This window comes from Protopterus annectens, chromosome 12.part0, assembly GCF_019279795.1.
Source record: "Protopterus annectens isolate FY-2018-M chromosome 12.part0, PAN1.0, whole genome shotgun sequence".
In the NCBI taxonomy this organism is placed as follows: Eukaryota; Metazoa; Chordata; order Ceratodontiformes; family Protopteridae; genus Protopterus; species Protopterus annectens.
In genome coordinates, this window is record NC_056746.1 from 700,872,033 (window position 1) to 700,944,121 (window position 72,089).

A 72,089-nucleotide genomic window follows, 5' to 3' on the forward strand; every position below is an offset into this window, starting at 1 on the left:
CCAATACTGGGTTGCAGCACACCTACAGGTGTATACCTAGGTGAGTGACAACAGCAGGAATGATAAAGGTGGTCACGTGATTTGTACAGAGAGTGCATACGCTACAAAGCACTGTACTTGTCTCATGCAGGCAGACACACACACACTTGGCATGTCTGGGATTAGAACACTGACCTAACTACTTTTGCACACTACAGCATTATGCAGTTACAAAACACACTACCCAAATTACTGGAACACAGTACTCCCAGAAGTGTATTTGTAGATGGTTGACATCATCAGCCTTACCAAAGGTGGGTATAAGACTTGTATGAAGTGTGAGCAGTCTAAAAGCATTTTTCAGTCTTCAGGCAGATGGGGACAAACACACAAACACTTGGCAAGTCTTGGATTAGAACACCGACATAACTACTTTATTACACTACAGCATTGCACAGTTACAGAATGTGCTACCAAGACTACTGGGACACAGCACTCCCAGAGATGTATTTGTAGGTGGGTGACATCATTAGCCCTGCCAAAGGTGGGTATAGGAATTGTATGGAGAGTGAGCAGTCTAAAAGCACTTTTCAGTCCTCAGGCAGATGGGGACAAACTCACACACACACTTGGCAAGTCTGGGATTAGAACATTGACCTAACTACTTTAATACACTACAGCATTACGCAGTTACAGAACGCGCTACCGGGATTTCTGGGACATAGAACTCCCAGAGGTGTATTTGTAGATGGGTGATATCATCAGCCTTGCAAAAGGTGGATATAGGAATTGTATGGAGAGTAAGCAGTCTAAAAGCATTTTTCAGTCCTCAGGCAGATGGGGATAAACACACATAGCAAGTCTGGGATTAAAACACCAACCTAACATCTTTATTACACTAAAGCATTACACAGTTACAGAATGCACCACCGAGATTACTGGGACACAGAACTCCCAGAGGTGGATTTGTAGATGGGAGACAACATCAGCCTTGCAAAAGGTGGGTATAGGAATTGTATGGAGTGTAAGCAGTCTAAAAGCATTTTTCAGTCCTCAGGCAGATGGGGACAAACACACACACACACACACACACACACACACACACACACACACACACACACACACACACACACAGCAAGTCTGGGATTAGGACACTGACCTAACTACTTTATTACACTACAACATTACGCAGTTACAGAACGTGCCACCGAGATTACTGGGACACACAACTCCCAGAGGTGTATTTGTAGATGGGTGGCATCATCAGCCTTGTGAAAGGTGGCTATAGGAATTATATGGAGTGTGAGCAGTCTAAAAGCATTTTTCAGTCCTCAGGCAGACGGGGTCAAACACACACACAACACACACATGCCAGTGGTGGGAGCAGAACACCTGCCTATCTACAGATCACTATTACAATACTACATAGTTACGAGTTGCACCGCACAGACTACCCATTTCAAGGCTGTCATTATGACCTTCTAGGAATGCGGACATCAACAGGGATGCTGGCAGTTAAGATGTACATACCTGTGAACCTGTGTGTTTAAAGTAGGAATCCATCCTGACTTGGAGTATGCCCATCTGTGGAATGGATGACTACTATCACTATACAGGGTTACAATGGCCATGCCCATACACAGAGGCACATAACCGACACGAGGTGTCACTGGGCATGCTCACACACTTAGTAGCACAGGGCTGTTCGGAATGCACTATGTGCCCATCTACACAAGGTTATACTGGGCATTGTTCATACACTTAGTAGCACAGGGCTGTCTGGGATGCACTCTGATTCTAAACACGGAAGGCCACAGTGGCCATGCTATTACAGGTAGATGTAAAAAAACACATTGTAATGGGGTCTGGTGTTAGTAGTTGTCATTGTTAGCAGGAACGCTGCTCTACATATATCTGACACCGGACTTTTACACAACATCTGCTGCTGTCTATCACCTTAGATGTACCATCCTATACCAAGCACAATATCACCACTCGCAGTGATGTCTTGCTAGGAGTGGAAACTGCTTGACTAACACAATGAGCCTTGCTAGAAGTGGTAACTGCCTGACCAACACAATGAGCAAATGTCCTGCTGTAAGTACAAGGGTGTCCAGTGTTTGTCATTCTGGGATGACATGACTGACAGTAGACAGGCCTTTGACACATATCACATGCATCCATGATTCAAGGGAGTGGGGATAATACCCAAGTCGCATTAGCTCATATAGTGCCATTCCAAGGCAAATGTCCTAAACACAGGATAACACCCTGACACCTAGAGGACAACTGCATTGTATGCTTATGCTAACCAGTGCTAGATGTGTAGCGTCCATAATCACAGCTGCTCACTATAGATCCAACAAAGGGGAGTACTGACATCTGTGCAGTGAGGAACACCTGGCTGATGGCTCTGTAGTGCACAATACACTACCACCATATTTCTCAGAACCAGACATGTGGGCCATAACACAGGTACGGACCGCTCCAGGTGGTGGTGTCCCCACATACATAGAGGCGACTTACATGTACTGACCGGTATCTCCACGAAAGGCATCACAGATGAGTCATGTGCAGGACACAATGTCACATGTTGCATTCTAGGATGTGAACCTCAGACACCACCATGCCCTCGGACCACCAACACACATCCATACATGTTGTAGGACATATAAGAGTACACCACCATGTGACCCTTGAATAGTGGACTGTACCAAGTTCTACATCAACTGTAGAGAGTACCCATGTACTAACACAGTTGCATCATGTGTTATGCAATGCAATTATACCACTGTCTGTAACCAGGACTGCTGTACACATACCAGAGGCCCTCAGTTATTTACAGCATTAGCTAATGACTGTTGGTGTACACCAGTACACACCCTCATGTTTGCATATGACATACATGTACCTGCCCTGGGTATGTATATGCCAGACACACACAACATACATGTAAATAGGATAACTGTTGTTGTCCTTTATGCAAACAGGTGGCTACAGCCATTACACACATGCACATGGAATGTAGGTCCATGGCTGTTGAATGCTAACAGTACATACGGTGTGATATCAATGTTGACAGAGGTAACATTCCCTCTGTACCAGTCACCCATTACATCTATCATATCATACAACAGTCAATGTGTCATGTATGTCATTACACATGTCCACAAATTGCAATGCTTACAAACATGCCCAAATGACAGGATTGTAGGACCTACACATATGTACATGTAGTGGTGTGCATTCAGATACCATGAGTGTGCAGTTGCTGATGTATGCAGGTGATGTGCATCTTAGTACATCATGCAGTTGCAATGCAGCCTCAACATTGCCAACTGTATATGGTGACATGCTGAATGTATGGAAAGATGTACCTCAGGTATGGACAGATGTGTGGAAATAACTAAGTGGTGGGGCATCTTTGCAGATGGATGTTTGCTGAGGACAGCTCACAGGTGTATCACAAGTGGTCCTACAATAACCTGTGTAACCGGTAAGCAATGATTTCATTAATTGAAGGACATAACACACAACTTAGACAATGGTCAGGGTGACACCAAAGGTAAATCACTTGACACCTGTTAACAGTTAAGACGTCCCTTGTGCATATATCAGCACTGCTGCCAAAGGAAGTGTCAGTATACTTTGTAACGCATGTAATACTGCTGTAAGTCTGTCATACATATCATGAGCTAGGCAGGTCTTTGATTCACAGTACTGGCATGTGTGGTTGCATGTGGGTCCATATATGTCACGTATGGTGGGGAATACATCTCAATTGTTACTCACTTTCCTGTACACTAGTGTACACATCTGTACAGACTGCAGTGTAGAAAGCAGGACATAGGCAGGGGCGTGTATCTCACAAATGTGAGGTATCTGTATGTGAGTGACATAGGTGTATGCAATAGTGAATGCCACAGTGTATGTGTGTGTGTGTGTGTGTGTATGTATGGCTGTCTGGTCCCTGGAGTGAGGATGTATGTTACCATACTGAACTGATAAGACCCCTCCCCCCATCCAGGCAATGCAATCTACTATCTGTGTTGATGTCCCCGATCTTAGGCCATACTGACTACCTGTACATGTGTATTCTCTGTGGCATGTCATGTAGGTGCACAGTACTGTAATGATGATTTGCACATAGGCAGAGGTCCTCACCTCAACAGTAGCAACTATGTGTGAGTGTGTGTTACTGTGTCAGTGTATCCGTGAGTGTGTGGGTGTGTTACTGTGTCACTGAATACATGTGTGTCAATACCTGAATGTGTGGATGCAGTTGTGTGTTGGCATCCTGTCATGGGAACATGTATTACTGCTTCCCAATGAGGCATCACACTTCCCATTGGCATCTACCCTTGTAATCAGCTAGACCGCTCTCTTAGCTCACCACTCCATGTAACTGTATCTATGATGTCATCCAGTATGGATGTCACGTCTGTAGCCACAGTAGCTTAATACACAGCTATCATGCTCTTGGATCAGTAGACATGTTTGGAACGTGGGACATTCTCACTGTTATGTGGCAGCTACATGGTGCATGCTGGTATATTCATACATACCTGTGAGTAGTCCACATTGACATATGGGACACTAACTGCAAACACTGACATCCACTGGCATGTGCAATTAGACCTGAAGGAAGGAAGCAGAACATCATGACCAACATGCAGTTACTGTTGTTACACAAGACACATACTGTTAACAGTACGGAATGCATTGTACACCTGTAGTACATGGTATGTCTGCTGCTGTCAACAGTACTCAACAATTGTAAACTACACTTATCTTCCTAGTCTATTCAACCTGTGCATCAGACCATATGAGCATGTCCCTGCACCGATGGTGTGGATGTCAGAGATGCGAAGCAGGCATCATCATATGCACAGGGTGATAATGTTTGCCAGAGGCCTAGGCTGCACCCTTGGATGACATCATGTGTGTGGGTTAGGGCCTTTGATCTAATTGGGCGTGTGTGGATGTTATGCATGTGTGTGTTGCGGTGCCCTACATATGTTTCCAGTGTGTGTGTGTATGTATGCACACAGTTCTGGCATGTGTCTGGCCTACACTGGGGTATTATTGACAGCTGTAGACTGTACAGGCCAGGTTTGCAGTTCACTGCTTCCGGCCATGTACATGTGACCTGTGCCTGCCAGGGGTTGTACGGGCACTACCAGGCAGAGGTGCAGATTGGGTATTGCCTGATGACACTTGTCCACTGGAACTGTGTCCCTGTTGGGACAATCCAGGGCCATGTGCACGTGGCCTCCTGTGTTGTGGTGTGGACAGCACAGCACCAGCTGCACTGCTGCTGCTACCGCCACTATGGGAGTGAACATGTGAGGTAGCTCGTACACGTAGACCTGAAACAGGTGATGTAGCAGGCCTACGTCCACATGCCCAATGCCTCACTCCTACCAGATGTTCCAACACAGACAGCTCACGCTCGTGGATTTTCATGCCATGGTCAAGGACTCCAACCATGTCACCCAACTGTCTATCCAAAGCTTCGGCAATCTGCTGTTGAGCATATACCATTGCCTTGATATTGTTTAAAGAATGGACAGCAGCCCTCTGAAGCCTCTGATCTTCTCTGTTGTGCCATTCAGCACATGCCTGTGCCTCCATAACAGCCTGAAACATGCGTCTGGTGATACCAGCTGCTGCGCTATGTCTTGCAGGAGCATGTTGGTCAGAGGTCCTCCTACGAGCAGCACTGGCCATGTGGCTGTGTGGGGCACTACCAGTCAGTTGGCTGACACCATGGTGTGCAGGCACACATTTCATAGCCCCCACACTTTCCTGTTCCAAGCTACCACATGTCAACTGTCCTTCCTCTATGACCACTGGTGATGGGGTATGTGCAGGCATGGGATCTGTGTGCGAGGATGAGGGGGATATAGGTGGAATGCCAATCAATGGCTCAGATTCAGCCCCTGACAACCCTGCCTCTTCCTCAATCATACGTTCATCATCACTGCCAGAGTCTGTGGGGACACTAACATCAGATGGACCGCAGGAGGGTAACGTACCTACATCAACTTTGAGGGCAGACAAGAACTGTACATTACAATCTATACAATAGATGCACACACACACAAACACACACACACAGACACACACGCATGTGATATGACAGAAGGCATGCAACACACATGTGATACGGCAGATGGCATGCAGCATAGACAATAATAGTGGTCGTTATTCATACATCTCTGGGTTGCACACAACAGCATGCATGTGTCATAGCAGATGGCATGCAAATTACACAATCATAGTAGTAGTTAGAATACATCCATGTGTTACACCATGTAAACCAGCACAGGTTAACAGTGCACCTGCCTAATGTGTGGCATATGACCTTGACAATCACATGAAGTATGACATGTGATCTGCTGATGTGTGCAATGCCATGCATACATGTTTAACACAATGGTGTCCTGTCAAATATACAGTGGGGTAATGGTGTCACAATGCAGTGTTGTCTGTCCATCTTACAGATATACTGCACATTTAGCTGATGTGCATGGCCATTGCAGGGAATCATGAGGCGTCTCCATTGTTATACAGTGTGAATTACAGACACAGTTCATAGCCATGACTGTGTTCAGATACAATACATATATACTGTGGAATGTGACCCATGTCACTGAGTTGTATACACACTGAACCATGATGTGAAATGTCACAGGTCACTGAAGGGTATATAGATGACACCCTGCACATCTGCAACCATATTGCTGCTGCCTGGCAACTATGGCCAGACATGGCAAACACGTCGGTACACCATGTCCCACATGACATCTGTGTACCACACACACACACACACACACACACACACACACACACACACACACACACACACACACACACATACACACGAGGAGCAAGTATGACATTGATGTCCAACACCAGCAAGGGAAATGTACTGTATCTGTGGGCTGATGTGGATACTGTACAGATGACTGCTGTCATGTCATGACACCCTCAAGATGTTCAACACATCTTATGTGGTGGATTGATGTGACACCTACACAAGATGTGCACAGGCCTGTAGGATGTCTAGTGTTCCACATCTGCAATATAACCATTACCCTAAGGCCATAGTTGGACCATGTGTAGCCATTGTATGACAGGGTGTACACACAAGCACAATATGTCTACTGTGTGTGTTGCTTCATGTCTCTGGCCATCCTCCATGGCCATGTGTGTGTACATGTGTTGGCCAAGTTATTGTGATGGGCATCTATTTCACATGTCTGAGTTGTCCCATATGACATACACCCATAGATGTCATATGCTCCACTGACGACAGGGTTATGCAGACAAAGGGTGGTATGTTTGGTATGTGGGATATGTTTTTCAGGTTAGTTAGGCAGTGTTGCAGCCAGGCCACTAGATGTCATGGACATGTCAAGATAGCACATCACATTGTGTGACATTCACAGCAGGGCTATGATCCACACCAGTGAATCCTGTGGGCTGGCCATATGCCAGCCCACTGTGTGGTACTGTTTGTATTCCCCACATGCGTAGTTCTGATCTGTAGTACATGTCCGGACAGTGAACAGCACCTCCACCATTGTATGCACAGCTGTTCACACATCTGGCAATGACAGTTTGTGAGAATTCATGTCCGTGATTCACATAGTTTGCAAGTGTTGCACATGGGTAGGCATTGGGATGCATTGCAGGTCTGACCTGTATATTGTGACAGGACCATACATTATGTGTACATGTGGTAAATGGCCACATGGCAGATAGATCTGTGCATTACGATGCCTGATAAATAATAACAGTCTCACCTGCAATAGGCTGCTGTCGCAGCGGAATGCCAGAGGTACCTAAATTGGAGTAACACAGCAGTATGAGTATTATCCACACCTGTATGATAGCTACAGGGTGCAATGTGCATGTTAACACATGCACCAGCACATTACACTATACTATGGTGTATGCACATGTGTGCATACACAGAGTAACATGCTATAGTATGCGACATGTGTGTATACATGCCTTGCATATGATGTTACATTACATACACACAAAACTAGCTCAAGGCACTAAAAAATAACCAATAATCCACCACATAAGTGCCAAAGGACCAAGAGATCGCTGATTGTAACACCAAACAGAATTTATTGTTATATCCACTTGAGAACGTAAAAAACACATGAACGCCCTTATCTCATAACATTCACATATCGCGTTTTCGTCCATACATCTAGGACTTAATCCATTAAGTCCTAGATGTATGGACGAAAACGCGATATGTGAATGTTATGAGATAAGGGCGTTTATGTGTTTTTTACGTTCTCAAGTGGATATAACAATAAATTCTGTTTGATGTTACATTACATATTGTACAGTGACACATGCAACTATATGGAATATAGTTGTTATAGCTGCAGTAGTGACTTACCAGGCAACTCCAGGATCAGTGGTTGAGAGGCACCCACCTCCACAATATTGACTAAGGCTTGTGGATGTTGTTCTGCAGGTGTCCCTAGGTTGGCCATTAGCTTCTCGGTACATATGAATGGGGGCTGGGTTGGTGGTCCACCATCTGTTGCACCTTGTTCCTTGGTGATTGCATTCACATGCTGTTTTGGCTGTCTAATGAGGCCTGTACAGTGTATGCGCACCTGCTGGTATGTGCAGTTGTGGCCACTCACATCATTAACCCTCCTGCAAAGTTCCATCCACAGGGCATCCCGCTGCTGTGCATCCTGTGGCACATGGCTGAACAGGATATCATGATTGTCATGTAGGTATGGGATGAGAGCCTCATCCTCCAAGCGGGTATCAGAGGGTAGCCTTGCACGTGGCATACCTGGAAGACAAAATGATGGAGACAGGTCACAGTAACTCACAGAGACATACAGAGCTACATCTGAACATACATGTGTATCGCATTTATTACAATTAAATAGTTGTCTTTGCAAATCTACATGACACTGACACCACTGACGTGTTTGTGTCACATACATGTGACACTCAATGGTGAGTGGATATTATCACCATATATGTGTGCGTGTCACCTGATTACATTGCTCATACTCCATGTGGATGCTGTCTTGATGTGGGCATGTCTGTTTGCCTGTACTGGTGTTCCTACCTATCAGCACATGGCTGGATATGTCCACATTAATGCCGTTGAACTTGATGCTGTGTATATGTCACATATAAAGACTTACACTCCCTTAATGGATATAACCTGTGACCCTGCAGACTTGCTCACGTAAGGTTTTACATGTATGTGTTCTGCCATATACATCTACATGGCAATGTACAGCAATTTGACATCCTGCCATGTATCACCTGTGTTGCACATGTGATACATATGGGACACTAGCTAGCCAGATGGCATTTGCAGGGATGGATATCAACTATAGCATTTACAGTCAAAGTCAACTAGTAGGCTATATACACTGGGCCATGTATGAATCTAGGATGAAAGGTTACCTGGCTGTAGCTGACAGGTGGGTCTCTGGAGCCAGGTGGAGTAGTGCCACATAACTGATCCACAGGGTTAATGATACATTTACCATGCGGTCATCACACCATGTCTGAGAGGGGAGTGATTTGCAGCTTTGCTGGACTGGAATGCATAGTATGGCAGGACTATGTAAAGTGTATGGGACAAGGATCTGTCCAGCATGTGGTGATCTTAGTACTAGGAAGGTGGATGTCAATGATGTATGTGTTTGAGATTAGGATGTGTACGTGTAGCATGTCCAACATCACTGGGTTGGACATGGATTTATTCAGGGTATGCATCATGCTACATAGTAGAGATGGGGAATGGGCCAATACCCCTTAAAGGAAATATGTGATCTGATATGGGTAATTTGAGTGTTGGGTATGGCTGGACAATGATCTCTATATTCATGGATGGCACCCTGTCATGATTAGGGTTGCCACATATGGCTACCTGACAGGCACGGTGACATAGCTATCACAGAAAAGACAACTGCCCAGCTGCATTCCTTACACACAGTTTCCATTATGTTGACCGCTGCCTAGGTAGTAGTTCATGGGTACAGGGTTATTAACATAGGGGTGACAATGCAATATGTAGCTGTCAGATTGTGGCCATAAGTCACACACACCACACCCACAAAGCCCCTTCTGTATGTTGTCCACAACACTCTGAGTCAGCTATTGCTCCTAGGTCATAGTCATTTGCATACTTCAATAGGCAGATGCCTTCTGTTTGTCTGTGTGGTATGGACTACAATGAGGGGGAATACAATTAATTAACCCTGTCTTGCTGTAGCTGGCACTGGTGTGATGTGCATTTATTATTCAGACACCTTCTGTAGTGCTGGTTCTGCCAGCAGTCCCATTGCAAAACACTCCTGTGACATAGGAATGTACATCTAGTATACTGAGTGTAGGTGGAACACAGTATGGGTGATGATGTCCTATAACCTGGCAAGGTTATGATATGCAGTGTGAAATCAACCTTACTGTCATCTACATCTGTACTGCTGACATCAAGTAATTTGATCAAGGTTCATGGCCTTTCAGACCAGACTCAGCAGGGTAGTATTGCAGTACTTCCCATTATCAGTGGTGTCTCCCCCTTTGTGGGTTGTGATACCTGTTGGTGTGCACCATTCAGTGTGTACACAGCCTGACATGAAGCTATGTTTTACATGATGTGTATGTGGACAGCAACTTGTTTTGCCATATGTGTATCATACAACCTGTGATGTGGACAGGTCCCATGTAGCCTGAGTGCAGCTTGTACCTACATAGTTGTGGGTACAGGCGCTCTGTGGTGTACATGGATATATGATTCTGTACCTGTTGGGGGGACAGTGTGTTTATGTTATCCCAGACCCTATCTGGATTGCTTATTCATGCTCAGCACTTGTTCAGAACTTGTAAGCACTACGTAAGCTACTAATTACTATAGCACTCAGTCTTCCTCATTACCTAGAAGTAAACAGGTTTTGTACATACTTTTCTCACTTGCTTAGAGTAAAACAGCTCTTTTACTCACTTTCTTCACTTATCTAGGGGAAATTAGTTTTATATTCAGCCATGTCCAAGGGTCAGCTGCCAGTGTTCTCTCCTGTCTGTCTGATGAATCTGGACATCTTGAGGCAATGTAGACATTGCCGCATGTACACAGACAACCCTCTCCACCTACCACCCAACACTATGACCTGTGAGAGATGCACTTATCTAGCCAAACTGGAGGTAAAACTCTCTCCAACCAAGCCTGACCCTGACAGTCATGTGGAGAAGGTAAACATTTGCACCACACCACACTCATCACATAGTCTCACTGAATCTACCCCACCATTAACTGAGAAACTACTCGTGTACCAACTCATTAGCTCATCACTTTCTGGAATTCATAAACACCAATGCCCTGGATCAGCATATCCACACACCCACCAGGGGCAACAATATCCTAGACCTAGACATTACCAACATGAGTGACCGGTGTTCCATACCTGAAGTCTACTCCTCATTGGTCCGATCCGACCATAAGCTGAACACCGTTGATATCCACATCCCGCCCCCACTCCCCATAAAGGGAACCACAGTATAATATGTCTACAAAGCCAACTTCATGCTTCTTAAGACAGATGTGGTGAATGTCATGATACCCATGCAGATGGACAATACTGTTACAACTGCTGAATCCTACACATGTGCACTCTATAAGCACTTACACGAGTGCATGGATCTTGCTATCCCAAAAAGAACCGAGATGCTATACTCCTAATTAAGGAAGCCAATCTGGTGGTCCCCTTCCATAAACAAACTGTACAACAGGAGGAAGACACTGTTGCAAAAGAGGGTAGAATCCCATGCGTGGAGGAGCTCCCTGGTCAGCCTCAGTAAGATGGTGAGATCCCTTATAAGATCCTCCAAAGCTAGCTACGAAAACAAAACAGCCACTAATTCCAACAACAACCACAAAGCATTCTATAGCTATGTCAAATATCTCTATGTCAACACCCAGATCTGCTCTGAGTTACAGCACAAAGGCACGAACATTAAAGTACCAACTGATATTGCCAACATCCTGGCAGATAGGTTCAGTGCTACCTTTCCCCCCTCACCCCCTAAAGGGCCCATATCTATACAGGAAGAGTGCAGAGTCCCTGTACTCACAACTACACGGGTAAAAGCTGCACACTCTAAAGCCAATATCACAGCATCCATGGGACTGGACAACATCCCAGGCTGCCTTTTACATGAACTTCAGAACATACTGGCTCCCCACCTATGCAGCATGTTTAATAATAGCCTCACATTGGGCTTTGTGCCCCCTGAATGGTGCACAGCAACACTTATCCCACTCCACATAGGTGGTGCCACAATGGACCATGGGACCTATTGCCCTATAGGCCTGATTAGCCTGGTCTGCAAGGCTATGGAGCACATCATCATGGATCTCAGTTACAGAGACATTGAGTACCTCCAAACCTTTGACCCCTCCCAGTTTGGCTTTGTTAAGGGCAGACCATGCCTCCTAAACCTGGTGGACTTCTTAGAGACAGTTACCAAGGCATTAGATGAGGGTAAGGAGGTCCACACAGCCTACCTAGATCTCTCAAAGGCTTTCAACACCATTCCTCATTCTGGTATTATCGACATACCCATCCAACTGAACATTAACCCCTACATCATGTGATGGTTTCCAAAGTGGCTAATGGACAGAATCCACACAGTGGGGGTTGCATACCCTAGGTCCAACTGTATACCAGTTACAAGTGGCATCCCCCAGGGCTCAGTCCTAGGACCCCTCATGTTTGGTATATAATTCTCTGATGTACAGGCAAGCACAGGAGGGCTTTGGCTGAAAAGGTTTGCAAATGACTGCAAACTAGGGGACATAATTGTTTCCCCAGCTGTTACAGACACCCTCCGGAAGGGTTGCACTGAGACAGATACCTGGTGTCAATATCATGGCGTCAAACTAAATGCCAAAAAGTGCATAGTCATCCCCTTTGGATATAACTAATTACCCGTGAACTACCACATAGGTGCTAGTCCCCAACATACAGAAAAGGTATTAAGGGATCTGGGAACCCCAGTAGATAGCAATCTCTCCTTTGATATCCATAATGACAAGGTGGTTAGAATATCCTTCTACATGGCCCTCCCTAATCTCTAATGGGTTCGCATCCAGAACAAAGGAGGCCATTGTGCCTCTCTACTCATGACTTATTAGACCCATTAAAGGATACAACACCCCATTTGGGATGTACCTTACAAGACAACTGCAACAGCTTGGAAGACCACAACAGTACCACACCAAGAGGACTACTGACCTCAAACAGATGACCTATGCATCCCAACCTAAGAAACTCCATCTGTACTCGGTTGCATACCACATACTCACAGGTGATCTCTGCTTGACATACAAGGCCCATGTCCAACCCAGTATTATTGGATATGCTCCATCTAAACAGAGGCCCCTGAGAGCCACATGCTCTATGGATATACACCTAACCACAATGATGACTAGAATGTGCTGGATGGACAGATTCCTGACCCGGAAACACCCCATGCTTTGGAACATGATTCCAATGTACATCTGGCAGGGCCCCTCACTAGCACTCCTCAAGGGAAACCTTGATGGGTGGATGGGAGACAGACATGTACCCCAGGGATCACTGCAGTAGCTCTGCTGGACAGAGACACAGGGAACTAATGGATCTGCCATTCAGAGGCACAGGGAACTAACCTATGGGGGTAGCGAAAGCCAACACACTTTAGCTAGGCTTATAAATACCCTTGGTAAGACAGCCTAGTACCTACCTTTGCACTTATTACATGTCATATATGCATGGATAGTTAACTAGCTCTTCCATTTTACTTTGCTATCATTCTGATAAACTGTCGGGTGACTACAAGTCATATGTATCCTGTTATTGTGTATTGTAAATGCCAATAGACATAACTAATGTTTGTCTAACATAACAGTAATGCTATGTAACTTGTAATACATATCTGCCTACAATACTGTACATTACACAGTTATTGGTACAATATCCCACAATGCAAATCATAATTGCACAGTGGGCCAACCTTCGACATGTTATTCTCAGTAATACACCCATACATATGCCTACTGTTACAGTATATCAACATATGCTATCCCCTGTTATATCACATACTTGTTGGACCAGCCCTGCCACTGACAGTGGCTGATGAGGAATATTTGTGTTCATAGCTCTTATATAGCATCCCTTGTGGTGTATGCAGTGTTTTCATTGTGACCTACAGCAGTACACACATAAATACTACAAGCGTTACTATGTTCAACAATACATCACTACAAGATAACTGTTTCCACTATATGGATTTAGTGCACTATAAATATTACAGAACAGGTACCACATACACAGACATACTGAGTGTTCTACATACCTTATTAGTAACCCGAAATGTCGTTGACTGTTAATTCAATCCTTTTCAGTTTGTGTTTCAATCTTCTTTGTAACATTCTGCTGGTATATACAGATGTTTTGAATGTGGGATAAGCCATCCTTTTCTAGTTAAATATCGGTAACATGTGCTATCCTGACCACCAATTGGTGTTCCAAAGTAGTTAATTAGATGCACATCAGCTGTGCAGCTACTCCATTAGCCAATACCATGGCAACAGTGGTGTATAATTGAGTACTCCACTTGGGCATTGTCCGTTTGCCTTACTTTCGACGAAGACGGCCTGGATGTGTTGTTTGTGATGTATTTCAACAGCTATATGGAGACAGACAGAGATATATTAGCTTCATGACTCCCATGGATTGTGTGTAATGGCTAGAAGATGTTCTACATGTGAGTAGAGCTGTTATATTTCAGAACATTGCTACTTATGCTCAAGGCTGTATGGCTATGCATGAACTGTTATGTGGTTTACAGTGTGCTCACCAGATATCTTTGATTTGGTGTACATGTGTATCATACTGTGCTGTTAATCAGTAATTGGTAACACTTCCTGGTGTACACACAACCCTCTGAAACAGGATTAGTGCAAACAAACCCTGTAACATCAGAAGCTGTTTCATTGTATAACAGCAACTATTTCACATAGGGCCATGTTAGTGTGCCTCTGACAAGGTATGTTAAGGCTTCTGCAGATGTTGTACGGTGCATGAATGATTTGTGATGTTATTACAGATTGTATTGTAATTTGTTTGGGTGTGGGGGTGATGCTGGTGGGTGTACATAGCAGATGCAGGTGTGTAGGAACTGCTTTTATACATAATCAATATGTGCGTGAGGGTTCCTTCCCTATTTGAACACCTAGCCTTTAGTGGACTAATACTATGGTAATTGCAGGCTGATTCATTAAGTCACTGTTAAGTGGTTCCTGTATAGCATGCAGCTGAAGTTAGTCCATGAATCCTTTCGGCAATACATCGGAATGTAATAAAGTGTTGCTACATGAAAGCTGTGTGATTCTGTCATAGGTATTTGCACTCACTGGAGTTGTGTTGGTGACTGACCCTCTTTGGCTAGGGTTGCCACCTTTTCATATAGCCATAGTGGGACATTTTCTGGACACACACATCAGATTTTACAGGCCGACACAAACCCATGGTCAGTACAAGGGATAGAACTTTCCTTTCTTGCCTAAATATAAGCTTATTCTTGTAGCAGTTTAGTTGCTTATCCTGTTTCTTGTAACATGTAGGTATTTTAAATACAGAAAGAACTATTGTATGCAACTATTACATTACATATGGGACATAATTATGTCCTACTATCAGGACATTTGCCACGTTTAATATATTTGGTCAGGACACAACCGCTCAAAGAGGGACTGTCCCTCGCAAAGTGGGACAGGTGGTAACCCTATCATTGGCTCATGTCCATAGCACATATTTGTAATAGTGTATAGGCATACACTCTCCATTTCCTTTGTTCATAAAGGTTGGTCGTGGTGGAATGTGTGATTGCTATGGTCCATGTTATACTCATATATGAACACTTCAACCGCTGTATACGGGATACCCATGGAATCCCAAAACCACACAATTCTGACGCCCACAGTACCGGGCCCAGACTCCCATACCCCACATTACCGATAGTGACAGTAACTCGCGAAAGTAACACAAAAATGGGACACACACACACACACACACACACACACACAGACATACTGCTACCCACAACATCCAAATACACCATCCTACACTATGTATGAGCAGGTGGGCAAGCCGCCCTACACCCCCATGTGGGTGTCTGCGCCCCCCACACCCATTCTCCTTTAATATTCTACCTCCTTGATTGCACAAACTGACACACAAAGCATACCCACACCCACACATTACAGTCCCCCAAGAACACACACCACACTCAGAACACACATTTATACACACTACAGCCCTCAGAAACACACTTACACACAGTAACCTACCTGAACCGCAACACCAGAAGCACTGACTAACTGTCCCCTAACATCGTGATTTTAAACCTCGCTCTTCTGGTGTTTCGGTACTGTGGCCTTTCGAACTTTAAGCCGCGTGATTACGCTCATTGGAATGTCAAGCAGTCGGTATGTGGTAGGTATCCCATTTATATATACCTCCATGGTTATGTAGATGTTGTTAACCTATCTATATATCTACATATATATGTATATCCCCATATATCAACATATATATCTCTCTCCCTCTCTCTCTCTCTCTCTCTCTATATATATATATATATATATATATATATATATATATATATATAGCATACACCTTTCATTGGGTACATGCCAGTTTGTGCTATTTCCACACATTCCTACCTTTTGTGTTTTATCCTGTCAATATACACAGCTGCCATTGGTACATCTCAGGTTGCTTAGTGGTATGTTATTGTGAAGATTGTGTACATGGTTACGTGTTCTAATCCTGGCAGTGGTAATTTTACCTCTTAGAGCAGGCACTGGTAGTGCAAGGGTGATTAATGCACATTTCAGCGGTTGTGTGTTCCACATGTTTATTATTCTGTGGAATACTACCTATATATGCAAGCTGTGGTTAAGGTATACTATGTAACATGTAAATCATTTGAGAAGATTCCTGTCACAGATACTCCCCATTATTTGGAACTACATCCCTGATTACATTATACAAAACCCCTCACTAACACTCCAGGGAATCCTTGCAGAGTGGGTGGGGAACAGTGGATACACCACAGGGATCCCACAATTGGCTCTGCTCCACAGAGGGACAGTTAGTTAATCAATGGGGTGGCAACAGCAGACACTTTTTGGCTATGCTTATGAGAGGCCTTGGGCAGGTAGGCATGTACCTACCTATGTATCTATGAATCTATACATGCAGTATGGGCACATGCTGATAGCTTAATTTACTGTTCAGGTATTGACTTACCTTGTGCCAATGGCGGTTGTGTGTACAATAGTTGAGGGCTACCTATGTAGGATGCACACAGTAGACCGCCTATACATGACAATTTACAGGTGGTTGTGTGTGTGTGCCACCCATGTTTTCTGTGTGTATAGGTAGAGAAGGGTGTCAGTCCATAAGTGCCTACACTGTCAGTGTGTGTGCTATATGTTCCCTCTTTGCCAAGGCATGGGCATATTGGGCACGCCTCCGTCTGCCTACTGGGGCTGGCACAGGGTGTTCGTGGTCTGAGCCCCACTGTGCCTGTGGGGCCCTTGGCAATGGTGGTGGGCTGTGTGGGCCTTCAGCATTCTGTCCATACTGCAGCTGTTTCCGCAGAATCATATTGTGGAGCAAGGCACATACTATGAAGATGTGGGCACACGTGCCTGGAGAGTACTGCAAGGCTCCACCAAATATATCCAAGCAATGAACCATGATTTTAGCATCCCAAACATGAACTCTATGATGATTCTGGTTTCTGTGTGTGACTCATTATGGTGTTCTTGCGTGGCTGTGTGTGCATTTCTGATGGGAGTCATCATCTACGGTTCCAGTGCATAGCCAGCATCCCCCACCAGGTGGCCATATGGGATGCCCCCCCCTGGCAAATACCTGATACAGCTGTGAGGCATGCCAGATGTGGGAGCTGTGATAGCTTCCAGGGCTGCTAGCACACACATCCATGATAATGCCCTGGGCATTGCACATGACCTGGCAGTTGATGGAGGGGTATCCCTTGCAGTTTATGTAGCACCTACCCTGCTTATCAGGTGGTGTCTTGATGTGTTTGTGCATGCAGTCTATTGCACCCAGTAGCTCCGGGTTGTCTGCCACATGGTGGAAGAGACGCACCTTGCTGGCCATCTCCCCCTGCGTTCAGGAGAAGTATATGTGCTCTTTGGCATGTGGTAACATGGCATCCAGGAACTGGTGGAGTACCCTTGAGGCTGATGCCTGTGAGATCTCCATGATATCCCCAGTTGGCCTTTGGAAGGTACCTGTGGCTAGTATTCTCAAGCTCACACATACCATTGTGTCCACTGGGATGGGTTCCCCTCTGTTACTTCTGGCTCTGAGGTGTGGCCGACACAGCTCAACAAGTTGCTGTATGGTGTCCCTGTCCACCCTGTAATGCTCTACTATCTCTAGATCATGTAGCCCCTGGTAGGTTACCCTGGGTCTGAACACTCTTCTCCTCCTGCTGTGCCTGGGATGGTTGTCAGCATCATCCTCAACACCACCATCAGTCTCCAGAACATGCTGGTGAATCAGAGCTATGGCAGCCCCTAACATGTACATATAAAAAGTTCCCCGTCTGTTTACACCAATGGTGCAGAGTGTCTGGGAATAGACAAGTGTGTGTGTGGGGCTTTCACACCTTATACTATTGTGCAACGGATGATGCTGGTGTAATTGGGTGTGCATGTGCAATTCCAGCTGTGGGGTATCTTAATTATGGGTTTTACAGCAGGTACTGCTATTGTGGGGCATTTTGTGTTGACTTACGCTTGGCTGCTGTGATTCATCTGTTGGCATTTACTTCACTTTTCAACCCGATTACCCTCCCATTGTCAGGCATGCATCCAGCTGCCTGCTTTCTTGTTTTGTACTTTCACAACCCAGGATTGTGTTGGGAAATGTGTTATGTAGCTGATCTACTGCAAGTTTGCTTTGTTCTGCTGTGACAGTTCTCTTTTCTTTGCAGTACGGCACCTCCCCTTTCCTGTTCTGCAGGTAGCTGCTAGCAGCCTTGTTAGCTGTTGTCAATGGCCCACTGTGAGTTCCTAGGTGTTAATTACTCATTTGTACTCCAATTACCATGCTGCAGTATTTCCTTATTGTCTTCCCATATCCTTCCAGTTTTAGCTGTGGTGCGCACCACACACAGCCATTTACTGGGTTTCGAGCGCGTTTTCATCCACGTTCACATGCACTTTTGGTTACCTTGTGTGCTTTCAGCTAAACAAAGCTATGGCTACTTCCACACCCCTATCCTGCGGCTTTGCTTAGCAACAGGCAACCCAGATTAGCAATGCTCCAATGTGCTTACAGTTACGGTGGTGCACCCCTCTCTTGATGTCATGTTTACCTCCAGGCCACACCTCGGTGTTGTACCGCTATGCCATGTGGTACATCTTTACACCGGCGGGGAGTTTGAGATTCAGTATTACTTTACTCATTTGCATGGCATTGACTACTAATTGCTAGTTACCATGCAGAACACTGTCACAGACCCTTAGCAACCCTTGCGCCATGGTTGTGGTGTAGCATGCATGCCATTGACTATTATGGGGAATTCATGAATTGTGTTACATTGCAGTTTTATGACATCTAAACATGTTTTCATTGTGATCCCGTTTGCACACCGATACACTGCGGTTTTACTTTGCGTTAGTGTGGCCATGACATTAAATGTTATTTTTTATGTGTTGTGCATGTTTTTTATGCCATTGGCTATATATTTAGCCATTGGCATATATTAACATTATAATACATAAGTTTGGTCCACTTTCATAGCTCCGATTTTATGTTTGAAAAAATGTAAACCATTTTTTTGGTTTACATTTCTTCATGCTTACGCTACGCCTGCACCACTTCATGAATCGCTATATACCTTCATTTGCATGCTACACTGCTGCGCATGGGGTAATTAGCATACATGCACCGGGAGCTGCGTAGCTCTGGTGTATGCTGGTAGTGTACATGGAAACAGCTCGTACCTGAATCGCTTGGTGGCCATATTTAGCACTAGATCGCCGACGCTACTCCGGCGCCTGGTGCAAGCTTCATGAATCCCAGGATCTGTCATAAAATATACATATAAAAATATTGAAAATTACAAATGTCCATGACATTGTCACATTAACTGGCAATTAGACTTGATTTTCAAAATAGGCTTAATAGATATTAAATTGTTAATGCCGGGGGCGGGTGACATTCTGTAAAATTTTTCAGTGGAGCTATTTCTTTTCACCAAATGTTTCCCAGTCACCACCTCTTTTGAAGTGGTCTACTTTCTCCAAAATAGTGAAAGAAAACTTTTTAAAGTCATCACATCGCAAAGAATGTTAATAAAGGGCATTGAATCGATGCGCCTTAATGATTGCATATACATGCTGGTAGCTTATTGTCTTTAAATATCCAACAGTCTCCTCAGTATAAAATGCTGGAGCAAGATGAACAGAAGTCAATATACATTACCCATTTTGTGTCACAATCAAATCTGCCTTTGACTGTAATCAGTCTTGGAAAACCATGTACTGGGAAACTACTACCATCTAGAATGAATCTACACTGCCTGCATGCTACACACCATTTCATCCCCCAATTCTTAATACATTTACCTTTGCAGCTTCCACTAAATTCAAATAATGTTTTGAAGTTTTTGCTATTCTTTGAAACAAATCTGGGCTGCTCCCCCAGCCTGTTGGTTAACCCAAGACTTCCAAAGACAGTACACCAATGACCACTAATAGCATTCTTTAAAGAGTAAATGTCTCTACTTTATGGTAAAACCAGTGCCTATGAGTTGTCACCAAGACTCAAACTGACGTTTTGCTCATAGGTATTTTTTGTAACCATCATATGTTTAGACTGTCTAATAATGGGACCATAGCGGGAATTCTGGTGTTGCATAACAAATCGACTAATGTCACCTAACATGTTCTGGGGGTAACTCCTGTTTCTGAACATATCACAGAATATGTTGACCTACTTTTGAAATTGTGTGTCATCAGAAACCAGTCTGCTGAGTCTAATTAATTGTCCCCTCATTAAGTTCTTATTTTGCCAGATCAGGTGTTGACTGTCAAAATGCAAGTATGCATTTGAAAAGGTGTTCTTTCTAAATATGTTAGATTCATACTTGTGGTAATTGGAGTTCTTATATAACATGATGTCAAGAAAGTCTTGGTCTGTTTGTCATACTGATGGGTGAATTCTAAGAAGTCAGTAGTGCGATTTAATTAATCCATGAATGATTTTAACTCTTCCAAGTCTCCTTTTCACAAAATAAAAATGTTGTCCAGGTACCTCAAATAGATGTTCTGTTGTACTGTCATCCCTGGGTGCCAAAATACAATTTAAATTCAGCTTTCTGGTAAACAATTTAAGTTTAGTAATGAGGTCTACAATATCAGGCTGCCTAGAAGGCACATATTTAAATCCTTGTTGAAATAGTGTACTTGCCTATAGAGAACTAGCACATTCAGTCCTCCACTCTTACCCAGTATACACTTGTTCGAGCAACTGTGTGAAGGAAGTGTGAGGGATTGGTGCAATAAGAATAGAACACTAAAGTTTTACAATCTCACTAATGAGGAGAGATAGTTGCTGCAGGTATTGGCCAGTGACAAGAACCTATGCATTATGAAACCAGATAAGGGTGGGGGAGTGGTCATAATGTACAAATATCTTTATTCCTCCAAGATGTTGGACTATCTGGACAACAGAAAAATTTTTATTGAAGTGTCTCACAATGAAATCAACATTTCATACCATGCCATAGATTTATTACTGGAGGATATCTTTGTGACTTCTGACCTGCCTTTGACCCTGAGGGAGTTTCTAGTGCTTAACAACCCAAGAATCCCAGGGATCTTTGGTATCCTGAAGATCCATAAATCAGTCACTGACCCTTCCCTAAGACCCATTGTGGCACCCATAGGGTCCAAAACAGATCATCTGGCCAAATTTGTTGTCTATAAACTCAAATCATTTCCTGAGGACTAACAAAACTTGTTTAAAGACTCCTGGCATTTTCTAGAGACCATTTCTGGAATTGCATTTTTGAAAGAGATTTTGTTTGTCATTATTGACATTAAAGATTTATTTTCTGTAATTCCTCATGAGAAGGGGTTGGATTGGTTCCATCAAGCAAACAACATATAGATGTGGCTATGGGGGCAGCTTCAGCCCCTGTTCTTGCTAACATGATCCTATGGTTTTGGGAAACCTCCATGGTTCTGAATTAACCCTTTTCTTCCAAGATGGAAGTCTATCTGAGGTGCTTGGACAACATTTGTATTTCCTGGAAGGGTGACTGGAAAGAGTTAAAATCATTCATGGGTTACTTAAATCACTCTACTGACTTCTTAGAATTCACCCATCAGTATGACAAATAGACCATAGACTTACTTGACATCATATTATATAAGAACTCTGATGACCACAGGTATTATTCTAACATATTTCGAAAAAACACCTTTTCAAATGGATATTTGCATTTTGACAGTCAGCACCCCATCTGACAGACTGGTTTCTGATGACACACAATTTCAAACAGAGGTCAATATATTTTGTGATATGTTCAGGAACAAGGGTTACCCCCAGAATATGTTAGATGATGTTAGTTGATTTGTTATGGAACACTGGAATTCATGCTATGGTCCCATTATTAGACAGTCTAAACATATGATGGGTACAAAGAATACCTATGATCAAAATGTCAGTTTGAGTCCTGGTGACCACTCACAGGCACTGGTTTTACCATACAGTAGAGACATTTACTCTTTAAAGAATGCTATTAGTGGTGATTGGTGTACTGTCTTTGGAAGTCCTAGGTTAACCAACAGGCTGGGGGAGCAGCCCAGATTTGTTTTTAAGAATAACAAAAACTTCAAAACATTATTTGAATTTAGTGGAAGCTGCAAAGGTAAATTTATTAAAAATTGGGGATGAAATGGTGCAGAGCATGCAGGCAGTGTAGATTCATTCTAGAAGTAGTAGTTTCCCAGTACATGGTTTTCCATGACTGATTACAGTCAAAGGCAGATTTGATTGTAACACAAAAGGGGTAGTATATATTGACTTCTGTTCATCTTGCCCCAGCATTTTATGTTGGGGAGACTGTTGGATCTTTAAAGACAATAGGTTACCAGCATGTATATGCAATCAATAAGGCACAACACTGCAATGCCCTTTACATACATTTGTTGCAATGTGATGACTTTAAAAAGTTTTCTTTCACTATTTTGGAGAAAGTAGAACGCATCGAAAGAGGTGGTGACTAGAAAACATTTGGTGAAAAGAAATAGCTCCACTGGCAAATGTTATAGAATGATACCCCCCTTCCCGGCATTAACAGTTTAATATCTATTAAGCCTATTTTGAAAATCAAGTCTAGTTGCCTGTCAATGTGACAAGGTCAAGGGCATTTCTAATTTTCAATATTTTTATATGCATATTTAGTGACAGAATTTTTTAAGATATCTACCAACTTTTTTTGTTTTCGTTTTATTTCTTATGAAAGCTTATATATATATATATATATATATATATATATATATATATATATATATATATATATGTCTATATATATATATATATATATATATATATATATATATATATATATATATATATATATATATATATATATATATATATATATATATATATATATATATATATATATATATATATATATGTTATAGATTAATTATTTGAAAGAACAATTTATTGACAAATATTTTATGCACCACATTTTATGTAAGTATATTTTATGTAAGTATTTTTTTAGTGTGTACTTTTACAGTTACTTTTAAGTGTCTATTTAAGAGTGTGTGTTTCTTTAAATATTACTGGTCCAGATATGGAGCCTTTTTCTGGGTCTTTAAAAGGAAGAAAGTTACTCTGGCATAATTTCTGATGAAGTTCCTGTATTTTGGAATGAAACTGCTAAATGTGTGGTGAATAAACATTTGGCTGGAACTTTTGGTGTGACTTTTTTATTCTGGCTGCCATCAATGGTCACATTTTCTTTGTGGACTACAAAATGCTCATGCACTCTAACAATATAAGTACTGATTCAGAGTCAGTGGGAATCTCTTACCATGGATCTGCATGTACCAGATATGCATCCCCTCTGGGAGGATGTCAGAAAAAAGCATCAAAGACCTTTTTATGAACATTATCACTGCACCTTGTTGAGGTTGCCCTTGTCTCTCTGCAGTTCTGTCCTGTGTGTTAAGAGGTCGGGCCTTGAAAATGGTAAATGTGTTGATACTTTACAAGAAAAAATATTTTCTGATTTTACTCTAAATGTCATAGAAATTTTTGATACTACATTTAAGTTATCCTAAATTATAAGCTATTATAAATAACCAACATTTAAAGCTTAGCATTTCAGTACTGTGTTGGTGTTTGCGTAAATTTATCAGAAGAGGTGACAATAACTACCTTCATATCCCTGACTGATCTGATTGCTTTGTTTTGCTATGAAAGGGAAGTGTTAAGTTCTCATCCTGTCTTCAATAAAAACAGTGGAAACTATTTCACAGCTTTCTGTCTTTTCTTTACATCAGCTACTGTGTTCCCAAAATTAGCAGGATTGATTGCACATCTAAGACTGACAGCAATACCTGACAGGGTAAACTACAGATTTAACTATGTTTATGATATGCCATGCAGATGGAGATGAATTCCTTTGCAAAATATGTGAGAATTTAAGCTTAAAAAAGGTAGGTTAGCATTCCCTTCCTTTGATTCCAATACAAGGAAATAGAAGTTTTAAGAAGTACAAGCAGGTTTCTGGTACGGACACAACACTGGGACCATATTGTAGGGAGAAAGGAAAATTAAGATTGAGTTAAACTGTAGGAGTGGGCAGAGTTTTCCTTTAAGAAAGCTTTTGAAACTGCCAATCATGCAATCCTGTTACTAACAATTGCCTTTTGCAGTTTCTCACATGAAGTCATACAGTGGTTTAATGCTTATTATAGTGACAGAATGGTTTTGAGATAATCAGTCATAATTCAATTACTTAGGCAATATTAATGAATGTGTTTTACTGGGGTAGGTACTTGGACCCCTACTTTTCTCATTTTGTATAACTGACCTTCTTAAAATCTTTTGTGCTTAATCTGTATACCATAGTCTTTTAATAAAGTTAGTACTAGATGATGCAACATTCACAAACCCTGCTAAAACACCTACATGATGACTTTTGTGCCTTGTGGAACTGATACACTAACAACAGGTTTGCTATAGATACAAAGTAGATACAAAATGGCCAGCACAACGGTATTTGGTAGATGTGTAGCTTCTTGTTAAGCTCATAGGTTCATACAAACTTTCTAGGCTATTGATCCATGAGGATCTTAAGAAGCCTACACTTACATTCCCATAGTAGTTTTTAGTCCTTATATTTTGCATAATAATAACCCAGAGACAGGCAGAACAAAGAAATGCTTGGACATTTACTTGTTGCCCCTAACCATGAGGGACATGGGTGCTAAACCAGGGATGTATTTTCTCATCCATTCATATGAATTTCATTTGAGTGGAGTAGAAGAGGTACTTCACGTTATGTGGAGTGGAAGACAGTTCCAGTTCCACAGAGGTTGTATTTTCTGTGATATGTACTTGTGCCTTCCACCTTGTTCTATTTATGCTGCAAAAGAGATTGACATCATTTGAGTGGGTGTTTACTGTACTGTTTTTTCACTACATAGGTTCATATGGCTAATGACCATTAGAGCCCGTATAAGCCTAGCCTACAACCCAAATATGAATGATAAATTTGATTTATATAGGTGATGATATAGTGACTGTCACTGTCCAACAGAGACATAGGAGGCAGACCAGGGGTGAATTTCTGATTACCCATCCATTGGTCCATGTTGCACTTAAAAAGGGATAGGGAGGAACTCTGCATCACATGGATGGGGAGCCTGTTCCAGAGAAAGGGAATTCCCTGAGAAACATATCTTTCTCTCCAACATGTACTATTTATGACACAAGCAAAATGTAGGTATTTTAATCTAGTAGATCTGATGCTGTTTGTTCTTTAACTCTGCAAAAGTTTCATTACAACAGGGTCCAGACATGCCCTGTATGCCAGGCAAAGATCACTTCCCAGAAGTCTATGTGGTACTGAGTAAGAGACAGGGTTTTGAGTCAGTCAGTGTAGAACATTGTGTAGACTCCTTGTATTCTTTTTTCAACCTTTATGGATATTCCAGTTGCTGCGTGTATCTGGACAGGTACATACCAAAGGGGGCATTATACTCTATGATGGGTCTTATGAAGGCCAAGTACAATGATATAATGTTCTCTCTGGACCTAGATGCCATGCCCTTGCTTATAAGTTGATTTATTTCATTAAAGACCTAAATATATTTTCACTTCAAACTGTAGTGCAAAAAAGATATTTCAGGCTAACTCTTGACAAGCACAGGTCATTTTATACCAATAAAAACAACTAAACTAAGTTAAATAAGGTACTTGTTCAATTTACAATATATAAAATAACCACATTACTCACTATGGAAGCCAGAAGACCCATCACAGTAAAAATCCTATTGCCCAAACAATAAAACACAGTTACTTTATAAAATTACTCTTTACCTCAAACTAGTGCAAATAAAATTCTCTAGTTTGTACACATGGCCAATAGCACTGAGCATCAGTGCCTGTCTACATAAGATAAAATGTTTCCCTTTGTCTACTAAAGTAGCAATACTACTAAACACAGTAATCTTTAAATTGTTCATGAGAGGTAATGCACCCTTACTAAGTAAGTTAGGAAAACTGACCAACTAATATAATTTAAGAAGCACCTAAAATTACCTTTGACAATGAAAATATGAGTAACTGCTTTGTAGAAGCTACAACACATGCTACAAATAAAAGATTTTTAATTTCTTGAATGGGACATCTAAGCTGTAGTTATACAGTATTTTCATGTTTGCATTGTTATACTTCAGGGCTAGTGTTTGAATTAAGGCAACTTCAAGCCTGTTACATGACAGCTAAGGGTTTAAAAATTTTCAAGCTGTCAATGCTGTGTTTTTGTAAACAACTGTTGGTTTGTAATAGTCCCATTATATGCAGCAATAAAGAAAAGTGAAGATTTTTAATTTATTGATCTGTTTTTATATTTATTTGAATAGTCTGTAAATGCTTTAGCTAACATCTTTTAAGTAATTCCAGTACATAATTGCACTTCATTTTGCTATTTGAATGGACTAACTGCTGGTATTAGTTTCTTTCATATGAAGTGAATGTATGTCAGGCTAATTTCAGGACTTGTGTTTGCATTAAGGCAGCTCCAGGCCAGTCATCTTAGATCTAAGAATCTAAAAATTGTTCATTCCCATTCACCAAGTTGCTTTTTTAATCTCGAGCATCTGTTGTTGCCTGACATTATAACTATTTGACAACATAATTTCTTCCCTCACCCTGTTTAATTGTTGACAATAAACATATAAATATTATTTTGCAAAGCCTCTCTCCTTAAGCTATTCTCCAGACTAAGGAACCTGTAATAAAATGTATAATATTGACTGTACATATACTGCTTGCACTGTTCTTAGTATGAAATCAGTGAGTTTAGATTCATTTATTTAGATTTAGTTGAGCTTAGATTTGTGAAGAACCTTCCACTGCACTGTGTAGTCAGTCACAAGTACATTCAATTAAAATTTCCCTATAAAAAACACCTCAGAAATCTCCCCAGTGCCTAGTTGTGCAAAGAGCAACTGGCTTTTGTGCTGAGGAGCATAGCCCTGCAAGTAAAAATAACAGCCTAGTATCCAACTGTTCACCCCTCTTGTACCATCCACTAATAAAAAAGCATGAATTAAGGATCTATAGCCATGGATTTGTATTTTCCACTCTCTGTGCAGCTAGCTTGGTGAATTTGGGTAGCCTAAGACAATGCAGCATTTGTCCCATGCTTACTGATAACCACCTAATTCTAAAGAAAACTTACATGGTCTCTGTGAGATGTGGTTACACAATTTGTCTGGGTGTAAGGCACTCCATTAGCAATACAAGCAATACCCACACATACACACACACACACACACACACACACACACACACACACACACACACACACACACACACACACACACACACACACACACACACAAGCACATTTTCACATTTTCACACAAATATACACACACGCATACGCGCACATGCACACACACATACACACACACACACACACACACACACACACACACACACACACACACACACACACACACACACACACACGCACACACACACACACACACACAAAACATAGTACAGATCAGACACATAGACTGACATATGCTGAGACTTTTAAATTTAATCTTCAAAACCAGAAAGGCTTCCCAGATGTATCACATAAAAGAAGTTTTATCAGTAACCTGTAGAACACTCTGCAACATGCACCGAGATATATACAGCATCATTGCAAGTACCTCAGTCTCTAAGTTCTTAAGGCAAACTGCCACATAAATATTTTAGTCATGGGAGATTCTATTATGAGATATACAAGATGTCCCAACCAGCAGGATGAACAAAGAAAGAGTCACGCTCAGCTGCCTGTCATGGGCCGGGATCTGCCAGATCATGCATAAACTCATGTCATTGCCCCACAAGTAACAGTATGACTCAGTCATAGTACATATGGGTGTAAATGAACTGGGATATAACCCCACACTATATGATGAGAGGCATGACGGAGCTGTCAGACTATGTGTCCAAGGCTGGTATGAGCCTAGTACTGAGCAACATTCTACCTTCTCCAAGGATGATGATGTCACAATATGAACAAAACATCACGTTCTTCGTACCAAATATAAAAATACTCAAGTATTAACCAATCATAATTATATGTTTACATTTCCATAGAATTAAATCAAATGTTGATGTTTTTCTTTGTTTTTGAAATATTTATAAACACAAGATTTGTTTCTAATTTCTTTATATAAGCACAGTGCTTATCTACCAATTTATATAAGTTTTATCCAATAAATATTTGTTGTTTTGCTGCTAAGAAGTGAAGCGATTTTAATCACATCAAGAAGATTTATTGTTTTGGTACAAAGAACGTGAAGCTGTTTTTATTTGCAAAAGTGAAGAAACTTTGATTGCAACAAGATTTTTTACTACTGTTTGGCATTTAATTTACAGATATTTCTTACTACTACTGCTTGGTGTTTTAGCTTAGCTTGAATAGCTCAAAAGGCTATTGTTTCATTTGTTTTTTTTAAATATATTTGACATGCAATAGCACCCAGGAAAGTTATCCTATGCTATAAACAAAGTATAAAAAATATATTTTCTTGCATATATAAAAGTTATTATTGGAATGTTATCAAATAATTAGCGTAACATTCACACTTTTACAAGTTAAACCTGGATCACACATAACTGTCATTCTCTTAATGCAAGTTTGTATGCTATGTCTCCTTTAAAAAAATGACAGTCTGCTTTATATTAAACATCTCATACAAATAGTACTTACTGAATAATTAAATGGTATTTCTTTAAAATACCTTTTTAGTGGTTAACATACTTTGACATTTTTTTTTGTTTTTTTCTAGTGGTTTGGAAGGGTTTGAGGGATTGATATATAAAACAGAAGTGGCTTGGATTTACACATGAATGTTTTTGTGTAAATTGAAGTTGATAAACTGTTTATTTGCAAGCCCTTGTCATAAGGACCAACTTGAAGCAACTTAATTAGAATCATGAGCACTTCTGTGGCGCTATGGAAGTCCTAACATTTTACGCACTGTCCAGGTTACTTTTTCCTGTCTAAAAGTAAATAATCATAATATTTTGAATTATATGCTAATATGTCAATTAATATAAGTTAGATGATAAGCAAAAGACAGTGAAATGCATTCTAAACCACTGTCAGTTATTAAATAGTTCTGAATGCTTGCAGTTTACCAAAAGATAGTGCCTAATGGTTAAGGTGTTTGCCTTACAAACACAAGGTGCAGGGTTTGAGTCTCACAAGGGATAATTGGCAAGGCTTAAAATGGCTCGCAAGGGCAGTTAGCTTAGTACTAACCTATGAACCTATATACTAGCCTATAGAATGACACTTATGTTAAAAAAATTAAGATTGAGTTATTGTTATTGTCTCTTTTTAATGATAACAAAACTTAATATCTCAGAACAATGTGTTATGGAATGTTTGAATCTTAAAAGGGAAGATTTTACAGATGTTTGTTCAGATATTATTAGACATAACATTTAAGGAAAAATAGGATTGATTCTAACAGTTGTATTAGATTAAAGAGTATCAAACATATAAGGGTAAATATAAATGTCCTATTATATGTCACTCTACACTAGAATTATATCTAAAATATAAAACCTAGGAATATAATAATAACACAAGACATAGTATACAAACAGCCAAAATACCCAAAACTATAATCAGTGTACTTGTTAAATTGAAAAAAAAAAAAAAAACAAAAAAAACAAAAAGGACCAGAACACAACACAGTCTTTAATTACACAAGATTTTGAGTGCTTTCATTCCAATTGAAAAAGAACTTCATCAGAAACAATTTTATCTCTAATTCTTTCCTTTTATACACTTAAAATTGCACTAAAAACACTGGCAAAATTTAAAGGTATATGCACATTAAAATACCAATACTATTCCCAAACTTCCGGCATCAAATATATATGCATGCTAAACACCAATACCATTAAATATAAAAGTAAATATTGTATTAAAAAACCTTAATAGCAGATGCATTAAGAATTAATAAGCAGTAAATACATGAAATAACTTGTATGATCAATTGAACTATTAAAACCACTTTAAAAAAGTTTGGTTGTAGAAGTCCTTTGACAGGCAGTCTGACTTAATTTTCAAAATAGGCTTGATAGATATTAAGTCATTAATACCCAGTAGGGCAGTGGCATTTAATAAAAGTTGCCAGTGAAGTTTCCTCTTCTCAACAAAGGTTTCCCAATCACCACCCCTTTCCAGACATTCCACCTACTCTAAAATTGTAAAGCCAAATTTCTTAAAGTCCTTGCTCTTAACTGTAATCAGTCTAGGAAAATCTTCCACAGAAAAAAATACTACCTTCAAAAATAAATCAACATTGTATGCAAGTACCACATTGCTCCATGTGCCAGCCTTTGGTAGAAACCTTGTCATAACTCCTGCCTGCTTCTAGGATGGTTTTAAAATTTTTATTATTTTTAAAAACAAATATAGGTTTTTGCCCCAATCAGTTGGTTAACCTGAGGCATCCAAAAACAGTACTCCAGTGTGCATTGATGGAACTTTTCAAAGAATGGATGCCTTTACAGTATTGCAGGACCAGCACCTGTGAAGGGCTGTCTGGACTTTTATCATTGTTATTGTTCTTAACCACCGTGGATCCAGATTGTTGCATAATGGAGCCATATCAAGAATTGCTGTGCTTTATAACAAAACTACTAATATTGTCCAACATGTCCTGTGGATAGTCCCTGCTTTTAAACATTTCAGAAAGTTTGGTAGCTTCAACTTGGAAGATGGTGTCATCAGAAACTAATCTATTAAACGTGATCAGTTGACCTCTCACCAAATGCATTTTCTGCCATGCAGGGTGTTGACTATCAAAATGCAAATATGCATTTGAAAAAGAGTTTTTCCTGAAAATGTTAGGCTCATATCTTTGTTCCTCAAACATTTTTTTACAATGTGATGTTGAGAAAATCAATAGAATATGTGTTATATTGGTAGGTAAATTCTAGGAAGTCAATGGAGAGGTTTAACAAGTCCATAAAAGACTTCAATTCCTCTGAACTGCCCTTCCATAAAATACATATATTGTGCAGGTACCTAAGATAAACTCCAATCATATAAGAAAAATGTGAACTTAAAACCATGGAGGTCTCTCAGAACCATAAAACCATGTTTTGAAATATGGGAGTTAAAGCTGTTCCCATGGACACACCTCAGTGGCGTTTGTAATATTCACCTTTATAGTATAAAACATTATTAGTCAGCAGAAACTCCACACACTGGAAGATCAACCTAACTTCAGTAACATTCACATCTGTGCCCCTGAACACAGCCTGATGAAACCAGTCCAACCCGTCCTCATGGGGGATGACTGAAAATAATTTGTTGATGTCTATTGTAACAAACAGGGCCTCAGACAAAAACATGATTTTAGACATAAGCTCAAGAAAATGCTATGAGTCCTTTAGTATATGTTGCTTATCCACTGTAAATGATTTAAGCTTAAAGTCTAAAATTTAGCTAAAGGTTCCATTTTAGATCCAGTAGGAGATGTAATAGGTCTTATGGGGGAGGTCAGATATCAATTTATGGATCTTAGGAATTCCAAAAATTTATGGAATCCTAGGTTTCTACACTACTAAAAATTCCCTAGTGGTCATAGGTAAATCAAACATCATGAAAATGTCCTGCAAAATCAAATCAATAGTGTGGTAAGCAATGGTGATTATGTCCCATGAAACCTCAATGAAGAATGTTCCATTATGTAAATAAGCCAACATTTTGGAGGAATAACAATGTTTGCACATTATGACAACTCCACCTTTATCAGGTTTCATGATGCTCAAACTTTTATCATTGACCAATTTGTATAACAGTTCCCTCTCCTCAGGAGTGAGGTTGTAAAATTTGGGTTTTCTGTTATTATAACACCATTCCCTCACATTTTTCTCACATAACTGTTCAATAAATGATTTCTAGGCAAGAGGGGTGAGTTAAAAATGTTAATTCTTTTTACGTGAAAACTGAAAGAGCTTTGGTCATTAGGTGGCAGAATACACTGCAAGTTCAGCTTTCTGGTCAGTTTGAGCTCAGTCAATTAATCTATCATATCATACTGGCTAGAAGGCACATGTTTAAAATCTTTTTGAAATAAAGTGCCAAATGTGTGAGTGATGGTAAGTGGGGAAAAATTGTATATCTCACAACACCCAAAGTTAATAACAAAATCAGTACTGTTTTCTTTCACCAGAGACTCCAGGAGGATTACTTCTGAAACGGTCTGTTCCAGTGGTTAGTTCTCCAAATAACCTGCTGGCGTGTCCTTCTTGGGGACTAGAGGATTGATTGGCTTGTCTCTTCCTTCTCTAGCCTCTTAGATCTACTGGGGATATTATCATCCCACTGTTCCCTGCTGACTTCACCCAGATCATTATAGGATGACAGACCACTATTATCCTTAGGTTCTCCTCCTCCATGTGGAGCAGGGTAGACTTTGTTGTTCTTGTAGTCATTGATATCTCTGAGAATCTTTATTTCCTTTTAAAGGAAGCTGTATCATGTTCTGACACATTTTTTAGAATAGACTGGAATTCCTTAAATCAATGCCCAAGCAATAAATCTTTCTGTATATCAGAATTAAGATTACAAATTTCCTCCTGTAGCTTGTTCAACCACCTCAGATTATCCTGAACAAAAATATTCATATATTCAATACCTATACAGTTGGAAAATTCCACAAATTCAAAATGCAACAGGGACCGATGGACAACCCCAAATGGGATATTTCCAAATGTGTAAGGCTTTTGGTACTTGCTTGTTACTAATACAATAGTTGAGAAAAGAATTGTCCAACTGTATTGACTTAAGCTTAATCCGTAATGATTCAACTTTATTAATTCTTGCTTCAGATGTAAGTTCACAATTATTAAACTGTCTATTGTTCTTCTCAGACCTCTGGACTACTTCTTCACTAAAGAAATGTTTTGGGGTAAGCCAGTCCTGAGTGTTGGAAACTTCCCCTAGAGCTGGAGGCAGTGTTTGTATCAATTAAATTGGTGTTTGAACTTTTGGTACATACCACAGCATAAGATGAAACTTTTTCTGTGCCTATACTGGATCCCTGATCCACTACTAATACTGTCAGAAGCTGTAACCAGAGAGTCCACATGGTCCCTAAGCTGATCCATGCATTCTATCAAAACAGATCCGCCAGTGTTTTGTTGTGACTGAAGAAAGTGGAGCTGGCTTCTGAGCCAGAAAACAACTCTGCTTGTGACATTCTGGTGTGTGTAGTAAACTAAAACAAACAAAATACCCCAAACCATGATCAATGTACTTGCTAAACTGAAATAAAATAAAAAAAAAAAGTTGCACAAGAACACAACAGAGTCTCTAATTACACAAAGTTTTGAGCACTTTCATTCCAACTGAAAAGGAACTTCATCAGAAACAATTTGATCTCTACTTCCTTCCTTTTATACACTTAAAAAAGTGCCAAAAAAATGGCAAATTTTAAAGGTATATACACATTAAAATACCAAAGGTCTATACTAGAACATTGAAGTTTCAAAACTTTGAATGTTCTAATATCAAACCCTATTCAGCGAAAGCTGAAAACATTGAACATACAGAACAGCAAATTATTTTCCTAGAGAAAAAATCTGCTGTTCCAAAACACATACACACAACACAAGCGCACCAAACAAACAGTAATCCATACACATACACCTAAAATCTTACACCTAACCCTGCACTAAACTATACACACACCACTAACTGTCCACTTACCTTAACCCAAACCCTAACCCTCAGGTCCATCACTATCGCACACTCACCTCACCCGCACCATAACCCTAACTCACCTACCCTGCCCTAACCCTCACGTCCACACAATCGCACACATACCTAACCCGCACCCTAACCCCAGCTAACCTAACCTGCACTCAATCACACACTTACCTGAACCTGACCCGTAACTTTCCACCACAGTGCTGAAAATACCAAAGCAACAGAAACGGACAACCAAATTCTTTCCCTAGGAAAACATGTGGTTTTCTGTTGCTTCGATATTTTCAGCTTTCGCTGAATAGGGTTTGATATTAAAACATTCAAAGTTTTGAAACTTTGTTGTTCTAGTATAGACCCAAATACCAATACTATTCCCAAACTTCCTGCATCAAATATATACATATATATATATATATATATATATATATATATATATATATATATATATATATATATCCATACTAAACACCAATACCATTAAATATAAATGTAAATATTGTATAAACAACCTTAATAGCAGATGCATTAACAATTAGTAAACAACAAACACATGAAATAATGAAATAACTTGTGTGATCAATATATGTATAGTATACAAACAGAAATAGAAAGAGATTAGAATAAGTAAATATGTATATAGTTAAAGAATATAAACATGCATACAAGGGTGGGAGTTTGTCATAGTGGTTAAGGTGCTCAACTTATAGGCACAAGGTGCAGGGCTTGATTCTCATGTGAAGTAATTGGCTGGGTTTGAAATGGCCCACAAAAACATTTTGTATTAATTTGTGAACTTATGATACAATGAACAACCTTACACATAGTAAGTAAAATAGAAAAAAATATAAAATCACCTGACCTATAAATTGATAAATATGTAAATAATAACTGACTTCTTCCCATAATAGACCAAGGAGATAGTGTGAGGTACAGGGAAAGATGATTGAAGAGTTATTCAGCTTAGTCAACTTATAATAAAAAATTCTGCACACCTATTTAACTTTTCTTATTCCTAATAACTTACTGATAGGCTTTTTTAAGATGATGCATACTAAAATATGAGACATAATATGAATCAGAAGCATGAGCTAAGCTTTGTTAATCTAATTGAGAGCAGTTTGTTTATCTTTTTCAACAAATAAGGATTGCTTTATTCCATGGTAGAATGTTTTAGGGCTATATCATTAGGTATTTTTTTATTTGTTTCAAAAGTTTTGTCCATAGCTGAAGATTTCATATTGTTATATATAAAGTATGGGTCTATAGCAGTTCATCGAAGATTAACTTCAGTGAACCTGACTTCATCTACCCCATACCATCGAACATCACTTCTGCAAACATTCGCATTGAAAAAAGATTTCAATAGGAAAAGAAAGCACTTGGCCAGCACCACAATGGAACACATGCCACAGTATGTCAAACCCAACTAAGTGGGGGGCTGTGCCCCCCAACTATATATGACAACTCTGAGATCATACTACAGTGGGGGAAAGGGCAAAGTTGTGCTTCTGGCCAACTGCTTCATTCCCTACTTAAATCTTTCATGGTTATGAATGTTTGAGGAAGTAAAGTTCAATGGTTTGGGATTAAAGGAGTCAGGTTCATGTGAATCTTTGATGAACTGATATAGACCCATAAAGTATGCAATAAGTTCTGTACATAAATGCAACTTCATTATACTTGTGTGTTTTTTTCTGTCTTATATAAATGTCTGATTTTAAATGTGTATATATTAATATTAATGGATTTAATAATACAGTAAAGAGGAATAGTCTGTTCAAATGCTTGCAATTACATAAAGGTCAAATAGTATTTCTACAGAAAACACATTTACTTAATAAGGATGTAAATAAACTCTCATTAAATAATTATTTGGTTTTAGTAGGTTCTGGCTTTTGAGCTAAAAGAAGAAGCACCCTCATTTTATGGAAGTAATATCTAAAGTAAAAGATACCTATGCTGATAAAAGTGGCATGTTACGCATTGTTATAATTGAGTGGAATAGAACATTATATACATTGGTGAACTCTTATTCCATTCCAGGGGTTGGAGCTAAAGATGAAAAATATTACTTAGACAATATAGCTTATTACATGAAAGATGAAGGCATACTGGCTGGTGATTTAATTGTGTTTTATCAGAACAAGATTCCACTGCAGATAGAAATCTGAGAATCACACCTTCAGCCAAGCACTTAATGAATTTTATAACTTTAATGAATTTAAAGGATATATTTGATCTAAGAAAAACAGACTCACTTCACTTTACCCATTATTCGTATGGATATGCAACACAAACAAATATTGATACTTTTCTTGTCTCAAACAATCTGTTGTCACATATCAGAGAGGTCTCAATAGTTTCATGTCCATTATCAGACCATAATGCTATAATTTTTAATATTATTTTAGAAACTGACAATCCAATGCATTACAGGAGATTACCATCTTACATTATTAAAATAAAAGGATTCAAGGATTGGTTTGTTAAACAGATCAAAAATTTCCTAGAAGGAAACATGAATGATGAAGTAACTGGCATTGCCCTGTGGGATTCACTAAAGGGTTACTTAAATGTAAACATTACAAGCTAGTATTTTACTAATACAAGAGAATGGGACAAAGAACTGAAAACACTACAGGCCAAAATAGACACACTAAAGTTGAATTTAAAACCAAATATCATTATCAGTCAGTCTGAACTTAAAAAAACTTAAATATAAAATATATAGCAGCTCTAAATCATAAAGTTTGAATAAACCTGGAAAAACGTAAACTTCAGGCATATTCAGTAAATCCTTTAAGCTTGCATAAACTTGCTCTTAGATCTAAGAAAATGTATAAACTAAATCAAATCAAATAAATTATAACACATATAAATAATAAAAAAGAAAGTAGAACAGATATGAATGGTATTCTTGGGGGCTTTAAAATATTTTATGAAAATATAAATAATAATACAAATAACCTATATAATGATGATATAATTGAAATGTTTCTAAGGAAAAGTATGAATAATAAATTAACAAGTGAATAAATAAAAAAAAGAAAGACCATTCACTTTAAGAGAAATAAAAGACCAAATAAAAAAGTTAAAAAAATAATAAGGCACTGGGCTTAGTTGGTTTTATACCAGAAATATATAAAATACTACCAGATGATGCAGTTAAAATATTAGAAAAGGTCTATAGGGAAAAAAAGCCTGCTGAAATTCCCCCCATCAAGGAAAGATTCCCTTCTATCACCTATTTTAATACAAGATAAGCCTCCTACAAAGTGTTTATCATACAGACACATTTCACTTTTAAATGTGGACTATAAGATGTTCATGTCCATTTTAGCTAACAGAATTAATTTACTTATACCTAAACTAATTAACAATGATCAAACTGGGTTTAATTTAAACAGACAAGTACATGATAATATAATAAGAATACATACATTAATAGAATATGCACATAAATATAAAGGGACTTTCTATCATTAGTCTTAATTTAGATAAAGCTTTTGAATCAGTTAAATGGTTGTACTTGTTTAAAACACTTAAAGTGTATAATTTCTCACCTGAGCTAATTGCATTAAGTTCTAAGTTGCACAATAACTCTTGTGCTTAAGTTAAAATAAGTTATTTTCTTTCTAACTCCTTTAAATTACGAAAAGGCAAAAAAAAACAAGGCTGCCCATTCTCACCTTTACTTTTTGCATTAGCTATAGTGCCCTTTGCTAATAGTATTAGATCCAATAAGAATATTAGTGGTATCAAAATAAAAGAAGATTGCAAACTAAAGATTCAAATCTTTGTTGATGACATTTTATTAACACTAGGAAATATAGAAAATTCATTAGAATATATAATTAGTTATATGAGCCAGTTTGAAGAAACCTTAAACTTAAGATTTAATTATAATAAAACAAGAACATTATTAATTAATAAAAAATTAAAAAAATTCATACCAAAAATATTTTAACTTCAATTAGAATAGCAATCAAATGAAATACCTTGGTATAACTATTATGTCTGAAAGTAAGGAAATGATACAAACAAACTTTCAACAGGTCGTTGATAAAATTTTAAGTTTAGTCACAAACTGGAACAAATTCTTCTTTACTATGGAAGAATGATTAATGCTTATTAACATGGTAATTATTCTAAAAATATTGTTTGACTTATAGTCTTTAGTACTATTCCCACCAAAAAAATGAAGCAGATAAATAATATTCTATTTAATTGTTTGGCATCCTAATAGACCAAGAGTTTCCTTTGATTAGGCACATAAAAGGTTGGGATAATGGTGGAATAGGAATCCCTGACATTCAATTGTATGTTACTTCAACCACTGTAAAGGTTATAGTGTTGTAGATAAATTCTTCTTATGACTCAAAATGGAAACAAATACATCAAGAAATATTATTAGTAAATAATAAATATATCACCACCAGTCATAGACAAATAGTACCTAAGAGTTTTAAATTATTATTAATAGATTTTTGAATAAATTATATTACACCTTCTTCTCAAATTCCCTATTTAAATAACAGCATTTCTTCTTTCCAAAAGTTCACATATTCTAACCATTTTATCCGATACTCAATATTTTCTGTTTCCAATTTTATGTACAAATGACTACTTAGAAACACATAATTTTAACACAATGCTAGTATTGAAATGCTAGTATTGAAACATCATACTAATTTAATTTAATGGCATCAGTTCTTAAATAGTACTGATATATATATATATATATATATATATATATATATATATATATATATATATGAATTAAGGTACAAATACAATCAAGATTGTAAGAATAGGTTAATTTTACAAATATTTAGAGACTTTGTGAACACGGAGGTAAATAAGATAATTAACCTGGATAAGAAATCATTCCCCAAATTATTGAAATTCTTAATAAATATCAGTAATAATGCAATGACAAATAAATCATATTTGTCACAAATTTATGAAATTCTTAAGTTAGATTTCATATATTTAGGCAATTCCTATTGGAACTACTCCTCAAAAATCAATAATGAAGACTTCTCTGAAGAATGCAAGAAATTAATATTAAAATGTACAGATAAAACTACATCTTCATTATACTGGAACATTTTCACTTGGAAGTTTTTAAACAAAGCTTTTGTCACTCCTAACAAAATTGAATTATGTATAAATCAAATTAAATGCTGGAGATGTGACTCTGAAATAATAGCTTATTGAATGCATATGGTATATGAATGTGAAGTTATCTCCCCTTTCTGGAAAGAAATTAATAACTTTATTCAAGCTCTATGGTCAGATAGATGTAATATTTCTAAATCAATCTATTTCTAAATCTTTAGTTTTATTTCATGCTTCGATTCCTGAGATAATTCCAGTTGTCTATTCTTGCCATATCCACAAAAATAATTACTAAAAACTGGAATAGTAAAGTTACCCCCTCTAGTGTTGAATTTATTAGTATGGCAAAAATCGTCTGCAGTAGTGAATTGCATATGATAAAGATGAGAACTTCTAATATTACACATTCATATTAACCGTGACTTAAACTTAAACCTGGGGATTTAATAAAATCCATGTAGAAATGGAAGTGGAAGACCTACACGTAAGGTACCATGGCCATGTATGCATATCCTCCTCAACAGTGTGCCTTGCATATTAATGAAGTCGTGCTACTGAGGGAGAGCTGTATAACATGGTGATTGAATCAGTGTAGGGAGTGTGTTACTGTATCTGGAGATGAGTAACACACCCGCTGCACTATTAAAGCAGTGAAACTAAATAATTTAATACATTTATTTTATTTATTTTTTTTAAATTTTTCATTGTGTTTGCATGATGCGACATGGTACTTAGCAATGGACACCTGCCAGACATCTAAAAATAGAAACAGGGTGTATTTAAATATTTAGGAAATGTCAGGTTTAAGCAAAGCTAAACGGGTTTGCGTGGCATGGTGCTTAGCAGTGCTTAAACATAGTGGAGATATATGTATGTAAAAGTATAACAGTATTTTGCATGGCTACATAACTGAATGGTTAGAGTGACAGCCTCATGTGCAGGGTTCGAATACAGAAACAGGTTATTTTGTAAATACATATTCTGAGAATTATTTTAAGTCCAGATGAAATATTGTATGATTACACAGGTTATTAAAATTATTATCCAAATACATTTATGAGATGTACTATTAAGCTGTGACTGAGTTTGTTATGAATATACAAACAGGTTATTAAGCATGTATGTTGCAAATACACGTAAGAGTATATTTACACCCTTGATGGAATATTGTATGTATACACAGATATTTTATTAAACATTCATTTTACAAGTACACACTTATGAAATATATTGTTAAGTCTTGCAGTCCTGCACTCAGCAAAGTTCCACTAAGCACAGCTAAGCATAGCCAAGCACTGATTAAACCAGGAATGCCCGTTTAAGCATTGCGCAGTCCAGCTAAACTGGTTTGCACACTGCTAAGCATTACTTAGCATTTCCAGTATAAGCACTGCTCAGCTAAGTTCATCGGGTTTGCATGGTACTAAGTGAAACACCACATTTTTAAAAATGGCCCAATGGTGGCAAAGGGTGGAGAACAGCCTTATTTAAGCTGAACAGGTGGGAATACAGACAGAACCTCTTGGAGTTTGACCCCTACAGGACCTATGGCAGAAGTTGGAGAGGGTGCGCACTTCCAACCACAGCAGTGGAGCATTTTGGAGTCCAGGTTCATGGCTGGACTCCTTGTGAAAGACCATGACATCCAGCTGCTACAGGGCTAGTGACAGAGGTTGGAATACAAATCAGAAGCCTGGGACTGGCTGGTATGCTACCTCACCAGTGCAACTGGTATCCCCCTGCACAAATGAGCAGGTGCATCACCACTATGATGACCTGAAGCATAGGAAGGGGGATCTCTTGGCCGCTTGAATCCAAGATGGTCAGGCAAACAATGACCTACAAGTTTGTAAGTATTGTAAGATTGTTTTGCAAAATGCTAGTATGAATATGTGATAGATAGGTACACATAATGGTATTATTCTCTCCCCACAGCTGCAGAGGAGAAAGCTCACAACCTGGAGGCCCATGCAGGGCACCTGCCCAGGCTGTGCTGAGTATGTGGTGAGTACAAGTATATCTTGCAATATATAGTAATATAAATAAGAAAGAGTATGGTAGTAACTGCCAATAGGTATAGTCTGTTTTGAGTGTTCTGCAATGAATGTGGTCAGAGACCTGGACTGATATAAGTGAGTAATGCCAGGTACAGTTCAATACAGATGAAAGCATGAAACCTGCTAACTTTAAGGACACAAAGTTACTACTACATTAATAATGATAAGGAAATACAGTTTATACTGTAATAATAATAATGTTATAGCAAGAAACTACAACTGCATTTATAGATGTTAAGGGAATAAATCAACTGTATTCTTACCTTTAAGGAAATAAAGTACAACTGCATTCAGAATTGTTAAGGAAATAAAGTTAGTACTGCATACATTGTGGAATAACAGCTGTCTTTCAATGCTTGCATTATTTAAAGTGTTCATCAATAAAGACTGTTAGATGTATACCAATCACTGTTTCGTGTCAACCATAATAAAGCTGTGTTTTGCCAAATGTTGCATGTATTTTGGGCTGTTGGTCAAGAAATCGAGTATTACGAGTGCTTTGAAGTAAACATAGGAATGATACCATGGAGTGACTGCAGGCTAGTCGAAAAAGACTGTTTTGCTAAAGTGTAGATGTGGAGTTGTACTACAAGATATAATGCATTATGATATTTGTTCTGCACTAAGATCTGAACGTAGAATAGTAATGTCTAACGTTTTAAAGTGTGTTACTCTCAGGATTGTCTTGTGTTAACCATTGCATTTCAGCTATATACATTCCTGAACGTAGTTACGCTACTGCAGGCAAATATGAAACTGTAATAGCTGAAGATTGCAAATATGCCATCTGCAAATGTATATGGGTCAGGTAGGCAACCCAGCACCCTGATATGGTCTGTACACATCACACATATCCCCAGCCACTAGGTGTTAAATGTGTATAACAATCCAGTATAGATGAACCCTGGTATGACAGAAGAGTATCCACAGTTCTATTTTGCTAGGACAGCAATATAGGATTAATCATCCTAAACATCTTCAGATTCTGAATTCTTATTGTTGGGTTCCATATGCTATGGCATGTTAAGCTACTGGGTAATGTGATTTGTTCTGCATGCTGTTATAACTAATCACATGCTCTCTTCATTACTAACCTATACACTTTGAAACACCTCAACACCATAGCTCAATTAGGTAAGCTGGTTCCTGCGGATCCACCTACCCTACCTCAAATGGCCCTGGCACCATGTCCCAACATGTCTAGGACCCAACCTGGAGCTGCACCCTCTGCTGGCCCTACACCACCTATGGTTGGAACTGCCTCAGGGGATGGGGCCCATCCCTCCAGAAGCTGGCATGGAGAGGAAGTGGTCACCCAGTGACAGCTGCCAGGGATGGTGTGCAGGATTGTCCTGAGTGATTTGGACAATTGACTGCACCAGACTGAGGGCAGACTGGCCGAACTGGATGGGCAAGCTGGCCTCAGTGTTCATCCCTCAGAACAGCCACCTTCTGGGCTGTGAAGGAGAAATGGTGCCTGCCAATGGGTGCAAAACTCAGTCCCATTGCTGCCATCTGGGGGCACTTGGTTGCTCAATTACACAACACCCTCTACGTCCAAGGTATTTACCTACATCATGTGTCATACACTGCCTCTGTCTGCTGTATTGCCTGTTTGCAAATGCTACCTCTCTTACCCAACTTACCTCCACACATGTATTTATAGCTCTTCCCCAACATTCCACTGTCTCCTTAAAAAAAAAAAAAAAAAAAAATAAGGGTATCTGTGCCACAAAAATATATCTCCCCATGCATAGCTCTCTATTTACCCCATACCTAAACTGCCCACAATCAATTATTACAGCAATTAATCAACAAAGTTATGTCACCCACACCCTTCCCTCTGGGATGTGAGGGTCCAAATTTCAAATTGTCCACAACCGGCACAGCTGTTGCTGTAGAAGAAATGGAGAACTATGGTCCTTTCCAACACCTGCCCTGCACATCCCTACCTGCCTTTCACATTGTTTTTCCCCCTGTAGCCCCATTTCACCACTTTCCTATCACCCCTTTTTTCTTTTCTTTTTTGGGAAATAGTGTAAGTTTAAGCAAGGCTAAGCCCTGCACCACACTGCAGAGCATCACTCAATCCCACACAAACTCACTTAAAGCTGCTTAAAACTGCTTTAATCACCTTCTGTCTTATTGACACTGTACTGTTCTGCACATCGGCAAAAACATCTAGCTCACTCAGCTTTGAAGAATAGCAGGCATTTCCATAAACTTATCCTGATTATCAGTGATGCACATCAGAAAAAAATTTCAGCCCTGCCAAGTCTCTAACACAGGATCCTGTCAAATACAGTACAGTGTATTAGCCCACTAAGCCACTGAGCTCTAAAGTGCAACAGCTGTTTCGATAAACATATCCTTATTGCCAGTGACACACTGCTTGTACATATAATGGGAAAATGGCAACATGCTTGGGACTGTGATACAGAGACCAAACCAGTACACAGACAAATAAATGTTGATGGATGTACATAGGGCCTAGGATATCAGGTTTAGCTGAGAACTGCACAGACTATTGCAGAATGTCCACAGTGTTGCCACCTACATTTGGCACAGTTGTCACGCAACCTATGCTGTGTGCTGAAGTACTGGCAAGTCAGTACACACTGAAATTAACAAATCATGACAGACAGATCAGTGTCACACATCATGCCCATCTGATCACACATGTTCATGCCAATCCTGTGTAACAGACTGTATGCATGCACATATGTCTTGCAAATACACCTGCTGTAGTATTGACTCCATAGCCCAGTCTGTTGCATTCCTAGCATGCTAACATTTTCCCACCCACAGTCCTAGCTTCCATTCCAGTGTGGTGCATGTCAAGTACATGTCTGTCAAAATTAAATGACTGAGCAGTGCAATTTTAAGCAGAACTTGTTGCTGCTACTGCAGTCATTGCCATCTGTATTAGCACCTCAAAGGCCTGTAGGTTGTGACACACTTCACAAATATGTATAGGTGTCATAACTGTTGCCTATCACTCTCTGGATGGCACTATTGCATAACATATGTACCAGAGGCACAGGCCTCACCTGGACTGTTATGGGTGTCCTCACCCTGGCTATGCTATGACAACAGAGCTGACACTGCTCCCTCACTCACATATACAGCTTGCTGTCCCACAATGTGTTCATAATCCCCAGTATGACTTCTGGGCAGAATTCAGCAGCTGCAGCCTGCAACATATGCATCAGTATGTTCAGCTACCTGCTACAAACCTAACATACCTCCCAAGCACCTAGAACAGGGAATCCACACAACACCCATACAGAAAGTGGTGGTGGAGGAATGGTCAAGTGACCAGGACATGTGTCAAAGTCTTCCCCTACAAACATACACAGCTAATAAACTGTAGCAGCATGCATATTCTGATGCAATTGATGTATGAAACTCACATCTGTCTGTCTCCTTACTGATCTCAACCCACATTGTTAAGCAGTAAACTGCCACATAATCAGAAAGTCTGTTCACATTGGCCAATCATAGCATGCAAAAATGTGGATATACCACATAAATCCAAACACAGGACAGTATTTCAAAATACCTCCTGATATACTGTAGTCAACACACCCATATAATGTCCTTCTCACAGGCCAGGAAAAGGGCCAAGGCCTACATGAAGGCCTCAGATACAGCACTGCATTGCCATGACTTTGGCTAATGAAAATGCAACCCAGCTGTTCTGGATGCAATTAGCAAGTCTGAGCGACAGACTGGTGCACAGGCAATCAGATACTCATGAGCATTACCTACAAAAGGCAAACTGCTGCCTACAGTACACAGGTCTTTGACTTTCTCTATGATGACAAACTGCATTATCCTAGCATTCTACAACAGGAATTCTGCACATACAGGAGTACAGAACTATACCAGGTATGTAATAGTATTCCCATGTAATGGGATGCACTTAGGGAGATGCTGTCATGGGAATCAAGGATTACAACAGCAGAGGTGTGTGGTAAATATCTTGTAATTATATGTTGCTGTTAGTCAGCTGTCTGGTAGCTACAGGCTTCCCTTTTGACTCTGTCTGCTGCGACATAGATCACAGCTCTGGCCTCTGAGTCCCCCCAGCAATGGTCACCTCATGTATGAATGCTAGTGGATTATAGACAATATTGACAGTCAGTAGTGCTGGATACAGCTTGCATATCACATGATATACTGTCAGACTGCTCCTCTCAGTCTGTGAATGTCACACGGGCATAGTTCAAACATTGTACAGGTGTCCCTGACTGTTCCTGACATACTCTGGCTAGGTCACTGTGTAGTCAACACCTATATATCATTGCCTGAGAGCTATGGCTAGCATATCTGTTGACCCCCTTAAGCAGGACAGCAGGTTATAGCCAGTAGTAGTAGTAGGGGGACAAAGGCTCCACCTCAGCAACCGAGTGTACATATTGAGCATGCAAGATAATGGAATGAATACAGTACCAGATATTAAAGTACCATAACTGTTTGCTGAGGTGTCTGATGTGTAACAGCCAGATTCCCCACAGCCTGGAAACAAGCATTCAATATTATCCAACTGTTTTCCAGACATCCACATTTGTCTGGCAGAGGGTCCACATATATCAGGCATACGTACACATTCTGCAAAAATCTGTGTACTGTGGATGTTGGACACCCACAAGGAGGATACCCTGCAACATGTTTGCAGTGCTGTCTGTAATTATGTCACACAGATGTTGCTGGACTATCCCCATACACCTGTAGAGCCACTCATCTATTTGTCGGATGGTGGTTGTATGACATAGTACTGATATGTTCCTCATAGGGGACACACCACAGTAGATGGCAGTGATGGGTGTGGACACATAACAACACAGTTCATCACAGGACAAAAACCCATAACTTGTATACCTAGGATCATACAAGGTTACTTGGCTATTGACCCTGAGGCCTTCATAAGCCTAGCCCAGAGTTTAGCTAATGTGTATGCAAGTCAGCACCTGATGCCATAGTCCAACAGGGACACAGGTGGTATGCCAAGGGTGTATGTCCTGTTAACCATCCATTCATCCAGGTTTCTCTTGAAAAGGTATAAATAGGGACTCTGCCTGATGTGGACAGGGTGTCTATTCCACAGATGGGTGAGTGTGTGGGACACACATCTGACCCACCAACAAGTCCTGTTGATGTCACAGATGAGGTTGAGGGTGTGTTTGTGGGGGTTAATAGAGTGGAGCTTAACTTGCAGTTGTGCAGCAGTCCCATCAAAGTGGAGTCCGTGATCACCTTGTATGCCAGACAGAGGTCACCTCTGAGGAGTCTTTATGACAGTGGCGGAGGGATGGGCTTATAGCCTGTCTGTGTATGGTAGATGTTTGAGGCCCTGGTATTCCCTGGTGAGGAACATCTGTGATCTACCCACCTGCTGCATGTGCTTTGTGAGGTACATGATGAAAGGGGCATTATACTCACTTCTGGGCCTTATTAGGGGGGAATACAGGGATGTTATTAACCCCATGCCCTTGGATGACATACGCTTACGTATGAGGTGGGTCATGTAGAAGGCTTTTCTTACAATGGAAGCAACATGGCGGTCAAATGTCATGTTGCCATCAACCTGCTTGCACAAATCACTGTCAACTGATTGAGTGCTTAGGATGTTAGTACTGTGATAATATGTGGGGACGTCACTCATTCCAATGAATGACACTGTGTGCCATGGTATTCTGCATGAGGCCATGTTTCTGGCAGCTGTCATGTGTCTGTGTGAGACCCTGTTGGGGGATGTCCACATCACTAGGGAATATGGTGACAGCACCCAGCATGCAGGTAATCCTCAAAGAGTTAGTCTCACATATATGGGGAAGCTGTTGAATGCCAGTGTCCAACATTGCCTTGTAGGTGTGACACAGCCCACCTCTGGTCAAACTGTCCAACACCAAGTGGACCACTACTGATTCAATCCTGTCTGTATGGGACAGGTGTTCAAGGCCATGGATTACCTTTGTGGGTATTACAATGGCTTTCCAGTTGGTGTAGATGTCTGGATAGGTGCATACCACACAGGGAATTGAAGTAACTTATTGATCTGACTAAGGCTATACAGAGGTAATGCCCACCTTTTTTCTGGATGAAATCCCTTTATCTATGAGGTGAACCACATACAAGGTTTTTCTGACCACTGCCGCTACATGATGGTTGAGTGCGACATTGTTATCAACCTGAGTACTCATGTCTCTCAACAGAGATTGTGTGTTTAGGGGGGTTCCATTGGTATTGCAAACATTGGGGCCATGTCCTTACCGAATGGTATGATGGTAAAGTTTTCTGCACTTAGCTTGAGGCCAAGACCTTGACACCAGTCCGTACTTGGTGTACAATCCTGTTGCAGTATGTTAACATCATTTGATGGGTCAAAGACATAGAGTACACAACTTACATGTGCCACAGCCTTGGTTGGTACCTATAAATGTGGGTGGTGGCAGTTAGCATTCATGCCTAGATACATGTGGATTATTTAGGGGCAGCAGCTGCTCACAGGACCTCAATATGTATACATATTGCACACACATGGGCAAGACAGACTAGAGTTTCCTCCTTATTAAATGGTCAATGTGGGACACTTCTTGTAGTATCATGACAGATGCCAGGACAAACCATACCTATGGCAAGTGCAAAGGACAGGACCTCTAATTTTTTGCCAGTATGACAGCTTATTTTTGTAGCATATGACTAGATTATGCTATTTCCCATAACATTAAGGTGTTTCTGATGTAAAATGACTGCTTTTCCCAACTATTACACAAATATAGGGCATGTTGTTTGTCTTATACTTTGGGGGCACATGTGTTGGTTAAGTTGTTTTCACAGGATACACATGCCCAAGCAAGGACTGTAACCTGCACAGTTGGATAGGTGGTAGCCCTAACACATTCACACTGCTGCAAGGGGATATACACACACACACACACACACACACACACACACACACACACACACACATACTCATGGTAGTCCTTGTTGAGAGTAGAACTCCTACCTGTCTAGTTGTACATATTATAGTGCTACATACATATCATATGTGCCATGGAGCTTATATGATTTTGCAGTGTCTGCTGCTACTACTCTGGTGGATGACATCTGCAGGCAGGCACTGTAAAGTTTGCCACTGGGGGGTTAACAGGTTTGCACAGACCCTTAAAATGGTATAACCATCAAACACATCCAGGCAGGACAGTCACACTGCTGCAAGGAGATACGCATACACTCACACAGTTGCCAGTGTTGAGATTAGAACTCCTACCTATCTACACTATAGTAGTACATACATATCGCATGTGCCAGAGAGCTATTGTGTTAGGAGTGTGTCTTATTGTGTTTCTAAGGTGGATGACATCAGTAGGCCCTAAATGGGTAGCAAATGGGGGGTTTAACAAGTTTGCGCAGGCTCTTAAAATGGCATAACCATCATACACTGCTGCAAGTGATATGCTTACACACACTACGTTTTCATTGCTGGGATTAGAGCCCCTACATATCTAGTTGTATACACTATACTGCTACATACTTATTGCATGTGCCACAGAGCTTCTGTGGAGAGTGTCTAACTGTGCTTCTAAGGTGGATGAAATCAGCAGGCCCTGTGAAGTAAGCCAATGGGGGGTTAACAGATAGGTACAACCCTTCAAATGTATTGGTATTGCACACACATAGGCAAGACATGCACACTGCTGCAAGGGGATATACTTACACACACACAGATACACTCACTGAGTTGCCATTGCTAGGATTAGAGCCCCTAAGTTGTATACATTATAGTGCTACATACGTATTGCATGCGCCACAGAGCTTATGTGCCTGGAGAGTGTCTAACTGGGCTTCTAAGGTGGACGAGATCAGCAGGCTCTGTGAAGTAAGCCACTGGGGGGATAACAGATAGGCACAGGCCTTAAAGTTATTGCCATTTCGCACACATAGGCAAGACAGACACTCTGCTGCAAGGGGATATACTTACGCACTCACTGAGATGCCATTGCTGGGATTAGACACACTACCTATCTAGTTGTATATACTGCAGTGCTACATAGTTATCACATGCACCACACAGCTTATGCATTTGGAGAGTGTGTGCCACTGCTGTTGGTGTGGATGTCATCAGCAGCTGTTGACAGGGAGACCACTGTTGTGGAGGACACTGGTCACAAGATCATAATATGAGTGTCCATTGCACAGAGATAGGCCTGTTGTGTGTCTGTATACTGCTGTATTTGGAATATCTACACAAACACACACACCCAAGATGGCTGATGTGAGATTAGAACACTACCTACCTACTATTGCACACTACAGCTCAGCATACAAATTGTAAGCACCACTGGCTACACTTGGTATGCAAGTGGCTGCAGCAATACATCTATAAGTATATATATATATATATATATATATATATATATATATATATATATATAACTCTACAGATCCATATATATCTTATAAGTGCCACATACTGATAGATAAGGGCAATCATGTCTGATGGGGATAGGATGAGACAGGTATACATAGCTGTCTGTATGCACAGAGATACATGGACATCTAAATTCTATAGTCAGATGTGCCTTCAGACATGGGCTGAAATTAGCTAAATGTAGGAGCATGCCCAGTGTGACCATCAGTACTTACAAGGGGAATCCAGGTCAGACCTACCAGTACTCCAGTTTGGGATTTTGTGTGCTACAGACAATTGGCTGCTGCACCTGATTAAACAGTCCAGCACCTCCCTGATATGATGCCTGAGGGATTTCCTGGCTGTGTTCTGTCCATAATATCTGACTCATATACTGAGTGTATAAAACTGAACAGGATTTTTCATCATATGTCTGGTACCTTTTACATAGCAATGTGATTTCCTGGTACATCAGTGGCAGATCATTGTAGACTAACATGAGGAGCCACTAACCGACATTTGGGTTACTGACTCCATACATTGCCTGGGACCCATGCTACTGCATGAACTGTTCTACTTTGCACTTTCTACATTTGTCTGGCCATTAGTTCCTCCTTTTCCTTATATTTTGGCCTTTGTCCTGCCCTGCTCCAGTTCTTGGGTTTCTCCACAGTTGCTGCTCTATGTAGTTGTAGGTATGCCGTGACTGGGGTATGTGATGCAACACCACACATAGGGTTACAGACTTTACACCTCTGACTGTACCTGTTTTGCGGGATGGCCAACCTTGCTCCGCATATGTCTGTTCTGTTCATCAGATTATTTGTGTTGTACTGTTATTATAAGGCTACATGGTGCCCATACCTCTCAACCTCTTGGAGCCAGAGATCTGGACAAAGCCATCTATAAAAGTGGGACACAGACACAGGCTCAAACATAGGGACAAGTGTTTCATATTGCTCCTACAAACTTACACAGTTAGTAGAATTCAGATTCTGTATTAGCATAAATTTTCTGATGGGTATGAAGTGTGCATCTCAACTGTCTGTCATTATTTTCTCATGTCAACCATTGTTGATTTACCAGTAGTTTGCCAGAAAAATGCAATGTTATGAAAAACAGACCATATATATGAGGCGAAAATGTGGACATTCTGTGACACTCTTACATTTGAGGGTTATGATGGTGCCCACTGACTCGTGATAAGTACTGACACAGTTACATGACAGCCTTGACATCCTGCTACTGCTCTGACTTGTTACAATCTGCTGTTCTACTAGCCACCATCTAGGCTACTCAGAGCTGTGTACTGTCCATATCTGTGGCCTGCTGCCCCTCCGTTATCTCTGGCTTTGTCCAGCTTTCCTGCAGATACAAATAGTGAGATATGGACAGTTTGTAGAACTCCTACCATAGGTGTAGCTCACATGCAAAATAGTACGCGCAGCCAGTCATTAACCACAAGCACCATCAACTGTGGTAATGTACTTAGCCCACTAAGCCACAACAGCCACCAGATAGTACAGTTTAATTTCTGACAATATTAACCACAGACATGCATAGCACATCAACACTTGCATATTGTGGAAATGGAACATGTCACCAGGTTGATTGGGACAGCCTTGGGATTGTGTGGTTGGCTGCTATTACCTTGGAAACATAATTTACTGCAGTTGTACAGAAACACAGGTGTGTTTCGGGGTAGGTAACTCTAGCATTGACTGTCAAGCATCTGTCCTATGACCCCATTGTTTGTAATTCTCTTGTATAGTGCAGTGGGTTTTGGTGGCTTGGGGTCTACTGCATATTATGGGGTGGCCAGTATTGGGCAGAGACTTCCTGTTTTCCCACATAGCTGTCAGTTGTCTGCAGCTATCCCGGTAGCCCATTCTATTCATTGCATACATGCAGCAGGTCCATACCTATGCTACCAAAGTGTAGTATCCCATACATTTGTTGTAATGAACAGTGGCTTACCTGGTGCCTGCAGCAGCGGATATAATGGTGCTTCAGTGCTGACTCTGTTGGGTGCATGCATTACACAGTGAATACATGTTATGGTATAGGCTGTGTGTTCTGGCTAACATCCTTTTTAATATGTATGTGACTTGGAGTGAAGTATCAGTCCCTAGGTCCCTAGGATGTCAGTGCATGTGCTATGCATTGGATCTTTGCCAAGACCAGGGCATACTGGGCATGCCTATGTCTGCCCACAGGGAGAAGCTGAGGAGGTTCCTCCTTTGAGTACCCTTGTGATTGTAGGAACCTTGGCCCTGGTGGGGGGCTGTGTGTCCCTTCCCTGTAATGTTCCTGGCACAGTTGTTTCCACAGGATCACATTGTGTAGCATGGCACATACTGTGAACATCTGAGTATATGTGGCTGGAGAGTACTGCACGGCTCCACCAGATATATCAAGGCAGCGGATCTGTGACTTGAGCAGCCCAAACACATGCTCATGTTCCTAGTCTGTGCATATGCCTCATTATGGTGTTCTTCGGTTGGTGTGTGCTATTCTGATGGGTGTCATCATCCACGGTTCCAGTGCATGCCCAGCATCCCCCAGTAGATGGCTGTATGGGAAGCCCCCCCCAACAAATGTCTTGTACAGCTGTGATGCATGCCAGATGTGGGAGTCATGATAACTACCAGGGCTACCAGCACACAGATTCATGATAATGCCCTGGGCAGTGCACATGACCTGGCAGTTGATGGAGTGATGCCCCTTGTGGTTGATGTAGAGTCTACCATCTTCACTGGGTGGTGCTTTGATATGCACATGAGTGTAATCTATGGCACCCAATACCTCAGGGTAGTGTGCTACATGGTGGAAGAGATGCATATTGTTGGTCTTCTCCTCAGGGGTGCTAGGGAAATATATGTGCTCACTGGCATGTGATTGCATGGCAGCCAGGAACTGGTAGAGTACCCTGGATGCAGATGCCTGTGAGTCCCCCCCCCATTATGTCCCCAGTTGTTTATTTGAAAAGCACCTGTAGCTAATATTCTAAGGGCTACACATACCTTTGTTTCCACTGAATCGGGTTCCCCTCTGTTGGCTCTGGGTTTGAGTTGAGGGCGACAGTGCTCAGCTGTTTGAACACTCGTCTGTGCATGGGCATGCTCAGCTTTTCTTAAACCAGCTAAACCTGTTCATTCTGTGATGCTAAACAGATCTCAATAACATCAGTTGCACACCCCTCTGCTTAGAAGTGCTTAACTGACTGCAAACAGGCACCACTGAGCTCCAATCTACTTGCACATAGCATGACACACCCCCTTTGATGTCTGCTGCCTGCTCTACTACTCCCTACACAGTTCTAGCCCTACCATGGATTGTATCTGTGGAAACAGAGGCCCTTTTTGCTATTAAGTAATCCCACCTCATTTACATGCAGCAAATTGAGTATACACTGGATACTTCAGTACTCCAGGGTGTGCCACCGTAGCAATCTCAGACATCTGCCATTGTAAGAATCTGTATGCTGGGCACTATAATCCAATCTTTTTGAAAATGTCTAATTTTCATTTTTTACACTTTTTATTTATTTATTTATTTATTTGCATAATGGTATGTTTGCGCTTCGCTGTGTCCCGTGCAAATGTAATATATGTATTTTAAAAATTGTTTTTTATTGATTTGCATTACTTTTTGGACTCACTGGCCATGGTGGTGGTCATTTGCCTGCCTACAGTGCAATGTCCACCCTTTTATTTCGGATTTTACAGCCCCTGTTTAAATTTTGCATTCTGGTACATGGTTGCTGTCTGCGTACATTTCTAACACCAACACGGCACCTACACAGCTGCCTTTCTGTTTATTGGATCACAAATCAACATCATTTGCATGGATTTCACCAGCTTATGAGGTGATTTATATTCCACGGACACTTCCATGTCCATACGCTTGTGCACGCACCTTCACCCTGTTTATTGGATTGCTCGGCCACTATACCTACACAGCAAATCATTAGTGTAAGTTTTATTGAATTTCCATCACAATTTTTATGTGGAACAGACCACGGCCAACAGTAGCCCAATTTCTGCCAGCAGCCCCCCACCTAGTTTCCTTTAAAAGAAGAAAATAAAACAAAAAGTACAGATTTGTGCCCCCCACACCCCTCCTAACTATGTATACCAACTCCAGGGTCACATGACATTGGAGAGGGGGACAAATCCCTGTTATTTGATCAAATGGGTTTAGGTCAAATGGTCTTTCGATCAAATGAAGTAGATCCATATATATATATATATTTATATATATATATATATATATATACATATATATATATATATATATATATATATATACAGTCTGGTCTGCATTACCAGTTCTAAAATAGCAATGGTCAGTACTCAAGGAATTAAGCAGCACTGATCACAAACTCATTTGGCTCTATACTCATTTACAAATCACAGCTTATTAAATCAAAGCAAACATACACACACACACACACACACACACACACACACACACACACACACACACACACACACACACACACACACACACACACACCAAACAACTATAAAACACTTTATTACATGGGTGTGCCCACGGCACCCCTACAGTACTGGTGGCGGTCGTTGTTAACCCGGGCCTCAACCGATCCGGTATTAAAGTATTTATACCATTAGGTAGTAATGTGCAGAATTTCAAAAAGCTATGGATGAGGTGGAAATAAAGGTGAGTAGAAAGACAGGGTCGAAGATGAGTTAGAATGATAAATACACTTAATGGGCAAAATGCATACATTAACAGCCGCCTTCCACCATTAAAAAATATAATATAATATAAACCAAACTTATGAAAACTGAAGAGAATATCCATGGATCAGTATTGTTAATAATGGATAATGATTTATTTTTGTTCAGTGCCCCAGGCTTCCCTTCAAGTAAATTTTATTTATCAGAGCTTTAGTGTAATGAAAAGTATTTTACTGCTTTCATTTTTCTGTGAGCAAGTAAGAATGCATTTGGTTAATTTACATGTACTTTGCTTACAGGTAGAATGCAGAAATTATTTGGTTATATTAGTTTCCTTCTTTATTTAAGAATTCAAGGGTTTTATGTCTAATGTATTGTATTTTATGGATTTTCTTTGGGTGTCCATTTTGTTCATTTGAGTTCACTTGTGTGCTTTGTACTTTTCTTTCTACAGCTGTTTGCAATAAACTCATCTGTCTCTCCCTCTCTCTCTCTCTCTCTATATATATATATATATATATATATATATATATCTATGGGTCTACTTCATTTGATCAAAAGACCATTTGACCTTAACCCATTTGAACGAAATTTCATTTGATCGAAAACCAGTATTCAAGATATAAAACTGGGATTTGTCCCCCTCCCCACTGTTGTGCAACCCTGGAGTTGGTATATATAGTTGGGGGGTGCAGCCCCCCACCTAGTTTCCTTTAAAAGAAGAAAATAAAACAAAAAGTACAGATTTGTGCCCCCCACACCCCTCCTAACTATGTATACCAACTCCAGGGTCACATGACATTGGAGAGGGGGACAAATCCCTGTTATTTGATCAAATGGGTTTAGGTCAAATGGTCTTTCAATCAAATGAAGTAGATCCATATATATATATATATATATATATATATATATGTATATATATCTATATATATATATATATATATATATATATATATATATATATATATATATATACAGTCTGGTCTGCATTACCAATTCTAAAATAGCAATGGTCAGTACTCAAGGAATTAAGCAGCCCTGATCACAAACTCATTTGGCTCTATACTCATTTACAAATCACAGCTTATTAAATCAAAGCAAACATACACACATAAAGACAGCAAACACACACACACACACACACACACACACACACACACACACACACACACACACACACACACACCAAACAACTATAAAACACTTTATTACATGGGTGTGCCCACGGCACCCCTACACCCTCTACTAATTATATATAATCACTCCCAGATCTCACTAAAGCACTGAAAGGCAATATTTCCTAACCTACTGTAGAAATAATCCAGCACCTTAAAGGAACAGCCACTTACCTCTCAACATCGTTTAACAAACTGCTTTTAGCCAGTATACACTTGATAGAGTGATACACAGCTTACATTTGATCAGCTGTGTACACACATACACACACACACACACACACACACACACACACACACACACACACACACACACACACACACACACATATATATATATATATATAAGTTTACTTTTGAACTGTCGATGTTGGAATGCAATCCTATGAATTATTTGAACTACAGATGTTCGAATAGTTCATATGTGCACATGCTAAATGTTCGAGTGTTATGTTTGCAAATGTACTGTGCATTCGCGCATATAAATGTTTGAAGGTATGTACAGAGATCACGGTACAGTGCAGTTAGGGAAAAAAATCCCTTTCCTCACTGTAGTGTGATCTCGGTGTTGGAATATATAGTTAGAGGGGGTGTGGGGGTGCTCAGCCCCCCACAGGGGGGGTGCAGGCGAGCTTGCCCTCCTGCAAAAATATGATGTTAGTTGTAGGAGTTTGGTATTTAAGGCAAGGGTGGTATTGTCATTAATTGCAGTAAAATGTCGAATTTGATGTTTTTGGCAATTACTGCAGATTTAAGACTAACTGAACAGTTGTGAATCTGCAGTTTTGACATTAATTGTCGACATTTAGTTTGTTTGTCTTTTCGGCTTTTCCCAGTTAGGGGTCGCCACAGTGGAACTCTGATCCGCTAATGATTGGCAGTTGATTTTTTATGGTGCTGAGTTGCCAGCCCAGTGCCAAACCTTCAGCAAAGGCACGCCCATTCACACATGTCTTTCGAAGGCCACTCAACCATGGGGAGAACAAGCAGACTCTACACAGAAGGCACTTCAGCCGAGAATCGAACAGGAGAACCTCTTGCTGTGAGGCAATAACGCTACCACTGTACCACCACGGCTTCAATTGTCGACATTTAGTATGAAATTTATTTTAAATGTCGTAATTTCAATAGTAAACATATATATATATATATATATATATATATATATATATATATATATGTGTGTGTGTGTGGGTGTGGATCTAGGACTATTAAAGGAAAGAAAGGAAAGTTCAACAGTCCAAATCCACAATCACCGAACACACTTTAACGAAAGCGCTTTCACCAAAAAAGCACTTTCGTTAATCTGCGTTAAAAAAAACAATAAATCTACTTTTATGCAGGGGGACAAGCCCCCCTGCACCCCCCATGTAGAGGGCTGCACCCCCCCACACCCCCTACTTTAATATTCTCACTCCGAGATCGCACTACAGTGAGGAAAAGGGAATATTCCCTTTTTGGCACTACAGTACGATTTCCCTAGCAGTCATTCCCCCACAACTCCCTCTAGCTGCAGGCATACTTCCGTGAAAGTGCTTTTCTGAGAAAGCATTTTCACGGAAGTATGCCCGGCTATTTGTGCTTCTATATATATATATATATATATATATATAGGTGCACCAAATTTGGTCGACACTTCCTTTGGTTGACATCTGTTTAGCCAAAACAAATTGACCGACTAAAGCGATGATCAACATGTTTGCGAGCTCACACAATTTTTGGGGTAGGGAAATATGTCCTCCACCTGAGACTGTGTGATCGTGGATTTAGTATGTATAATTATCAGTGAGTGCAACCTGCAAGCCCTCATCCTGCAAAAACATTGTTTTTAACTATTTTTCTTTTTACAGGTTTTGCATGCACTGAGATTGTCAAGTGGCACATGTGTTGTAGTGTGTCTGTGTTTGCAAAGTTGATCTTTTGGTGTCAGCTTTGTAAACATCTATCTTTAGGTGTTTTGTTCATTATTAGTACAGTATTATACACCCCCATCAACATGTGTGTGTGTGTGTGTGTGTGTGTGTGTGTGTGTGTGTGTGTGTGTGTGTGTGTGTATGTATGTGTGTATATATATATATATATATATATATATATATATATATATATATATATATATATATATATATATTTATGTATGTATGGGTCTACATCTCCTGTTTATAATTTTACCAAACATAAGCTAGCCGATTCCACTTCTACGAAAGTGCATTTAAACAAAAATGCACTATTGCAAAGAACACTGCATCGAACTACTAAAACAAAAAAACAAATACAGCTAAAACATTTCTGCAGGGGAGCAAGCACCCCATGTGGGGAGCTGTATCACCCACACCCCCGCTACTTATATATAATATCTCCAAGATTGCACAACAGTGAGGAAAAGGGTATATTTCCTTATCTTCCACTGCATCATTTTCTATAACTACAAGTTCTTTCAACATTAAAGGTTCCCCTCCCTTACACCAGTGATAAATTAATGTACCTGCATTACCACAAGATCCCGGAACTGCTGACGATTCTTTGCTGAAGTGTTCTTTGTGAAAGTGCATTTTCATTTAAATGCACTTTTATTAAAGTGGAGTCGGCCATCTCATGTTCGGTAAACTGTGTTTTCGAACAGGAGAAGTAGACCCATACATATATATACAGATAGAGAGAGATAGATTATCTGAAACAATCCTGTTTGGTTTGTGATTGTGTAATTGCCTGGTAAAAAGAGGATTTTCTTTTTCTTTTTAGGTTTTTATTTCTGTTTTTCTTTGTTTGTAGGAAGAAAACAATGACTTATAGACAGGAAGATTTATGTTGATTTATATTTTGTTGTTTTGCCTCAAATTTTCACTGTTTATTGTTAAAAAGGGATAAATGCTAGATAGGCAAACTCTAGCTATCCCTTGGGTTATAGTCAGCTATAAATTCACATAGACTGCAGAAAGGCCAATCCAGAACTTTTCTAGAACAATCTTGTGTTGATCTGTGATTTTTAAATCTTTACTATTCTAAGGAGATGCAAGTGTGAAAGCTTTTGTGTGACTGGTGCAACTGGTACTTTAGGTCAGAGTGACAACTTTATTGTACTTAATTTAATATTTAGTTTTATAATTTTTTTTTTTGATTTTTCTCATAGAGTTGCCTTAAAATCCCTTGGAATTCTGTAGTAACTGATTTTGATTGTCCTTTTTTTTAAGACTTCTTTATTTGTTTTACAGCTGAAAATTGATTCTTTAAATGTGTATGCCATTAATGATTTGCTAAAGTATCTTGTATAGTGTAATAACTGCTCTGTATATTTAAAGGTAACAATTCATGACACTGGCAACGTGTTCCTCATGTCAAATGTTACAGGGTTTACTGAACATTGCCACCTCCTACTAGGATCACTAATTCACAAAGCCTCTCTCCCGAGCCATCATCCCCTCTCACATATAAACTTTTTATCAAAACCACCCACATATAATCTCAAGGTATCTCTCAGTCTCAACCCACCAAACTAACTCCAAAAAGTAAACTCTGTTGTACAGACCATGCATTTTCCATCTTAGCAGCTTAACTATGGGATGCTATTCCTCTTTCAATTCGAGTACTCTGACTTCAGACAACAGGTCAAGGAACTCCTTTCCCCCCAAGCAAAGTGCAGCTGCACTCACTCAGGTAACATTACATGAACCCTGCAGTTGTCTCACACACACACTGCTTTATCCCTGCTTCATCCTTTCTTATCTCATCTTGTCATCTCCTTTACTTACTGTCTCTCATTTATTCTACTTCCCTCTTCTAGTTTTCATCTCTCTCACACTTCTTCTCCTCTTTAAAACTGTTCTTCCCTCTGCATGCCTCTCACACCTTTTCTGTTTCTTCTCCCTATGGTATCTTTTCTTGAAACTATTTTCCCTTCCCTCTACTAATGTCTTCATACCCCTGTATATAATGATATGCTGATATCCCTGTAGCATTATAGCTACAGCTTATCCATAAAGGTCTGCTAAACAAAATTCCAAGTTCCCATCCATGTTTATACACTGGAAACTGCTTCTTGAACTAAATGTTGTAGCATATTTTTGGATCTTTAAATCTGTGTATATATATATATATATATATATATATATATATATACATACATTTGTTTTTTAGCATATCCTTGTATCTGTAAATATGTTTTGTTCATTTCTTATGTGATCCTATTCACCCAGGCTGTGCCTGCAAATGGTTCATTGAAATTACTACACTACCTTTGTAAGCAAGTATAACTAATAGATAAATAAATAAACAAACAAACAAATTAAATTAATAATAAATAAATAAACATTATTAGGAGTAAATCTAGACTTACTGGTGGTGATTGCACTTATGCATTTGGCACTGCTTGGAAAACTATTGTTACATATATTATTGACTGGACTGATGAGATAAATAATAATAGTCAGAGTTCAAACAGAACACATTTAGAAAAGAATGTGTCGATTGTCAATAAAAATCACTCAATCCCTATTAACCATGATACTACCAATGGCGACTTTGGAATTCAGGATGCAAGTATTCAGCAGTCTGTGGATTCAGAGTGTGTAAAAGATAATCAACAAAGAAAAAAAGAAATTCATGACAAATAACAAGGAAGAAAAAGGACAGTGCTTTGCTATGCAGCACACAGATTACAATGAATGATAACAGTGTTCTATCAGAAATGATGACTTTGTTCTATCAAAAAGCTTTAGTCTACAGAAAAAGGCAATAATCTTTCCAAAAGAGAGGGAACAAATAGAGGTGAGGGGCAACTGAAAAGGAAGAAATCAAAACTGAACTTGGAAGGACTGAAGAACAGTAAGAAAAAAAAGAGGAGAAAGACCAAAGCTGACAACATGGCCCAAGATGTGGAAATGCAGAGCCAGCTGGATGAGAATTGTGTGCTTGCACATGTAATAAGCAAGGAAAACAGTGAGATTAATGAAACTAATGGCGATGAAGATCATTCCACTCTAACAATCAATAGATCAGATATTACCAAATTTGAAGTTTGAGATTCTTTAGATCTGGTCAGAAATGATATACTTGTAATAGGAGATTCAGTTAGTAGAGAAACTGACACTTGAATTTGTTGAGAAGATAAGGAACACTGCATAGTCTTATGCTTGCCAAGAGCAAAAAAAAAAAAAGATGCAAGAAAGGCCTTAGAATGCCTTAATGTCAGTAAGTATGGAGCTGCTTTTATTGATGCTAGTACAAATAATATTCTCTGAAAGAAGTCTTTGACCATTAGCAGGAACATAGCTGGAACAGGTGTTAAACGATACTTTTCACAAATCACATACAGAAAGGAGAGTCTGGTCACAGTGAATGAAAACAATTTGGGGTAAATACCTACATAAAAAAATGGCCCATTTAAAAAAATGGAAATGTGTAGAGCATCTAAGACTAATTTTGGGTGCACTAGTTGAGACAGGATGGTATGCACTTATCAAGACTAGAGAAGATAATATTTGTAGCAGATATATTACAATATTTGAGAAACAGAGGACAGTATTTTTGCCAAATAGATATTTTAACACTTCATGAAGAGCAACATTGGATGTATCCCTAATAGTTGTTAATGCTAGGAGCATTACGAAAACATTTTTTTGGAAAATTTGCTATGCTCTCAAAAGATATTGGCTGGGATTCAATAAAGGAAAATCTCCATGTTAGAATAGTGTAGCAGCTTCTGCATGGAATATGGCCACTGAGCGATCCAGTAGACAAGGCTGGGGGCATGCACGAGCCTGCCAGCACTATTCTGACATGGACACCACTGAATAATGCTAATTACCTCATTTGCAGGTGAAAACCATGCAAATTAGGTTAATTAGAGATTCAGTAAGCAGGCAGGCATCCATGTCAGACCAGTGTCCATTGCAGAAATGTATTCAGTTACTAACCGTGTACATTTCTGTAAAAATCAAAACGGGGGTATGACAGCTCAAAGTAAAGCATGTATTATTATGACTATTAGCAAAAAAAATATGGCCATTGACATGGAAAACTGTTGCAAAATTATGAAAATCAAAGTTTTTTTGTCCCAATTCAGCCATATAAGTGTAGCGCAGCGATGCACAAATGAGATCATACAGAAAATAAGAAATAAAATGTAGAAAGTTTATTATAAGTAAAATCTGAATTTTGCCATTATAATGGGTAGCATGCAGAACTAAAACATTAACAGATAACACTGGTAGCTAAGGAGATAGGCTCCGGTGTTGTGGTGTAACAAGGGACTAAGGCAGTGGGTTATGCAAATGAGCTAAATTTATTGAATAGCAAAATGGGAGACCGTGTCCGTCTACACCTAACCATGTAGGAGCTATAATGCTGCAGTGTAAGGAGGACAAGCAGCTGACATGAAAAGGATGTGTGTCATGCTTAGTGTAAACACATTAGAGCTCTGCTGCCTCTATGTGCGCTTAGCTAAGCAGAGCTACTTTAAGAAATGCTGAACATGCTCAATTCCCTGGGAGATTCATTTCTGCTTGAAACTGTTAACTATAGCTGCGGGAGTTTGAGCGGCATGCTGAGGGTCTTAAACAATGGAAATGCAAAAAAAAAAAAACAACTGAAACTAGCAGAAGTGTTTACATGTGAGCATGGTTTGAGGGTTAGAAGGGGCAGAAATGGGAAGAAAGTAATGGGAAATAACAGAATAAAGGCACTCAAGTACAAATAATATAGCTGGCAGGTGGAATGTATCATAGTCAGCCAATCACACAGGCAGCATCTGCAGCACACCAGTATAAACTATGCAAACACCTTTCAGTCTGTTTTTCCCACAAACTCTACACCATTGGGGTATACACTCGGGGGAATTTTAACTGACAAAATGTTAGTGGCTCCTGTCATGTTGATACATCAGTATGTGCTAGAGCTGAGGGCGGTGAGGAGAATAATGCTGACAACCATCCCAGACTGAGGAGAAGGAGAAGAGTGTTCAGATGCAGGGCAACCTACCAGGGGCTACATGATCTGGAGATACTAGAGTGCTACAGGGTGGACAAGGACTTATTTCAGCTACTCTGAGAGATGTGCCAGCCTCATCTCAGACCAGAGCCAATAGAGGGGAACTCATCCTAATTGAAACCAAGGTATGTGTAGCCTTAAGAATATTAGCTACAGGTAACTTCCAAAGACCTACTGGGGACATCATGGGGGTCTCACAGGCATCAGCATCCAGGATAAACCACTAGTTCCTGGATGCCATGCAAACACATACTGATGAGCACATATATTTCCCCAGCACCCATGAGGACAGGACCAGCAATATGCATCCCTTTCACCATGTGGCAGACTACCCAGAGGTACTGGGTGCCATAGACTGCACACACATCCATATCAACTCACCACCCGATGAGGAAGGTAGAGTCTATGTCAACCATTAAGGGCTATCACTCCATCAACTGCCAGGTCATGTGCAATGCCCAGGGCATTATCATGAATGTGTGTGCTGGCAGCCCTGGTAGTTATCATGAGCTGGGAATTTCTGGTTAAAGGCTTATAGTGCCTGCATATTTGAACTGCTTCTTACTGAAATTGTTACACCTTGTTTGCTGTAGCATAGACTAGATCCAGGCCTGCTGAATCTAGCTTTGTTTGTATAACTTGAGCACTAATCCAGGCATTCTTTAAAGTATTCAATTGTATTTATTACTGCTTGGTAGTAACTTGATTAAAGTGTAGCTATCATTCTAAGTCTTTTGGATTAAGCACTTGGGCTTCAGACCAGTTGTTTTACATTAGGAAGGTTTGTGGCCTGCACTGTGGTGGCAGGACAGGTAGCTTACATCCTTCTAAGTTGGGAACTGCTGATTGAGGGCTCAGTGTCTGTTATTCTAAAAGTGTATTAGTTCTTGTTTAAGCACTTGGGCTTCAGGCCAGTTATTTTACATTAAGAAGGTTCGTGGTCTGCACTCTTGTGGGAGGAGAGGCTGGACTCTGCCCTTCTGAGCTGGGAATTTCTGGATAAAGGCTTATAGTGCCTGCATATTTGAACTGTTTCTTACTGAAATTGGTACACCTTGTTTGCTGTAGCATAGACTAGATCCAGGCCTGCTGAATCTAGCTTTGTTTGTATGCTTGTTGTTTGTTTGCTTGTTATTTCCCTGAAATGCTAATTCCACCTAAAACGTGGATTTTCAGCGCTTCTGTGGATCCCTAGTGATATCTACATTGCTTAATGTACTTATTTCCTTGTTTCACTTGAAAGAAAGTTACTGTTTGTCGTTTTTGCATTTAAGTTACCTGGCACTTGCTCACTAAAGCAATTATATAAGTCAGCACTAAAAAATTAAAAGCACTACACCCTCACAAACTCCCCTTGAGTACCTTGTTCCCCATTGGCCCTTTTTTTCAATTATAAAGGAATTCCCAATACAATTCTAGCATGTCCAAAGGTCAGTTGTCAATCTCCTCTCCGGTCCAGCTGGAGAATCTGGGAATCTTGAGGAAATGTTACAACTGCCTCATGTACACAGACAACCCTCTCCTCCTCCCAACAAATTCCAACACATGTGAGAGACGCAACCATATAGCTAAACGGGAGGCTAAGCTCTCTCAACTCAGTACTGGCATAACCATTCAGGAGGAGAAGGAAACCACACTCACTACGATTCCAGTTTCACACAGACCTACCACGACAGCAAACCAAACACATAAACACACACAAACATACTCGGAGGCTCTAAATAAAAAATCTGCCTAAGCAGCAGAATCCTCCAAAGCAGACACCCAAGCAACCGCTACCCCAAAACAAAACACGTGCAACACATAGCTCACAAAGCCAGTGTGCCAAAAAGTCACAGCCCTTAAGGCTAAACAATACACCTGATACACTTGTAATAGGTGACTCTATCGTCAGGCACACTGACGTCCCGCTCACCAGGCTGAACAAGGAGAAGGTCACTGTGAGCTGCCTGTCGGGCGCTAAGATCCGCCACATAACACAAGCACTCAGGTCACTCCAAGGCAAGTACAAATATGACTCGATCATTGTCCATGCTGGTGTGAATGACCTGAGATGTACCTCCCTGGACTACATGAAAAGAGACATAGAGGAGCTCTCTGAGCATGTAGCCCAGGCCGGTATAACCCTGACCTTGAGTAGCATCTTACCCTCACCAAGAATGATGCCACAATATGAAGACAAGATGATCAATTTCAACAATTGGCTTAAGTATTGGTGTCATTCAAAGGGGATCCAATGCCTGTCAGCCTGGGATGACATGCTCGACAAGCCATGATGCTTCGCTAGGGACGGCTTGCACCTGTCACCCCTGGGCTATCGGATATTGGCAAAAGCTCTTGCTTCCCCCATAGTGCCTTTTTTAGGCAAGGCTCAAAAGACAAACCCACCTCCATAGGTATCACAAGGGATAAGAAACTAAGAGTAATGCTACTCAATGCCAGAAGTCTAAACCTCAAGATGCATGCACTCAAAACTCTCCTTAGCATGGAGAACATCAATATCTGTGCAGTAACAAAAACCTTATTCAAGGCTCCCAAGAGCACCCCAGCACTACCAGGTTATACCTCATACAATGCTTTTCGGCCACAAAACTTGGACCGAACCACAAAAGGAGGGGGAGTATCAATATTCGTCAAAGATACCCACACCTCCAGGTTGGTGGCACAGCACGAAGCATCAGAGACTATCCATGTGCAACTAATAGTGGGTAAAAATGCCTTCCAGTTTATAGCCTGCTACAGACCACCCTCCCAAACCCAGGAACCCCACTTGGCCTTCCTGAGAACACGGGAAAATATGAAGGTCTCTCCAAACACCATTATATTGGGGGACTTCAACTACCCAAACATAGACTGGGAGCATTACTCTAGCTCCAACACCCTAGCCCAAAGGTTCCTAGAATTCATAAACTCAAATGCTATGGAACAACTTGTTACCACTCCCACAAGAGGGGAAAACATACTGGACCTGATCATCACCAACATGGGGATTCTATGCTCCAGACCAGAAGTGTATCCCTCACTAGTAAGATCAGACCATAAACTAATCTCACTGGATATTCACATCCCAATCCCACCCCCTGCCCAGAAAATCACAGTGAAAAACTTTTCTAAAGCAAATTTCACACTCCTCAAAACCGAGGTGGAATCCTTCAAAGCCCCCGAGCCTGTGAAAAATACGGCCCAGACCGCAGAATCCTTTATAAATGCATTCTATGAACACCTTCAGGAATGCATGGATCATGCAATCCGAAATAAAACCCAGACCCAATCCTGCAAAGGCAGACATCCTGTCTGGTGGACCCCAGACATAAACAAACTATACAATAGAAGGAGGAAGCTACTACATGATAGAGCAAAATCCCAAAAAGGGAAGGCATCTCTGATCAGTATTAGCAAAAAACTACGGGCACTCAAAAAATCGTCTAAGGAGAGCTTCGAGAGAAAAATTGCACAGGACACTAAGGATAATCACAAGGCTTTCTTTAGTTATGTTAGGAACCTGGGTGGGAATTCCCAGATATGCTCAGAATTAGTCCAAAATGACAAAAAATACATCGAACCCACAGACATTGCCAACATCCTAGCTGACAGGTTCAGAGCAAACTTCTCCTCCCCCTCTCCACCAAAAGGCAAATATCTATCCCAGCAGAGTGTTGCCCCCCTGATATCTCAGATGCTCAGATAAGAGCCGCCCTCTCCAAAGCAAAAAACACAGCATCAGTGGGACCAGACAGTGTCCCGGGCTGCATACTACATGAACTCCAAGAAGAGCTAAACCCAAACATAAAACTACTGTTCAATCTCAGCCTTACTACAGGATATGTACCCAAAGAATGGCGTACAGCAACAGTGGTCCCTCTCCACAAAGGTGATGCCTCAACGGATCCTGGAAACTATCGCCCCATAAGCTTGACTAGCTTGGTCTGCAAAGCTACGGAAAGGATCATCATGGACCTCATAAATAAAGATATTGGGGACCTACAGACACTGGATCCTACCCAGTTTGGCCTTGTTAAGGGCAGATCCTGCCTCTTAAACCTGTTCGATTTTTTGAAACAGTCAACAAGGCCATTGACGAGGGGAAGGTGGTCCACACAGCCTACCTGGACCTCGCAAAAGCCTTCAATACAATACCCCACTCAGGCATTATAGATAAGCTCACCAGCTTAAATATAAACCCCTATGTCACTAGATGGGTTGCAAACTGGCTCAAGGACAGAACCCACATAGTTAGAATTGCTGGAGCCATGTCAGACTCCAAACCAGTTACAAGTGGCATCCCACAAGGCTCAGTCCTGGGACCTCTCTTGTTTGGTTTATATTTCTCTGAGGTACAGGCCAACATGGAAGGACTGTGGCTGACCAAGTTCGCAGATGACTGCAAACTGGGTGCCATAATCAACTCTCCAGCCGACACAAGCATCCTCCAAAAGGGCCTCATAGAAACAGACAACTGGTGCCAGAGCCATGGCCTCAAGCTAAATGCCAAAAAGTGTATAGTCATCCCCTTTGGCAAAAACAAAGTGTCCACAAATTACCACATAGGTGGTAATCCATTAAGTACAGAAGAACTAATTAGGGACCTGGGGACCCAAGTTGATAGCAATCTCTCATTTGACAGCCACGTGGCCAAATTGGTTAGAAAAACATTTTATATAGCCCACCTAATCATGAAGGGATTCACATCTAGATCAGGGGAGGTCATTGTGCCTCTTTACTCATCCCTCATCAGGCCCATAATTGAATACAATGCCCCCTTTGGGATGTACCTTACCAGACACCTGCAGCAACTGGAAAGACCCCAAAAGTACCTCACCAAGAGGATCAAAGGGCTCAAACAGATGCCATATGCTGCCCGGTTAAAGAAACTCCAGCTCTATTCAGTGGAATACCGCCTGCTCAGAGGTGATCTGTGCCTGATGTATAAAGCCATCTCCAACCCGGAATTAATGGACATGCCGCACCTCAGAAAATCCAAATCCCATCGAGCTATGGGCTCAAGAGACTTGAACCTCAGCACTGAAATAAATAGGACATGCTGGAGGGACAGATTCATAACCCAGAGGCTCCCTTCACTCTGGAATAAAATCCCAGTCCAGGTTAGGCAGAGTCCCTCATTGACTCTCTTCAAGAGGAATCTTGATGAGTGGATGGGAGATCGTTGGTTTACCCCGGGTATCACTTCTGTGTCACTGTTAGACAGAGGCACAGTATACTAACCTCGAAAAAGGGCATAGCAAAATTAATTTAAAATGGGTGGCGAAAGCCAAACACATTCTGGCTAGGCTTATAAATGCCCTAGGGGAGATAGCCTAATATGAACCTATGAACCTATGACTCTCACATCTGGAATGCCTCACAGCTGTACCAGGCATTTGCCAGGGAGCAGCCCATATGGACATCTGGTGGGGGATGCTGGCTATGTACTGGAGCCATGGATGATGACACCCATCAGAAATGCACACACACACACACACACACACACACACACACACACACACTGAAGAACACCATAATGAGGCACCCACACAAACCAGAAACATTATAGAGCATGTGTTTGGGATGCTCAATTCATGGTTCCACTGCCTTGGCATATCTGGTGGAACCTTGCAGTACTCTCCAGCTGTTTGTACACACATGTTCATAGTAAGTACCATGCTACACAATATGATCTTGCAGAAGCAGCTGTGGCAGGAACATCACTGGGAAGGGCCACACAGCCCCCCCCCCACCATTGCAAAGGCCCCCACAGGCACAGGGGGACTCAGAGGAGAAACCCCTTAGCCTGCTCCTGTAAGCAGACGAAGGCATGCCCAGTATGCCCAGGCATTGGCAAAGAGGCAATGCATAGCACACATACTGACACTGTAGGCACCCAGTGACTGACAACTATCTCTGATTCTCACATACAGTAAAATGCATGCCACACACATCACACTACCTGTATATTGCCATGTATAGGCTGTGTACTGTGCACATCTGACAGAGCCAGCCCTCAAGCACTGTCCTCACAACTGCCACAGGCACAAGGTAAATCAGTCTTCTTAACAATAAATTAATGGAGTAATATGTTGTGGTAGCATAGCTATGGTATTGCTGCATGCATGCAAGGGAATGGGGTGGCCTACTGGGATAGCAGCAGATAACTGACAGCTATGTGGGACAACAGGAAATGTCTGCCCAATACTAGCTTCCCCAGAGAATGCAGTAGTACCCTAGGTGACAAATATCACTGCATTATATGTAGGGGCCTAACAAACTGGGGGGTCAGAGGTCATATGCATGGATGTCAGTATGGGGGTCCCATACCCCCCCCTCAGCCTCAGCCAGCAAGTCAGCCATAGAAAACCATAAAGAAATGTCTGGCAAAGGCCCACAAATGCGGACAATGATTAAAAATGTGCCCATAATGACTTACACAGTGATATCACAGCAGGTCTTGGCAGTTGCAGTAAGGCTCTGAAGCATAAGAAGTCTGAAACCCAAATGTCTGTCATTACAATCTAACCTGTGGTCTTTAGTGATATGTTTGTAGTCTCCAAGACAGGCACAATACTATGCTAAATGGCTAGGCTAAATGACCACTCTCAGTTTAATGGAGCATATCAGAGAACATGTATACAGTATTAAGAACAAAGACTCCAATAATGCTTTGTATAAACACACTATGGAATGTACCAAATATAAAAAAAATTTGTTTTCTATTTTAGAAGAAGTACCTGTTGTTCCCAGAGGGGGTGATTATAAAAGTTTTGTGGAACAAAAAGAAACTGCTTGGCAGATCAAATTGGGAGCTGATAAAAAGCCTGGTTTAAACTATGCCATTAATATTAAATGTTTTTTTAAAATATAGGAAACTCACTTTTAGGAAGTTTTAATCATGTTTGCTTAGTTTTCTTAGCAGTTTTATATGTTATGAGTGCTGCTTTAAAAATGTATGGGCAATTTAATTATTCAATTAAATGCTTTTATTGGTTCACAGATTTTTTGAACTAGGTATATTAATATGATTGTGCTGACTTGTTTTTTATTGTTTGTTCTTTTTTTTTTCAAAACAAGTTTATTGTTTTAACATATAAGAGAAATATCATAACAATTTTATACAAATAATTAAAAATAGGTATTATTATAATATTCAACAAAACAACTAAAGTATTTACAAAGACATCCACTACAATCAGATCAATTAATTAAACTAAAATACTGTGTTATTGAAATTAGAATTTTTTTAACAAATTTTGTAAATTATCCCATACAATAAAATGTGATGTTTTTCTAGTTGTTCTCATTCTAATTGTGCTTATTTCCATATGACACATTATATTCATAACATTTTTAAATTCATTGAACGAAGGAGGTGTATCTGAAATCCAATTTCTAGTTATTATTTTCCTAGCCACTGCTAGGATAGACCATAACAAGGGAAGCTTAATCTTTTTAACACATTGAGGTACAGCTGTATTGAATAATATAAGAGACTTAGAAATAATGAAATTATCTGTAAAAAGATCCTGCAAAAATTCATTAATTGACTTCCAATATTCTTTCAACTTCATACAGTCATAAAACATATGAGCCCAGTCAGCATTAATTTCTACATTACATCTCTTACATGGATTATCTTTATTATTAATTTTATTCATCATCAAAGGTGTATAAAAAGATCTATGTAAAAATTTCCATGTATAAAGTCTCCAGACAATGGAAGATGTAGTTCTATAAGCAGATTCCAATATATATTGTTTATCTTGTTGAGTTGGTGGGTCCCCATTAATAGAGGTGAAATAATTCCAGTATGAATCTACATTGTAAAAAGTTTCTTGTCTGATAATTTTATGTATATATGAAAGTTTACCTTTATCAGAAACTTTATGCTGTAAATTTATTATCAAGTAATCAATCAGTTTTGGAATAGATTCTTTAACTGTTATAGACATTAGATCTATTCTATCAATGAGATGTTGTCTAAAGATCTGAACCTCTAACCAGCAAGTTTCTCTTAGATCAAATTCTTGTTTTAAGAAATCTAGATTTTAACTTTATTATCAGATATCAGCTGATACCAGTACTTTAGATTATTATCTATAGCTAAATGAGCTCCTTCAGAAGTAGATGACATAAGCATACCCTGAGTATAAATTATAGGGAATACAATAAAATTCCATTCCCTATACTTAGGGTGCATGAATATAAAGTTACGATAACTAATAATAATATTTAATGGGTAACAGACCATATGTTTAGGTGTAATAGGTGAAGTACAAAATTCCTTTAGCAACCACAACATGGAGTTATTTATAATCATATTTTTATGTGTTAAGGAGATTTTCATGAAGTGCATACTAATTAGCTCCCAATAATCTTTCCATTTTGCGACATATGACCGATCTATTAATAAAGTAATAACTTTTATAATAGAAGAGATAATATATAAATTAAAGTCTGGAAAAGAAATACCCCTTGAGACCAGCTATTAGTATGTTTCTTTAATGCAATCCTAGGTCTATTAGGTGCCCATAAGAAATTTAACATTAGTGTATTCAGTTTCTTGATAGTTATTTTTGTAGGTGAAAGTATTATTGATTGTATTAAGTATAAAATCTTGGGGAATATTATTATTTTAATAATTGTAAGTCTCTCCTCCATAGTAAAACTCGTATTATTCCAGGTATTAAAAAGATTTTGTATATTAAGAAAACAGGTATTATAGTTATTATATATAATAGATTTAATATCTTTAGATAGTATTATACCTAAATAAGTTATCTGACCTGAGTTGGGTACATATTTAGTAAAATCACTAATGAGAGTATTTTTTCGTGTATATATAGGTAGTATTTTAGTTTTTCTTCATTGAATATTAAACCAGAAATACTTTTAAAATTCATCATTTTATCACATAAAGACTGCATAGAAGAATTAGATCCTGCTGATGTAATTAGAACATCATCTGCAAAAAGTTGAATTTTTGATGTTGTATTTTCTTCTA